The sequence below is a fragment of the Vicia villosa genome, unplaced genomic scaffold (assembly GCF_029867415.1).
Source record: "Vicia villosa cultivar HV-30 ecotype Madison, WI unplaced genomic scaffold, Vvil1.0 ctg.000637F_1_1, whole genome shotgun sequence".
Lineage (NCBI taxonomy): Eukaryota > Viridiplantae > Streptophyta > Magnoliopsida > Fabales > Fabaceae > Vicia > Vicia villosa.
In genome coordinates, this window is record NW_026705286.1 from 579,802 (window position 1) to 651,890 (window position 72,089).

A 72,089-nucleotide genomic window follows, 5' to 3' on the forward strand; every position below is an offset into this window, starting at 1 on the left:
CAGCATATGCTAAGGTATCCCTACATCCGAGGGACTTGCCTATTTTTGATCGAAAGGCAGCATAAGAGGAGGTACCCTAAAGGTGAGTGTGTGGACACTAAAATGAGTGTGTTAGATTAAGATATTTATCTTGAAATTAGTGGGCTAACGGTTCAATTAACTGTTGTCACTCCCTATTTTACTAACCACAACAGTTAATATATTTACAGGAAAATAAATTGCGGAAAGTAAATATCCTACGGTATTACAAGGCTTCGGGATTAGGGGGGGTACATAACCAAAAATCGGGGGAAGTGCAAGAAAGTAAAGTGCGAGAAAATAAATCCTAACTACTATTACATAAAAAATTGAATAAGCAACCTATACACATTTTCTAAAATTTAAATAAATAAATAACAAAAATAAAACGATAAAAAAAAACAAGCATGCGTCATTCAACGGAGTTTGAGATGAGAAGAGAATCGGGAATTAGTTAGAAAATTATTTAAGAGAATAATAAAAAATAGGTTAAATTAGTTAAATAAGACCTAATTATTTAACCTAATAAAAAGACAAATTGTTTTTATATTTTTTAATTTATGAATAAATTAATTACCCTAAATGAGAACACTAATTAATTAGGTTATTAAAAAAAATAATGAAAATGTAATTATTAATCTAAAAAAACTAAACTAGTGGTTAGTTAATTGGTAAAATATTTAAATTAAATAATCAAACAAAAAATAAAAAAAAAACAACAAAACCTGAAAAAAAGGAGATTGGGGACGCCTGATTGAGTGCAGCGTCTCCTGAGGGAGCACCATGGAGATTCGCTTCTGAAGGCGTTGGATCAAAGCTTCCAGGAGATTTGACGGTCAGGATGGGAGGAGCACCATATGCGTGAGGAGAGGCGAAGCGCTAGATCTTCAATCAAACAATTTGTAAGAAAAATACATTGTCCAACTGGGGATCGAACCCAGGTTTCAAAGCTCCATACGACCCTTACCATCTCAACTGCAATTGTTACTTGTTTTTCATACGCATCAAAATAAATAAATAAGAATAATCAAACAAACATTGAAAAGTCAAAAGAAGTTAGGAATGGGCCCAGGTGCTAGCGTGAACCAATGAAGATTGAGAGAGAAAGAAAGACTTGTTGACCGGCCAACCAGAGTGCAGCACGCATGGAGAGAGGTTATGAAGGTGTTGACGGACCAATCACGACGTACCATCCATCCCAGTCATTTTCGTCTCCCTCTGTGTTTTCCTGCGGATTTAGTTACACATTTTGCTGTGACTTTACCTGCGATTTGCTCCTACGAATTTCTGCAAAAATCAAAACTCAAATAACACGCGTTAAACACTCATTAGTCGTGCCCAGATCCACTATTTAATGTGCTACGAGTTCAATGAAAGCATTATTTTGGTCTGAAACGTCCCATAGCCATGATTTAGAAAAAGCAAAACTCCATGCCCTAACAATGGTGGATCTCCACTCTTAGGGCAAAACTCACAAACGATGGACCTAAACAACCTTAAACATCAATACAAACATGAATGGATGCATCAAAACTAATTAAACGGTCTGTAATAAAGATTTGAAATCAAATGAACCTATACAAACCGTTGCGATTTGAAGGGCATTTTCTGGGCTACCTCAAGTTGCAAGGATGATTGCAGGAGCTTCATCTGGTCCTTAGGAGTATGTTTTGTTAGAACAAGATTTGTTCTGATCAATTATCTTAGTTTTGATGATAACAATAATATGAATTTTGCTTAAGATAATATGGTACTCTAATCCAATGCAATTTCCCTTTCAGGAAATATATAAAGAGTACGCATAATTCAGCGCTCAGAAGCTTTGTCTCAAGGGTTCAGCATGCAACATCAGAACATGGTCTGGCAAGACATCAGAAGATGGTCGAAGCAGAATCAGAACATGGGTCTATGGAAGCATCAGAAGAACAAGAGATCAGAAGCACTGAAGCTCAGAAGATGGTATCACGCTCAGAAGCACTTCAAGGTCAGAAGATCAGAAGATGCTATGCACCAAGCTGTTTGACTCTGATGATATTCAAACGTTGTATTCACAAACATCAGATCAGAAGAAAGTACAAGTGGCAAGCTACGCTGACTGACAAAAGGAACGTTAAAAGCTATTAAAGGCTACGTCAGTAGACACAGCGTGAACAAGGCTCGAGGTAGTTGACAAAAGCGTATAACATTAAATGCGATGCTGTACGGAACACGCAAAGCATTAAATGCATTCAACGGTCATCTTCTCCAACGCCTATAAATATGAAGTTCTGATGAGAAGCAAGGTTAACGATTCTGCACCAAAACAACTTATATCAAACTTGCTGAAACGCTGTTCAAATCTAAACTCAGAATCTTCATCTTCATCAAAGCTCACTACATTGCTGTTGTAATATTTTAGTGAGATTAAGCTTAAACGTTAAGAGAAATATCACAGTTGTGATTATCGCTTTTAAGAAGCATTTGTAAACTCTTAGAATTGATTACATTAAGTTGTAAGGAACTAGAGTGATTGTGTTGATCAGAATACTCTAGGAAGTCTTAGGAGTGAACTAAGCAGATTGTAACTAGAGTGATCGTGTTGATCAGTAGACTCTAGAAAAGTCTTAGAGGGTATCTAAGCAGTTGTTCCTGGAGTGATCAGTGTGTGATCAGAAGACTCTGGAAGACTTAGTTGCTGACTAAGTGGAAAACCATTGTAATCCGTGCGATTAGTGGATTAAATCCTCAGTTGAGGTAAATCATCTCTGCGGGGGTGGACTGGAGTAGTTTAGTTAACAACGAACCAGGATAAAAATAACTGTGCAATTTATTTTTATCTGTCAAGTTTTTAAAGCTACACTTATTCAAACCCCCCCTTTCTAAGTGTTTTTCTATCCTTCAATTGGTATCAGAGCGCCGGTTCTAAGGTGCAAGCACTTAACCATGTTTAGAAAAGATTCAGGAAGAGAAAAACGCTTCAGTAAAAGATGGTTGATGAAAGTGAAAAGACTACACCTACACCTGCATCTACATCTGGCTCTGCTGAGCAATACAACGGTAACAATGGTTATACTAGACCGCCGGTATTTGATGGTGAAAACTTTGAATACTGGAAAGATAAACTGGAAAGTTACTTTCTGGGTCTAGATGGTGATCTATGGGATCTTCTGATGGATGGTTACAAACATCCTGTAAATGCCAGAGGCGTAAAGCTGACAAGGTAAGAAATGGATGATGATCAGAAAAAGCTTTTCAGGAATCATCATAAATGCAGAACTGTTTTGCTGAATGCTATCTCTCATGCTGAGTATGAGAAGATATCTAACAGGGAAACGGCCTATGACATATATGAGTCCTTGAAAATGACTCATGAAGGAAATGCTCAAGTCAAGGAGACTAAAGCTCTTGCTTTAATCCAGAAGTATGAAGCCTTCAAGATGGAGGATGATGAAGACATTGAAAAGATGTTTTCAAGATTTCAAACTCTTACTGCTGGATTGAGAGTTCTTGACAAGGGATACACCAAGGCTGATCATGTAAAGAAGATCATCAGAAGCTTACCCAGAAGATGGGGTCCTATGGTGACTGCATTCAAGATTGCAAAGAATCTGAATGAAGTTTCTCTGGAAGAGCTTATCAGTGCCTTGAGAAGTCATGAAATAGAGCTGGACGCAAATGAGCCTCAAAAGAAAGGTAAGTCTATTGCATTAAAATCTAATATCAAGAAATGCACTAACGCTTTTCAGGCTAGAGAAGAAGATCCTGAAGAATCAGAATCTGAAGAAGAAGATGAACTGTCCTTAATCTCCAGAAGGCTAAATCAACTCTGGAAGACCAAGCAGAGGAAGTTCAGAGGCTTCAGAAGTTCAAAGAAATTTGAACGTGGAGAATCTTCTGATGACAGAAGATTTGACAAGAAGAAGGTCATGTGCTATGAATGCAATGAGCCTGGACACTACAAGAATGAATGTCCAAATCTTCAGAAGGAAAATCCCAAGAAGAAGTTTCATAAGAAGAAAAGTCTTATGGCAACCTGGGATGAGTCAGAAGATGATTCAGACTCTGAAGATGAGCAGGCTAACTGTGCGCTGATGGCGACAGAAGATGACGAATCAGAATCTACATCAGAATCAGACTCTGAAGAGGTATTTTCTGAACTTACTAGAGATGAGTTAGTTTCCGGTCTAACTGAACTACTGGAACTCAAGTCTCAGATTAGTCTCAAATACAAAAAGCTGAAAAAGCAATTTGAATTTGAAACAAAGAAGCTTGAGTTGGAAAATTCTGAATTAAAAGAAAAACTTTTAAAATTATCCAATAATGTTGGATCTCCTTCTGATTCAGAAAAATCCACTCCTAGTCTAAACCATATTCTGAAAGAATATGATTTAAGTTTCAGGAAGTTCTTATCTAGAAGTATTGGCAGAAGTCAGCTAGCTTCTATGATATATGCTGTGTCTGGAAACAAAAGAGTAGGCATTGGTTTTGAGGGTGAAACCCCATACAAACTTGAACCTGTTGATGAAATGAAAATCACATACAAGCCATTGTATGATCAGTTCAAGTATGGCCACTCTCATGATATTAGGCACACTTCACATGCTCAAAGTTTTCACATAACACACACCAAAAAGCATGTGACACAACCTAGGAAATATCATGAAACTCACATTAAAAATTATCATGCTGTTCCTCCTATTGCTTACAATGTTAAACCCAAGTTCAATCAGAACTTGAGAAAATCTAACAAGAAAGGACCCAAGAAAATGTGGGTACCTAAGGATAAGATTATTCCTATTGCAGATATCCTTGACTGCAAAAAGGACAAAGCACAACATGTCATGGTACCTGGACTCTGGATGCTCGCGACACATGACAGGAAGAAGGTCTATGTTCCAAGACCTGGTGCTTAAGTCTGGAGGAGAAGTCAAGTTTGGAGGAGATCAGAAGGGCAAGATAATTGGCTCTGGAACTATAAAGTCTGGTAACTCTCCTTCCATTTCTAATGTACTTCTTGTAGAAGGATTAACACATAACCTCTTATCTATCAGTCAATTAAGTGACAATGGTTATGATATAATCTTTAATCAAGAGTCTTGCAAGGCTGTAAATCAGAAGGATGGCTCAATCCTATTTACAGGCAAGAGGAAGAACAACATTTATAAGACAGATCTGCAAGATCTTATGAGTCAGAAGGTGACTTGTCTTATGTCTGTCTCTGAAGAGCAGTGGGTCTGGCACAGAAGATTAGGTCATGCTAGTTTGAGAAAGATTTCTCAGATTAACAAACTGAATCTGGTCAGAGGACTCCCTAATCTGAAATTCAAATCAGACGCTCTTTGTGAAGCATGTCAGAAGGGCAAGTTCTCCAAACCTGCATTCAAGTCCAAGAATGTTGTTTCTACCTCAAGGCCATTAGAACTCTTGCACATTGATCTGTTTGGCCCAGTCAAAACAGCATCTGTCAGAGGGAAGAAATATGGATTAGTCATCGTAGATGATTATAGCCGCTGGACATGGGTAAAATTCTTGAAACACAAGGATGAGACTCATTCAGTGTTCTTTGATTTCTGCATTCAGATTCAATCTGAAAAAGAGTGTAAAATCATAAAGGTCAGAAGTGATCATGGTGGTGAATTTGAGAACAGATCCTTTGAAGAGTTCTACAAAGAAAATGGTATTGCCCATGATTTCTCTTGTCCTAGAACTCCACAGCAAAATGGGGTTGTAGAACGAAAGAATAGGACTCTGCAAGAAATGGCCAGAACCATGATCAATGAAACCAATATGGCTAAGCATTTCTGGGCAGAAGCAATAAACACTGCATGCTATATTCAGAATAGAATCTCTATCAGACCTATTCTAAATAAGACTCCCTATGAATTGTGGAAGAATAGAAAGCCCAACATTTCATATTTCCATCCTTTTGGATGTGTATGCTTTATTCTGAACACTAAAGATCATCTTGGTAAGTTTGATTCCAAAGCACAAAAATGTTTCCTTCTTGGATATTCTGAACGCTCAAAAGGCTACAGAGTATACAATACTGAAACATTGATTGTAGAAGAATCAATCAATATCAGGTTTGATGATAAGCTTGGTTCTAAAAAACCAAAGCAGTTTGATAATTTTGCAGATTGCGATATTGATATATCAGAAGTTGTTGAGCCAAGAAGCAACGCATCAGAAGCAGAGCTTCTCAGAAGCAAAGAATCTGAAGATCAAGTATCAGCTTCTCTGGAGGATCTAAGTATTTCTGAAGAACCATCCGTCAGAAGATCATCCAGACTCATCTCTGGTCATTCAGAAGATGTCATTCTTGGAAAGAAGGATGATCCAATCAGAACAAGAGCATTCCTTAAGAACAATGCAGACTGTCAATTAGGTCTTGTATCTTTGATCGAGCCAACTTCTGTTGATCATGCTCTAGAAGATCCAGACTGGATAATTGCTATGCAAGAAGAACTGAATCAGTTTACAAGGAATGATGTTTGGGATCTTGTTCCTAGACCAGATGGATTCAATATAATTGGTACAAAATGGGTCTTCAGAAACAAGCTCAGTGAGAAAGGTGAAGTGGTAAGGAACAAAGCCAGACTGGTGGCTCAGGGTTATAGTCAGCAAGAAGGGATTGATTATACAGAAACCTTTGCACCAGTGGCCAGGTTAGAATCTATTCGTCTATTAATTTCATTTGCCACTCAACATAACATCACTCTTTATCAGATGGATGTCAAGAGTGCCTTCTTAAATGGTTATATAGATGAAGAAGTTTATGTCCATCAACCTCCTGGTTTTGAAGACTCTATGTCTCCTAATCATGTTTTTAAACTTAAGAAATCATTGTATGGATTGAAACAGGCTCCCAGAGCTTGGTATGAACACTTAAGTTCTTTCCTTCTGGATAATGGTTTCACTAGAGGAAAAGTGGACACTACTCTCTTTTGTAAAACCTTTAAAAGGGATATTTTAATTTGTCAAATATATGTAGATGATATTATTTTTGGAACATCTAATGCTACACTTGGAAAGGAGTTTGCTAAGTCTATGCAGGCTGAGTTTGAAATGAGCATGATGGGAGAACTCAAGTATTTCCTTGGAATACAAATAAATCAAACATCAGAAGGAACGTATGTTCATCAAACCAAGTATGTGAAGGAACTTCTGAAGAAGTTTAATCTTCTAGACTGCAAAGAAGCCAAAACTCCTATGCATCCAACATGCATCCTAGGTAAGGATGAGGTAAGTAAGAAGGTAGATCAGAAGTTATACAGAGGTATGATTGGATCTCTTTTATATCTGACTGCTTCTAGACCTGACATTCTGTTCAGTGTTTGTTTGTGTGCTAGATTCCAATCAGATCCTAGAGAATCTCATTTAACTGCTGTTAAGAGAATTCTAAGGTATCTGAAAGGTACTACTAATGTTGGCTTAGTTTACAGAAAATCTAAAGAATACAACTTAGTAGGATTCTGCGATGCTGATTATGCTGGAGACAGAATTGAAAGAAAAAGTACTTCAGGAAGTTGCCAGTTTCTTGGAAGTCATTTGATCTCTTGGTATAGCAAGAAGCAAGCAACTATTGCTCTATCAACAACAGAAGCAGAATATGTCGCTGCTGCTGGTTGTAGTACACATATGCTCTGGATGAAGAGTCAGTTAGAAGATTATCAGATATTTGAGAGTAACATTCCTATATTCTGTGATAATACTTCTGCTATATGTTTATCTAAGAATCCTATTCTTCATTCAAAAGCTAAACATATTGAGATTAAACATCATTTCATAAGGGACTATGTTCAGAAGGGTGTTATATCTTTAAACTTTGTTGATACAGACCATCAATGGGCTGATATCTTTACAAAACCCCTGGCTGAAGATAGGTTTAAGTTCATTCTGAAGAACATCAGTATGGATTTATGCCCAGAATGAGAAGATGAGAAGTTCTCATGTATGAGTATCTTCTGAAATGAAAATGGATTATTTTTTATATCAGAAGTTCTGATTGAAATCTTTTAGAAATTATGATTTGGTTATTACTAACGTTTCATTGTCTAAGTTGATTCAGAACCTCTTTTAAAGCAAAACAGCTGTTACGTTTTATCTCGGGATGGTAAACCTGTCGTTACTATTCGTGGATAAACGTGCGTGCAGTTGAAGGGACACCGACCATAGGTAACTGTGCTAGTCACCTCATTTGTCTTTATTATCTCTCCTCACGTCACGTAACATTAAATGCTATTCATCATTCGTCTCATTTTATTTTCTTTTAAATACTCTTCAAACTCTTCTCTTTCCCTCTCATCTCTCTCTATCTCTTTGCATTTCCTCATCAAGTTTTTTTTCTCTCTCTCTTCCATATCAAACCCTACCTGTTCATTTTCTGCAAACCCATCATGAACTCTTCATCAAGCCCAGGAAATAATGAAAATGATCAAAACAACAAAAGAAAAGCTGTTGAAACATCACCTTCCAAACCCAAAAAGATCAAAATCACCTATGATCCTCTCAAGGTGAATCCATTCGAAGCAATGTTGTCTGGAAATTATTCTAGACGAGTGTTTCATCCTCCTGGTGAAAGCCCTCCATCATCTCCATCTTCTTCCTCATCTTTCGACCTTCAAGACTCAGCTTCCTCTTCATCTAACCCTTCCTCTCCCTTAATCGATTCCGAAGAAATCTCTTCATCTTCACCTGCTGGGAATGATGTCTCTGGTAAAGATGGTGGAAGCTCTGCATCAGAACCAAGTCTCCCTGACTCCTCGCCTGAAAGCCCGAGAAGCAGTCAATGAAGCGTTTCACTCCTTCATGGCATGCTGGCACAGACTTTGTCTTAGCTAGGGTCTTAGGATTTGGTCTTTGTAGTTTTCTTTTCCTTGTTGCATCTGCTTGTTAAACATAGGAATTTCTTGTAATCCTTTTTTTAATTATCAATGAAAAGTTTCTTTGCTTTTACATTCCAGTGTTTTTATTTGTCGTTTTATGCATCTGAATCTTTTGAAATATTCTTTTTGATGTTATGACAAAAAGGGGGAGAAGATAAATGATAAATGATTTGATTAATCTATCAGTTGCTGGGTAAAGCTCCCACACATTCACTAACAAGAACTGCAAGTTCTATATGGTTTAAGTGTTTTGCAGGTATACTGAAGAGAATCTTCAAAGCAAACACAAGAAGCAAAACCATGGAAACTGAAGCAAGCCGAGTGCTGTCAAGCTTCAGAAATCAGAAGCAAGAAAGAAGAATGAATCAGAAGCACTGATGATAGAATTTGATCCATATTTGTCTATTTGCTCTAACAAAATTCTATTTGCTCGGATACATATAATGTTATGGCTCTGATACATTATTTGCTCTGATACATTATTTTAGCCTATATGGCTCTGATACATATAATGTGTTCAAACATATATTTTATGTTCTAACTCGTTCATGCTGACTTTTGTCGTTTAGTTTTTGTTCTGTAACATTTCAGGATGTAGAGATGCTCAGATGATGCTCTGGTACATTCAACAATGTTCTGATACAAATCTAGCATGAAGTGATGTTGGTAGAAATTCAAAGCTCTGAAGCTATCCGAGGGAAGCAGAAATCAGAAGCTGCGAATGTTCTAAAGATCCAGAAAACTCAAGTTCTGAAGCTGTCCTGAATGGAAGCAGAAATCAGAAGCTGTGAATGTTCAGAAGATCAAAGAAATTCAAGTTCTGAAGCTGTCCTGAATGGAAGCAGAAATCAGAAGCTGTGAATGTTCAGAAGATCAAAGAAATTCAAGTTCTGAAGCTGTCCTAGATGGAAGCAGGAATCAGAAGCTGTGAGTGTTCTAGGGATCTAAAGAAATTCTAGTTCTGAAGCTGTCCTATGAAAGCAGAAGTCAGAAGCTATGAATTCTCTAAAGACAGAAGCTTATATGATCGTCTCTACCGAAATAATCAGGGAAGTCTTTTATTAAAGTTCTTCGAGTATTTATTTCAGGGGGAGATTATTTATCTCAGGGGGAGATTGTTAATCTCAGGGGGAGACATATTCATATGCTTATGCTATAGCTGTGAAATTTGTCTTTTGCCGTCTATTCTTTCTGATCGCAAATTCATATCATTTATATATGTTTTTGTCATCATCAAAAAGGGGGAGATTGTTAGAACAAGATTTGTTCTGATCAATTATCTTAGTTTTGATGATAACAATAATATGAATTTTGCTTAAGATAATATGGTACTCTAATCCAATGCAATTTCCCTTTCAGGAAATATATAAAGAGTACGCATAATTCAGCGCTCAGAAGCTTTGTCTCAAGGGTTCAGCATGCAACATCAGAACATGGTCTGGCAAGACATCAGAAAATGGTCGAAGCAGAATCAGAACATGGGTCTATGGAAGCATCAGAAGAACAAGAGATCAGAAGCACTGAAGCTCAGAAGATGGTATCACGCTCAGAAGCACTTCAAGGTCAGAAGATCAGAAGATGCTATGCACCAAGCTGTTTGACTCTGATGATATTCAAACGTTGTATTCACAAACATCAGATCAGAAGAAAGTACAAGTGGCAAGCTACGCTGACTGACAAAAGGAACGTTAAAAGCTATTAAAGGCTACGTCAGTAGACACAGCGTGAACAAGGCTCGAGGTAGTTGACAAAAGCGTATAACATTAAATGCGATGCTGTACGGAACACGCAAAGCATTAAATGCATTCAACGGTCATCTTCTCCAACGCCTATAAATATGAAGTTCTGATGAGAAGCAAGGTTAACGATTCTGCACCAAAACAACTTATATCAAACTTGCTGAAACGCTGTTCAAATCTAAACTCAGAATCTTCATCTTCATCAAAGCTCACTACATTGCTGTTGTAATATTTTAGTGAGATTAAGCTTAAACGTTAAGAGAAATATCACAGTTGTGATTATCGCTTTTAAGAAGCATTTGTAAACTCTTAGAATTGATTACATTAAGTTGTAAGGAACTAGAGTGATCGTGTTGATCAGAATACTCTAGGAAGTCTTAGGAGTGAACTAAGCAGATTGTAACTAGAGTGATCGTGTTGATCAGTAGACTCTAGAAAAGTCTTAGAGGGTATCTAAGCAGTTGTTCCTGGAGTGATCAGTGTGTGATCAGAAGACTCTGGAAGACTTAGTTGCTGACTAAGTGGAAAACCATTGTAATCCGTGCGATTAGTGGATTAAATCCTCAGTTGAGGTAAATCATCTCTGCGGGGGTGGACTGGAGTAGTTTAGTTAACAACGAACCAGGATAAAAATAACTGTGCAATTTATTTTTATCTGTCAAGTTTTTAAAGCTACACTTATTCAAACCCCCCCTTTCTAAGTGTTTTTCTATCCTTCATGTTTGAACACTTTTATTGTACTGCAACTTGCTGAGAAGTATTTCTCCACGTGCCCTAGTTCTTGATTATTTTTTGAACTCTAGGGTTCTTGCTAGACTGCAGCCTCCCTTCTTTTTTTCCACCCCCTAATGACTTAGTGTGTTGTGAAATATATAGAGAATGATTTAGGGTTGAAACCATGCAGAGGAAACAAGAGATTTGATTGAAACAAATATTTGACTTTTTTTATTCTTGCATGAAATCCTTCTAAATTGGTCCCATGCTATTTTCCACACCTTTTCACGTGTAATATTGGCCATTTAATCCTACCAAATTAATCTCATAATATTTGACAATTAAATTTAGATTATACTTGATTTATTTTGGAATTTAAATGAATAAATTCAAAACAAAAGAATAAAATCATGAACTATTGCATGAGATTGTCTTATGGGTCCCAAGGAGATTTTTAGATTGACTTGAAAATTAATCTCACAATCTTTTATCATTTAGTTATAATTTTATTTGATTTTATTTGAATTTAAATGAATAAATTCAAAATAAAAGAAATAGAAATCATAAAATAAAGATAAATGTGTTTATGGGCCTTTCATGAGATCCTTATCATGTTCATAACTCAACAATATAGGCCCATTACTTAGAAATTCAAAGTTCCTCACTTAGGGTTTCATGTCTCTTCACAAATTTGGTCCAACTTGCGCCAATCATAACTCTCTCAATTTTTATGGTATGGAGGTGTTATAAGACTTTTTAGAAATCTTAAAGAGTCCTCTAAAAGCTCCTTTTGGTTTCATCTCAATTGAGTCTACCATGTTCATGTACCACTCTTTGAGAAAAAATGAATTTTTGTTGACTTTCAAAAGGACATGTAATGTATTGGCTCATATCTCTCAAATGAAGTTTTTTTGGCCTTGGCATGTGAAGAAAAAATTGTAGATAATTCAATTTCCTTCAAAATTAGCTTTGAATGGGAAATTTTTGATGTTCCATGTGAAAGTTATGACTGGTCAAAGTTGGGTTGACTTTTTAGGTTAAAACCCTAATTTAGGAACTTTGAGTTTTGTTGATTTCTGAAACTTCCTTGATGAATCATGATCAATACTTGATCAAATGATGAATGATACTTTAAAATGAGGATGTTGACCAAAAATCAGGAATTTTGACTGTACTTTGACCACAATTGATTTTTAGGTCAAACTGGTCGACTGTTGTCCATTTGAGCAGTTGACTGATCAAACTTGTGAATCAGAGCTCGAAACTTGGCATGAGGATCCTTTGAGGTATATGAAAGGCCATGGAATTCACTTGAGGTTTCAGAAGTTGATTTCACCTGGAGAGAAACAAAACCCTAGTTGTGGGTTGATCGTTTAGGAGCTAGGTAGCTTTGAGCAATTGGAGATCTTTGAGCATTTGAAAGTCAGATGGGCTGAAATACGATGGGAAAATTTTGGGGTATGACAATGCTTCTCGGCAAATATATGCCAACATGATCCAACAACTGACCTTGAGATTTATTAATAGTCATAGCATAACAAACCGTTATAGGAAACTGTCTTCGTGTCATCCTGAATGGCCATGGCAATTGCGTTGGAGTAATGTCCATTCGTGCGATATAAATGATACCGCCGATGTTCTTGCCTGAAATTATTTTTGCTTCAATAACATGATCATCCAATCTTGTAACAATTAGACGTGTTCCATTGCATAAACCTTCTGCTTGATCAATATTCCTGAGCAGCATGATTGGAGTATTTACTTTCAATCTGATCTTATGATTAGGAAGGCCAGACGTTCTCAGTGCATTCAAAAACTCAGGAGTTAAAACATCAAAAGATTCATTGCCATCACCATCATGCGTATCGACTGAATCAGAGCTTAAGCATTCCTTTTCGTCACCTGAAAATGCAGTGACTTTATATTACGATTTGTTAAAATTGCAAATGAAAAACTCTTCAAATATATGTTCACACAAACTTTAATATTACCTGGGAGATTATCTAATACATAGTGATTTATACTGTCTCAATTGTTCCAGCCAATATTGCCCTTGACTGCAGAAAAGCTACATTATTGAAGTTAGCTTCAAAATTTGGATAAGTGTTTTCGAATATTGCTCGAAGGGTATCATCAAAATTTGATATCAAAAGATCTGCTGGAATATCCATATCAGCATAGCCATCGTTGGGTTCTGCTAGTTTTCCATCTCCAACTTTTAATATCCAATTTGAAAACTGTTCTAACTCGTAAGCTGACGTAGTCGCTCCAGATTGCTGAAGCCGCATGTTTTTTGTAAGTTTCGAAACCTTACAATGATCCCAAATGTATGATGAATTGATAGTTGCATGAATTATATCTGAACGACTGCCTCTTGGAATAACCTGTAGAATCTATCTGAAATCGCCACCAAACACAATTACCTTACCACCGAATATTTTATATGATGACCTGGATCCACCCATGATGTCTCTGAGGGTTTTATCAAAAGCTTCAAAACAAAATTTGTGACACATAGGAGCTTCATCCCAAATAATCAATTTTGATACTTTTAGCAAGTCCCCCCTGTCACTACCCTTGTTAATGTCGCATGTCGAAGATTCAAGTGTGGGAATTGGAATCTTAAATTTAGAATGTGTTGTTCGACCACCGGGGAGAAACAGGGATGCAATACCTGAAGAGGAAACTGTCAAGCATATTTGTCTTCTTGATCTTATGTGAGAAGCTAATGTTCTCCACATGTATGTTTTGCCTGTACCGCCGTATCCATACAGAAAGAATACGCCTCCGTTCTGGGTATCAACAGCCGTCAAGATTTGTTTGAAAACATCTCTTTGTTCATCTGTAATTAAATGAACATATAATTTAGAAACATCATATTAGCAATATAAATTTGTAAGTAATTTGAACTTCTTCTGTGCCAAATAAATCCAACGATGATCTCACTGTTGGAAGGCGTTGACCAAATAAATCCTCATACAACTTGCTTCTAGGACCTATAATCTCTTTCTCCAAATCCCGACGAACCATTGACCATCCATCTGTGCCATAACCATGCAAAGATGCAATGGCTCTAAAACCACAATTTCCATCATCCATTACATCAACAATGTCATCAATAAATGGTCTGATGTAATCTGGAAATTGTACAATGTATTTATCAAATTCTCTATTTTTTGAGGTTTGAGATAGTTGTGAATATAACCTCTTTGAAGATTTTTGAGAACTCAAATGTGATTGATCAACATACTCATATCCTGAAGGATCACGATAAACATCATATCCCACAGGTCTCTTCCCTTTTTTCTTAACCCCTCCTTTGGTTTTAATTTTTTCAGGCGGTGGACACATCTTTGTTGTAGTTGGATAAGCAATCTCACACACTCTGCTTTTTAACGCTCTTTTTCCGACAACATCTAATGACCTCCACATTTTCCAAATTTCATCGATTGCATTTGTCATGTCTATTTCTGATCCATCATCTGCATCTATATCTTGATTCCCTTCCATACTTAGTTTCCTCCAATGAATATGAATAGCCTCAATTGGTATCGCATCACCACTCAATGTATATCTCCCTAACTCACAAGCACATGGTAACCCATATACGTTTCTATGAGTACATCCGCACTTTTGCGTATCGGTACCCACCATGTCAATCCTCAACCACTCTTCAGCAATCTGCCTCAATGCAGCTCTTGATACTGAACCACGCAAATTTGAATAAAAAGGACTAGTATGTGCATGCTCAACTTCATAAAAACTCTTCTGAAATGAAGCTCTAATGTTGCCCACTTGTATCTTGATGTTGTCATTCATAGCCTCCCAACATTTGCATAAATCACCTAAGCTATTCTCTAACATTTGCTTAAGTTTCCAATGCGCAGACTCCACCCTTTAAATTAAAAAAAACAACTAATTATCTGTAATATTAATATAAAGAAACAATGTCGATAAAATCACATAAACATACCTATTTGTTGTTGTGTTGCCCAAATGTAACACTTGATTGATCCATGCTTCGACAAATCGATGTCTGTGCGGTGTCAACCACGTGTCATTCACATAATCAATAAAACCTTTGGAGTCAACACATGCATCCTCAAGTTGTTTCAACCGTTGATGGTACTCCATCTCATCACTAGCCTTTATGAGTTCAAACCACATTTTCTCCACTGTTTCTCGCATATCATCCACAACATGTTCCTTACACTTTGATTTCACGTTTTTGTTGATGTGAAATCGGCAAAGCAAATTAGCTGTCTTTGGAAATATTGTTTCAATGGCTTTCATTAAAGCAAGATCTCTATCAGTCAAGATTACTTGAGGACAATTATCCTGCTTGATAAACAACTGTTTCAACTTATCCAATACCCCACAAAAATTCTCTGTCTGCTCAGATTCCATATAGGCAAATGCAACAGCAAATGTTAATTTAGTTGATGTCATACCAACTATTTCAAACAACGGTTGCCTGTACTTGTTTGTCTTGTATGTGCAGTCCATAATCAATACAATAGGAAACATATTCAACAACTTCACTGATTCTGGATGTGCCCAAAAAATATCTCTCACAACTTCTGACTCATCCTTTTTCCTACTCCAGTAAACATAACCTGATTCTTCAACCAACTTGAGCAATTGTTGCATTTCTGTTCTAGGACCCCTTATGTCTTTTTGTATCTTACTCTTATGTTTGTATATTTGCGTGATCCGAGTGACATTCTCCGGGTCACGCTCTTGCAATGACAATAATATGTGTCTTGGTGGAACATGGCGTTTTGTCAAATCAACAATATGTTGCTTATCATCTGTATTTAGTCGACTTACGAAAGCATGACCTTCAAATCTATCAGGTAAGCCGTGGTTGTGTACTCCGCATTTTACATCGATCTTCCATCCAGAACCATCTTTCGACGGTGTTGACCTAATTTTGAAAGGACAACCACATCTCTTACTAGCACTTTGGGTTTCGCTATCTGTTTTTTTGTATTTTCCACCTCTATCACAACCAAATATTAATTTATCACTTCTTCCTCGCTTGCCTGTTTTGATATCTGAACGAGCTATTATAACTGTTACTTTATTCCTGATTCCAACGTCCTTAATCCAACTTATCGCCTCTTCTCTTGTAGCAAATTTTTGACCAGTTACAAAAACATCAGTTGTATCCACACATGTTTGAGTTACATCGCATTTCTTCAAAGGAGGATCCACACCTAAATATATATATATATATATATATATATATATATATATATATATATATATATATATATATATATATATATATATAATTAATTTAGTTTCATATATAATTAAAAAAAAATAAAAAGTTAAAATTAAAGTAATTAAAAAAAAAGGAAAAAATTAAAAAAAACAAGAACCGGAATACCCACAAAGGGGATATCCGGTTTGGAAAACTTGAAATTTAACAAACCGGAATACCCATACATGGGATATCCGGTTGGTGAAAGTTGAAATAAAACAAACCGGAATACCCATCCATGGGATATCCGGTTGATGAAAGTTTTAAAAAAACAAACCGGAAAACTGCATGTCTGGTTATCCGGTTCAGACGACGTAACAATCTTCCTTTCTCTCCTTACCGTCCGTACAAACAGTAACAATGAAAAAAAAAAAAAAAAAGTAAAAAAGGATAAAATTGGAATTTTTAAAAAATTGTCGGGGTATTGGGATAAACGTAGGGGTACAGGGTATAATTTTCAAAAACTGGTTGGGCTGGGGTGTGAACAGGAATTCGGTACAGGCCCAAAGTATTGAGTCCAATCATATTCATATCATCAATTAATCAGCATTCAAACAATTGATCCAATTCTCCTTAACATCAGATTAATCAAATCAAATCTCATGGTCCATTAATTCAATTAAATCATACTTATGGTTTCAATTAACGTAATTAGACTAATCAAATTATGATTGAACAAAATCAGACTAAAAAAGGATTAGGTTTACCAAGATTATACAGGTTTCACGTTTTTCTCTCCCAAGATACTCAACGGCGGCTGAACCTCCTTCTCTGATCGCCACCGTGAGCACCACAGACCACCGTGAGCACCGCAGACCACCGTGTTCCGCTCATCTCCGCCTCTCTCCCAATCTCTCATCCTCTCTCAAGCCTCACGCCCCTCTCGAATCTCCGCTCTCAGACTCTCCGTCTCACACGCTCGATTCTCACTCTCTCGCTCACATCGTTTATGTGTTTCTTTTGTTGTTGCGATGATAACGAAGGTTTTGCTTCCGATTTGCAGGTTCGATTCGTTGTTGATTCACTGTTGTTGTCGGCGATTCGAATACTGAGTTGTGTTGTTGAGCGAATGTTGAACGAAGACTGAAGAGGCTTCGATTGTTGATTACTTGATGCAGTTCTGTTGGAAGGAAGATCGAAGGAGAAGTTGAAATTGCAAGGATGTCGTCGATGAAGCGGTGATGATTTCTTGAAACTACTTTTCTGTCCGACCTTTTTGTGATGATTTCGCAGCGAAAATTGAAGAAGTGGATCGGTTCAGAGATGAAGCTAAGGTTCTTGCGGTTTCAAAGCATGGAGACGGAGATGAATACGATGCCGTTAAGATGTTGTTACGGCGTTGATGCGAAGCAATTCAGAGAGAGATTCGAAAGAGATTTTTTCCGAGTTTCTGAAGATTAAGATTGATGATTCAGTGTGAAGATCAAGAAGATTGAATAACGATGATGATGAAGGATCAAGAATGGAGTGTGATTGAGGATTCAGAGATTGTGAAAATGATGAAGGTGAGAATTAGTTGAAGAGAATCTCAGAATTATTGAACAATGAAGAATATGGATAAAGGTGAGTATCGATGATGAAGACCATGAAGAACGGTTCAGAGAGAGAGGTAAAAGTTTGTTACAGCTTTCTGTTATTGATATTTTCTGTTGTGAATTCTTTTTGTTCTGTTATCCCTTTCCAATTGATTCTGTTATGTATTTTCTGTGAACCGGTTTTCTTCTTTTGGTTCTGTGTTGAAAGTGTAGAATTGAACCGATGCCGTTTACTTGATTCGAAGTCGCAAGGAACTTTATTCAAGGATTTGTTCTTTGGGTCGGTTTAATTTGAAGTGCAGCAAGGTTTTTAAACTTGATGCGCAAGTTCGGTTCTTTCTGGATGGATGCAGGGGCGGTTTTGGGTGGCTGCAGTTTTGAATTCACAGCTGATGAAATTAGGATAGAGTCACCTTGGTGTTAGAATCCTTTTGTGTAACTTTAATTTTTGTAATCTTTTTAATCAGAATGAAACTATAATTTGGGCTTTTTGGAGGACCTGTTGGAATGTATGGATTGTTTGAATATATGGACATTTGGATGAATGTAAATGATGAACTTGGACATGTAGAAATTGGCTTTTTGTATCTTTAAATGGACATTAAAGTTCTTGAACCATAATCTTGAACCTGAGCCAAATGGTTTTACACCTCGACTTTAAATGAATGATATTCGAATCAACACTTGCATGGATACTCTTTTAGTGAATAAACTTCAATCCACTTGCAAACTTCAATGGAGCTCTAATTCGATTCAATTTGTCAATCTAACTCAACCTTGGACGATAAGCCTCCAATAAAATGAGAGTATAAAGGCGCCTTGAACAAAATGTCCTCCTCAAGCTCATAATCTTGCAATGACTTTTTCTCTTACAATCCACCTCACAACCCTCTTGACTTAACAGTCTCAAAACAATGCAAACTCTTTAATTTTTCTTGATTTTTGAACGACGAAATAAACGCCATCCATAACTTATAGCTCAAATAAAGAGGGCAAATTTTGGGGTGCAACAGCTGCCCCTATTCAAACTTCTTGAACCTGACGAGAGAGAAACGAAAGTTTCGAACCGTTGAGGTGGAAGGAGATTGAATACCAGAATGAACTCGAAAATTTGCACTCTTGATCAATAGAAGATTCCATCTTGCATGAAGAAGGAATGTACCACCCCGCAGGCGAGGAGAAAAAACTTCAATTGACCTGGACAATTAAATAAGCTCCAACTTGCGATAAGAAGGAACGGACACCCACAGGCAGGGGAAACACTTCAAATGATCTGGTTATCAAGAGAAGGAACATCTCGACTGATCTGAGTATCAGACGTAGCAGATGTCTCCGAACTTGCATCGGGATAGATGTCTTAAGTCGATCTGGGAATCGAGGGAGATACATCGGTTGAATCGGACATCAACGGGTAATAGGTATCTCTGATCTGGGAATCATGATCTGGGAATCTGGGCAGACATCTCTTCTGATGCAATTAAATCATCAGGTAGATATTCCTACTAATCTGGGAATTAGCGGCTAGCTCCTTCGTAAGACCACGGAGATCCGGAGGCGGTTCCTTCAACTGAACTGGGAATCAGGATAGGAACAATATCTCTTCCGAACTGTGTACGCCGGGGAAAGAATGCCTTTAAACTGATCTGGACATGATGCCAGAAAATAAGTAGGACAATCTTCATCTGAATGAAAAAGTCAATCAGGCAAACATCTCCATCTGATCTGATGATATCAGTGGCTTGCTCCTTCGTAAGACCACGGGGATCCGGAGGCGGTTCCTTCAACTAATCTGAATCTGAATATTAGGATAGGAACAGATGTTTCTTCCGAACTGTGTACGCCGGGTAAAGAAAACGTCCTCAACTGATGGTTAGGCATCAGGACTGGGCAAACGAATTTCTTCTTCTGAACGAACTAAATCGTCAGGGAGTAGATATTTCCGACTGATCTGATGTATCAGAGGGCTTGCTCCTTCGAAAGATCTTGGGAGATCCGGAGGCGGTTCCTTCAACTGAGCTGGATATCAGGATAGGAACAAATATCTTCCACCGATCTGGGGGCATCGGGAATAGGAATGTCTTTGAACTGATCTGAGCTATGCCAGAAAATAAGTAGAACAATCCTTTTTTGATTCAAAACATCAGGATAAGCGCCTGTAATGACTAGGCGAATATTGCTCTCTAGGGAGCATTTGAATCTGGATAACTTTCCTGCAGAAAGAAACATATATGATATGATTTATGCATGATGCATGTATGAATGTGTACGGAATAACGTTTCTGATAAGGAAGACGCTACACGCTTAAAGAATGCAATGCGAATGATGCATGATTCGAACGTTGCTTAGGGAAACAACGGATGAGCACTGAATTCCTGAAGAAGTCCTGGAGAGAGTATAGAACTCTGTGGGGAGGACAAGATGAGTGACTAGAAGTCACAAACTGCGAGTTGGCAAAGATGGATCAGAAATCTGCTAGAGACGATCAAATCTGGATGCGAGCTCTGTTTGGGGAATAAATCCTGCTTGGGGATACCCGGGCAACCTCATTGGAGAAGCAAGTTCTCAACACCCTGGGGATGTGAAGATAAGGGCAAGTCATGAAGACAACTCTGACGGGGAGTGACCACTTGCCGGTGTATGATGCATTCCGCTAGGGAAGTCCTTGAAGGGAATAGATCCTGCTGAGGATGCAAATGAATCTCTGTTGAGGAAAGAAGCTCAGTGGGGAAGATGAATACTTCTGCAAAGCGAGCGGCTGAGGAGATGAGAGATCCGCTGGGGATAAGGAACTTAGCATAAGAATCTTTTGTTAAGATCACTCCACTGGGGAATAAGATGACTCTCTTGGGGAAAACAGGTCAATCTGTTGGGGAGAGAAAGCCCTCTACTGGGGAAAATAAAGCATTCAGGCAAGGAACCTCATTAAGAGCTTGCTGGGGAATCGGATACCATTTTATCATGACTCAACTGGGGAGAAAGAATTCCGCCGAGAATAAGGCTTCTGAAGCACGGGAATTGCATCGAAATATGCTTTACTGAGGATATGAGAATCTTGGAACAAAGAAAGTCTCATCTGAATGTACTCAGCTGGGGAATGAGAATCTCTCACTCGGCTAGATCCGCCAATGTGTTGATATGATGTGCTCAAAAGGATGTACCCACAACGGGAAAATGCAAGAGCAAACAGATTGTCAGCCATCTTGGCTTTGAAACTTTCCATACAGGCAATGGATTCAATGAGCTGATAGGCAAGCCATGATTAGAACACCAAACAAGTATCGGCCGGAGCATCAAACAGGCATTAGTTCTTCAAGGGAACGCCACCAAGAAGTGGGGTTAATGGGTCAAGCAAGTGTTGACTTCAAAGGGACCAAACAGGCATTGGCTTTCATAGTGTTCTGCATATTCGTATTGATTTTAAAGATGCCAATCAAGTAATGGACTTTCAGTTTCTGACTGTTGAGGATGACGACCCTGACGGTTCTCAAGCTCATAACTTGTTTAGCTCACACCCGAACTTTAAACTGAACACCTCCTGATGAGGATAAAATGCCGATGCATAGTGTCTTGCCCCAGTATCATGAATTTTGGAACCATGCCCCTGATTGACCAGAGTTGTAGGTAGCTTCAAATGCATTTGGATGAATGCCCCTGATTGCTTAGCACTTAGAGAGATTCTTCGAATCTTGACCTGATTGCCTCAGATTGATTGAAAACTTACTCGATAGAGTAATCAAACACTTTTGTGCCCCTGAGGGGATCAGACTTTGAAATATTCTTGCTTCAAGTCAACGGAGTTCTGAAGACAACTTGTCCTTCAGGAGGAATAAACTTTTCATCTGAAGTTCATGATGGAAACTTTTTTGATGTTAAGCACTTGTTCATATGCAAAGAATGTTTATTATGAGAAATATAATTCTAATGCAAAGAGTATGTTTGTCTCGAAGTTTAAAGAAACTTTATGAAAGGATGTCGTAACATCGATTTTTTATGAAAGAAAGAAAAGATGGTGTGATACTAACTCAAGCGTTTAGCGGATCTCCTAGGAGTCAGCTTACCGTATTCTCGTGTATAATCTGCTTTCGAATTAACCCATGCTTCAGTTAGGACTTTTAAGGGTTGTAACGTGGCCGGGTTCACGGTTTGAGAAAAAAGGATTTTTAGGCTCAAATTATTTGGTGCCCACCCCCTTCGTGATGTTCTCCAGTCCTAAGTTCAGTTAACTTGACATGAGCATTCGGCTTTCAAGAGGAGTTTGGAAATGACTGAGGAGTCAAAGAGGTCTTCTGGACACGGCCGTCACTTTACCTTTTGTTTTTGGTGTCTGATCACACGACTTTGTTCTTTGTTGAGGATCTTCATTTTGTAATCCTTGTTTTTCGCTTTTGCTTTGTCTCTTTTTTTTTTGTTTCCCTAACTTTTGCCTGGACAAATTCTTTTGAATTTTGAGTTGGATGTCCAGCGGGATGCCCTAACTTTTGCCTAAGTCACATGTTTTCAAGTTGTTGACTTAGCGGGCTCTTTTTCCTTTTTTCTTTTCTTTTTGATTGATTTTTTTTTGAACAAGTCGTGTGATCCTGAATCTCAGATTTGTGTGAAGTGATTGTGATTGTCTGATTCATTGATTGATGAAGAATTACCATTGTGGTATCGTCATATTTTGACCTCTTGATGTGAGGGATAAACCACAGCGGCTTTGATGTTGGACTCGACCTCCTGATGTGAAGGATAAATTTGATGTCTCGACCTCCTGAGGTGGGGGATAATCGTTGTGGATTTGACTTTCCTCAATCTGTTGAAAGATAGCCATTGTTGTATCTTTAGATGTATGCTCCTGATGACTTTTGAATGCTCGATCAGGTCAACTGAATACTACTCGCCCCTGGGTTAAATGTGAGGGTTTTTTCGTATAGAAAAGAAACTACTGCTTCAAGGCTCAAAGGGGTTAACGAAGGTTTCACTCCCTTATATCTCCAGTGTTTGGGAATTTGAAACAATGCCTGAACATCATCAACAGGGTTCTACTCAAAAGCATACCATTTGAGGTTATTGGTATCATGTTCATCATTCTCCCTACGGAGTTATCATGCTTTATTAACAAGAGTTGAGTATCACAAAAAGCATAGAAAAACATATAAGAGCAAAAGCGAATGGATTTTTTCAAGACAAACATATCCAATGCATTATGATTATAGTTCAAAAACAAACAAGTTTTGCATACAACAATATTGAACAAAACAAGAAAGCTTAAACATAAACATGCATGATGAATTAGGAATTGCCAATGTTGAGGAGATCCTCTCCGTATGGACTTGTTGCTTCCGAAGATCCGCTGAGTCGGAGGAGAACTTCAATTCTGGCCCTCAAGTATGAATGTGATAGCCTCTGAGTTAATCAGGTCTTGTACCTTGTCTCTGAATGACTTACAATCTCCAATCAGATAACCAAATGCCTCTAGAGTGGAAAGCACACCCATCACTACGTCAGAACACTTTAGATCACTTCCTGGAAGAAGATTTTGGCGAGGCCATATGAAAGTTGTAAGCGCTCAGCTTTAGGGATTTGAGATGTGCCAGTGGTGCACAAACTCAAGATACAAGGCGTCTTGCTTATCCCTCGGTCGGGAGAACCAAATATAGCGACTGGAGTTTGTAGAATTCTTTAGGGATTTGAGCTGCCAATGATGCGAACTCAAGAACACGGAGTCTTGCTTATCCCTCGGTCGGGAGCCCTAAATATAGCAACTGGATTTTGCGAATGCTTTAGGGATTTGAGCTGCCAAAGATGCAAACTCAAGAACACAGAGTCTTGCTTATCCCTCGGTTGGGAGCCCTAAATACAGCTACTGGATTTTGTGAATGCTTTAGGGATTTGAGCTGCTAATGATGCGAACTCAAGAACACGGAGTCTTGCTTATCCCTCGGTCGGGAGCCCTAAATATAGCTGCTGAAACAGAAAACACCATCCTGAATGGAGGAAACTTGTATTACTATCAGCGAACAACAATAACCTATGCCACTTGGTCATCAAAGTCACGACTTAGATCACAAAACAATTGTTGGGAAGGAAGCCTCCGGAAGTACAAGTTGCAAGTGATTCTCATGAGTTACTTCTCGAGGAAGAACAAACATTCTACTTGCAGCAGATGAAATGGGATTGACCAGTAGATACCAATAGGAATAAACTTGAACATCTCTACATCAATCAAGTCTTGGACTTTTCGTACTTCAACATCTTATAAAGCTTAACATTATGATCAGGTGCCCCAGCATGGAAAACACCGAGTATTTGTCATCAAAATCAGGAGAGCTATCTGTAGTGAGGAAGAACCAAAGCATGAATCTTAACCAACTGAAATTCCAACTAGCATGGAAACAACTGAACATAATGCATTAGGATTCTCATCAGCTTGTTTCTCTTACTCTTTCGTCTCGGTTGACAAGCAAAGGTTACTGAAAAGCAAACTCCATGAGGAGAGGTGACTCGGGATGTGAAGCAGATCCTTGAGAATGAGATGTGTCTTTGTAGATCACTCTTGATTACTGTCTGGCGGAAGATTCTGGCGAAGTCACGCGGAATTTGTAAGTGCTTTAGGGATTCGAGCAATGCAAATGGTGCAATGCTCAAGATAGACAATGTCTTGCTTATCCCTCGTGCGGGAGCCCCAAGCAACTTCAAATACTTGCAGATCATAACATCACAACCAGGTGCCCCAGAATAGAACTCACACCTAGTGTCATCGTCATCAAGCATAGAATCTGTAGACATCCACACAGTACGGAGCTTAACCAGTTGCAAATAAAGCAAGCTTGGAAGCAAGTGAGCATAAGACAAGTCTTCAAAAAGAACCCCAACTGAGCTTTCTTCTCGGTAAAATCCCCACAAAGTTGTATCATGACTGATCTTTGAGCATACAATAAGAACAAGTCAAGTCTCTGAGTCTGGTGAGAGTACAAAGTCTGAATAAGAGATCCTCGATCCTGAACACCTGTTATGCATGAAATGTATGATATGCAGGATATGCATGCAATGCCATGTTCATTCAATTTCTAAGGAATTCTCGTGTTTTGATTTTTTGGCAAGCAAGAGATGGAAAAGCTCGACACGAGGCTTAAAGATATGATTCCTCTGAAATAGAAGGAACATGTATGCTAGGTATTTTTTTGTACATCATTTTTTCAAAAGTAAATATGCAATGATGCAAAATGGTAGGACTTTGGATGCCTCCCACCGGACACGTCTGGATTACCTCAAAGTTACACGGCCCAGGTTCAAAGGTTCAACACCAATTCGGAACTCCCCGTAGATCACGGGACATAATCAATAGAATCAGAACCATAGTCACCGTCACGGAAATAGAACCACTCGAACAAGAACCAAAGTAACCCTCGAACAAGAACCAAAGTCACCATCAATGTACCTGTTAATCAATGATTGATTCCCGCCCCACTCACGGGTAAATCTAGGCCAGGGTAGGTCAAAAAGCCAACAGAGGATCGAATGTAGGCGCTATCATACGATATTGCCTCATTCCACCAAGCTCTGCCCGTGGATACGTGATCAGATCAATCAGGCATACGCCTTCTGTCCGTCACGGCCACTCTAGTCCTAGTTCCTATGGTATCACTCATGACCTGTGTATTGGGTCTTTTACCTCTTGAAACACCCACCCACAGATAGAAATCCAGACAGTCCAGAATATGATGCAGAAAAGTAAAAGCGCAGATAGGATGCAATGCAAACAGTAAAATATGCAAAGCAGTAAAAACACCCAAAGATAAACACACAAGCGCTAGGATCGACTCGCTAAGTCCGGACCCGCAATAGGTCGAGACGTCCCCAGCAGAGTCGCCAGCTGTCGCTACCGCGAAAATTAACAGAGTTGCCACTAACATATTTATCCTGAAAAGGAAGGGAATGCCAGCAAACCACAAAACAAAACAACGGTCTCACGATCAGAGAAAAAGGGTAAGGGAGTCGGTTACGCGAGGGGAAGGTATTAGCACCCCTCGCGCCCATCGTACCCGATGGTATCCATGCCTGTGTCTAAAACTATGGGTGTGTAACAAATCTACGCTAATCTGGACTAAAATGAATGCAGAATGTAGGGAAAAGAAAGAGTTATGCTCGCACGGGCCCTACCCCGCTGCCTACGTATCTGTTTTGCAGAATCAGAGCTACCGTAGCTCGGCTAACTAATTTCTGTTTGTTTTGTGTTTTTTAGGTGAACGAGTTACATTCACACTCCGCTGCTCGACCTTTGGAGACTTATGCTTGGGAATGGAGCGGAAATAACAAGCTCTTAAGAAAAGAAAATCAAAGAGTGTGGTTTGTGTTTTAAGAGATGCATGAGGAAGACCTAAGCTAAGGGGGGGAAAGCTTGCTACCTAATGTTATCATACAAAGGGTACAAGTCTAAACTAAAGTAGCAACCTATGGGGAAAAGGAAAGCACACAATGAGCACACAAACGAGCATCCACTCGTAAAGCAAACAAAACCAACGGTACTGACCGAATGGTAGAAAAGCGGTCCCGCCATAGCCAAGGGGAGCAGCTCAACCCAAGTCAACCAAGCATCAGACCTCGTGAAAATGATCGGGCCATAGACAAGAGGGCGGACCCCTCTCAGCAACCAAGCCGTCACGGATCATAAAGGAAAACGGTGCGTGCGTACACCGAGCATCAACGTCGAGCGACGCGAGCTATAGGAAAGGCGGGGGTCCGGCTGCATGAACCCTTTTCCTGACATACTCGATAACAAGATCTTGTGCAGGTTCAGAAGCGAGCCACGCGTAGCGTGCGCATAATGAACGGACTCGATGAGACTAGGCGGGGGTTGATTGCTAACCCTTTTCGCGTGCCTTCCATGAGGACTTAACGGAGTGCCATATAGGACTTATTACACCGTGACTCCCTGCCGCAAAGTACAAATGTAAACACACCAACAAAAACAGAGCCTCTTTCGAGGGCTTGGCCAGATGCATGTCTAGGTCCTACTTCTCATGTTAAAGGATGATGCGAGAAAGCGGTAAAAGGGACAAGGAGATACCGAGCGGATAGCAAATCCGCAGTGAGCTAGCAACGCAAGCAGAACTAAGATACTTCACGTAATCTAACATCCAGCAAAGCTAGGAGTCCAGCATAAGCGTCAAAGCGATGCGGTGTGAAAATAAATCACAACCGCTATGTGGTGCGTATCAAACACAACCACACAAGCAACCTGCAAGAGAAACACAAGCCAGACGATACAGGAATATACATCTCAATGAATGAGAGATCGGGTGAATCGCATCGGGAATAAGTTCGTGTCCCACAAATAAAGTGGAACACGATGCAAATCAAGTCGCATCAGAAGCGAATTCGTGTCCCTCAAATAAAGTGGAATACGAAGCAATCAAATCACAATCGAACCCTCTCTCGAAGTACCTCGCACATCTCAGCAAACAAATCAGTAATAACAAGGAGACACGCACCCGCCATAGAAAATAATAGAAATTAAATTCTAAGTAAATTCTAAAGCGAAATCTAACAAGGTTAAATTGTTTTTTATGACATTTTCATCTAAGAGTAATAGAACAAAACTATCTACAAAACATCTAAATTCTAACAAGGAAAAGATATTTGTTTTTATTGTTTCTTTTTATCATGCAAAAGTCTAATCAAACACAATATTTTTATAGCATTTTCAAAGAATTAAAACTAAACTATGTAACAAAACAAATAAATTCTAACAAGAGAACATATTACATGTTTTTGATTATTTTTATAAGGCTAAAAATCTAACAAATGTATCATTTTATTATCTAAAAGAAATAGGAAACAAACTAGGAAAGAAATCTAAATTTTAGCACAAAATTGAAGAGAAACAGGGGGTGTATTGAGTGAAAACGGTAGTGCAGCCTGAAGAAACAGGCGCAGGGGTCCAAGGAATGGCCCAAGGTGATTGTTGCAATGATATCTCTACAAAAAAAAACTGGTTGGGCTGGGGTGTGAACAGGAATTCGGTACAGGCCCAAAGTATTGAGTCCAATCATATTCATATCATCAATTAATCAGCATTCAAACAATTGATCCAATTCTCCTTAACATCAGATTAATCAAATCAAATCTCATGGTCCATTAATTCAATTAAATCATACTTATGGTTTCAATTAACGTAATTAGACTAATCAAATTATGATTGAACAAAATCAGACTAAAAAAGGATTAGGTTTACCAAGATTATACAGGTTTCACGTTTTTCTCTCCCAAGATACTCAACGGCGGCTGAACCTCCTTCTCTGATCGCCACCGTGAGCACCACAGACCACCGTGAGCACCGCAGACCACCGTGTTCCGCTCATCTCCGCCTCTCTCCCAATCTCTCGTCCTCTCTCAAGCCTCACGCCCCTCTCGAATCTCCGCTCTCAGACTCTCCGTCTCACACGCTCGATTCTCACTCTCTCGCTCACATCGTTTATGTGTTTCTTTTGTTGTTGCGATGATAACGAAGGTTTTGCTTCCGATTTGCAGGTTTGATTCGTTGTTGATTCACTGTTGTTGTCGGCGATTCGAATACTGAGTTGTGTTGTTGAGCGAATGTTGAACGAAGACTGAAGAGGCTTCGATTGTTGATTACTTGATGCAGTTCTGTTGGAAGGAAGATCGAAGGAGAAGTGGAAATTGCAAGGATGTCGTCGATGAAGCGGTGATGATTTCTTGAAACTACTTTTCTGCCCGACCTTTTTGTGATGATTTCGCAGCGAAAATTGAAGAAGTGGATCGGTTCAGAGATGAAGCTAAGGTTCTTGCGGTTTCAAAGCATGGAGACGAAGATGAATACGATGCCGTTAAGATGTTGTTACGGCGTTGATGCGAAGCAATTCAGAGAGAGATTCGAAAGAGATTTTTTCCGAGTTTCTGAAGATTAAGATTGATGATTCAGTGTGAAGATCAAGAAGATTGAATAACGATGATGATGAAGGATCAAGAATGGAGTGTGATTGAGGATTCAGAGATTGTGAAAATGATGAAGGTGAGAATTAGTTGAAGAGAATCTCAGAATTATTGAACAATGAAGAATATGGATAAAGGTGAGTATCGATGATGAAGACCATGAAGAACGGTTCAGAGAGAGAGAGGTAAAAGTTTGTTACAGCTTTCTGTTATTGATATTTTCTGTTGTGAACTCTTTTTGTTCTGTTATCCCTTTCCAATTGATTCTGTTATGTATTTTCTGTGAACCGGTTTTCTTCTTTTGGTTCTGTGTTGAAAGTGCAGAATTGAACCGATGCCGTTTACTTGATTCGAAGTCGCAGGGAACTTTATTCAAGGATTTGTTCTTTGGGTCGGTTTAATTTGAAGTGCAGCAAGGTTTTTAAACTTGATGCGCAAGTTCGGTTCTTTCTGGATGGATGCAGGGGCGGTTTTGGGTGGCTGCAGTTTTGAATTCACAGCTGATGAAATTAGGATAGAGTCACCTTGGTGTTAGAATCCTTTTGTGTAACTTTAATTTTTGTAATCTTTTTAATCAGAATGAAACTATAATTTGGGCTTTTTGGAGGACCTGTTGGAATGTATGGATTGTTTGAATATATGGACATTTGGATGAATGTAAATGATGAACTTGGACATGTAGAAATTGGCTTTTTGTATCTTTAAATGGACATTAAAGTTCTTGAACCATAATCTTGAACCTGAGCCAAATGGTTTTACACCTCGACTTTAAATGAATGATATTCGAATCAACACTTGCATGGATACTCTTTTAGTGAATAAACTTCAATCCACTTGCAAACTTCAATGGAGCTCTAATTCGATTCAATTTGTCAATCTAACTCAACCTTGGACGATAAGCCTCCAATAAAATGAGAGTATAAAGGCGCCTTGAACAAAATGTCCTCCTCAAGCTCATAATCTTGCAATGACTTTTTCTCTTACAATCCACCTCACAACCCTCTTGACTTAACAGTCTCAAAACAATGCAAACTCTTTAATTTTTCTTGATTTTTGAACGACGAAATAAACGCCATCCATAACTTATAGCTCAAATAAAGAGGGCAAATTTTGGGGTGCAACACTCAGTAACGCTCGGTTTATCAAGGACTATGGTAATAGGGCTGACATCAGTATAGAAAACAAAATTTTGTCCCTCAGCATGAAAATGAAGTCTTTCTACAGCTGATTTTCTTCCATGAATAGGAAAAGCATAAATTCTCCAAGCAGCTTCGCTTGGAGAAACGTACCTACAGTCAATATACTGCTTTATCTCATCGACGACGTCATGTTGCAAAACAGATCCATCTTCATTCATGACAATTGCAGCAGTTATTCTATCATAGCCTTTGTTGATGTATTTGAACAAATATTTGACGGATGTGCTTTCATTGCACCATTCCATGTTAATATGAGCTTTGTACTTCAACAATAACTTTGAATTGTAGGGAACAACAAATCTATTGTCAGTCTCAATTCCATTCTTAGAAACTGTGTGTCCGTTGTCCCTTCGTCTATATACCCGATATCCATCTTGATCAACGATCGTATCACGTCTGAAGTCTTTAGGGAAGTATTTTGAACATTTTCCTTCCTTCATACACGTAGAATTACGAAAAGCATTTCCGCAGGGTCCGTGTATCATGTGAGATTTGACCAAGTTATATAACTCTTTGTCAGTGTCTTTGTTTGGTATTTCTGTTGATATGATACGATCAATGTCAGCAGGTGTTGGATACTTGCTCGACGGATGAAGGAAAATTAATATGTGAGCATGGGGCAGACCTCTTTTCTGGAACTCAATTGTGTACATATCTACAAATATAAAATTCAGATATGGTTTATGATATGACATTCAAAATGAATAAGTAAATTAAATTTAATAAAAGTTAGAAATTACTTACACGCAAGAACCTTCCCCATGATACTCTTTTTGATCAAATCGGACAGTAACGCATCAAATTTCATTTTGAAGATTCTTGTAATGAGATCCGGACGATCGGACGCTTTCAGATTTGTAGAACTTAGTACACGTTGTATTTCCGGCCAATTTGGATTACATGTGAATGTAATAAACAAATCAGGAAATCCAACATAACTACAAATTGCCATGCCATCAAAGTATAACTGATTCATATATCTACGGCTTCCAACATACGATGAAGGTAGGACAACCCTTTTCCCGGTAGCTGCACCACGTGTATGTCCATTTGTCCCAGCATCTGCAAGATGATCATACTTGCCTACTCGTAGTTTTGACTGATTTTTTCTTAACCATCGAAGTCTCTCAGATTCCATCATTGTAAAACCATCTACCAAAAACTGCTGGAACAATCTCCTTGACTTGAGAATTGTCTGTGCCTCGTTTTTTCTTGACTGGATCCTAAAGGCGAACCACTCTCTGATTGTAAGTCTGTTTCTTTTTGTTGCTTCCTCCCATGGAACATCCTCAATTTCCAATACTGAAGCCGTTGTTTTTGCAATACGAACCGTGTTAGAACCTTTGTTGCGATGCCTTATGTTGGGTCTGTAACCATCTTCACCATAAGGGAAAAGTAATGGATATTGAAATCCCAAATAAGACATATGATATTCATCTATTATCTGAAGTTCGCCACATTGTTTTTGCATTATAATATCTCTTTTTTCTGCAGTATCAACATCACCAACAATGAGAGCAGCAACTTCTGAAACTGTTGGTTGATTATATATTCCTCCATCAGTTTGGCGCTCAGAAATGAGACGGAGTTTTAGATCTTCCACATTGCCTTAAGAAAGTCTATCCCTTTCCATCTTAAAAGACTGAGCATGAACATTATGTTCATATAACATTGAAGACAATGTTTCCACTATATTACTATCTACTCCGTTCCTTGTTTTGTAAACATCCAATGTATAAAGTTTAGATTCTTGAAAATTGCAAAAACAAATTAATAAACAGTCATGAGACAAACACAATTAAATAAATAAACCTGAAACCATCAATTCTATTCTGAACTTCATGTTCAGTATCGAATATATAGAGTTGGGCAAAATGGGCCTTTTCACCTGGCAATGGTAACATGCTACCTATATGATGACATGATTGACCTTGAATACGATAGATAGGAGGACCTCTACCATTGTTAAATCTGTTGTCCATTTTAGAACCTGGAGAAGTAAATGAGAACATCATATTATAAAGACGATTTTGTTGTTGAAATACTTTTGATTCACTTTTGTTTTGGTCGAACAACAAGCTCTGCAATACAGGTGGTGGTGCTTTCAACAAAGGTATTTGAACCTTTCCTTCTCCATAACACATTGAGAACTTAGGATTAGCAGAATGTCGACACTTGTTCTTCCTCTCCAGATACCACATATTTGCACCACATTGCTGACACTCAAATGATGTGTCACCTAAATCGTAGTATTCTCCTAAATGAATATGTACATTTGTTAGCTAAAATACCTAATGAATCATGAAATTTGGAAGAAAGAAACATATTTATAAATTAATCAACAACCTGAATTGTGAAAATCTGTTTCTTCAATGTCAGTGTCGAAACTTACGTCATGCTCATCCATTGAATAGTTAGAAACTGAACTGCAGGCTATAACAACATAGCAAAAAATATTTCGCAAATATTATGTTATTATACATTGGTGAACTGCTTTGAATGTTAAATATCGGTTAATGATCAAATTAAAATATTTAATACTTACTCTCTGAAGAATTACTGAAGCCTGCATCATCTTCACTGTCATCTTGGAAAAGTTCGTTGATATTGGAAACTGGATATGGTGTATGGCTTGAAGATGTTGTGGCACCACACATAAACTCATTATCAAATCTCCTTCCCAGGTTAACTCCTAAATTGTTAATGTTCCTTAGAGAAACAACTATTGGGCATTTTTTTGTTAATGAACTTGGCAATGTATTCAAAGTTGATTTACTATGAGTTTTCTGCTTTGTATTTTGATGAGTTATGCTGGAACTTGGAATATTTGGAGAAATAGAAGATAGTGGAAATCTGATATGTGAAGATATAGTATCAGTAGGCGGTTGAGTTTGTTCTGCATTTTCTATGTTCATTGCCGCCAATCTCTTAGCTCCAAGCACACGTTTTCTATGCTGTCTAGCATCAAATTGCCTTTTTCTTCTGAGAACATTTTTAAAGTGATCATGCTCAACACTTTGTATATTATCCATGTTTTTTTACACAAAAGCTACAACCGTAATGCAAAATATGGTTGAATGTTGAGGCAAGCAGCAAATATATGGACAAAATTTTCCCTCCAAACTTTTTATATGGAGGCAAGCAGCTGAATATGAAAGGTTTTATGTTAATTAATATTTTATGCAGTTCAAAATCTTGTGAAGTAATCATTAAAATAAGCAAACCATTAATTTTCATGCAATCATAATTATGTAAAACGTGCAGAGGCAAGAAGAAGAAAATCGATGCATTGGTAAATGACTACATGTACAAATAAGATAATTTAATAATTGCTACAGGTAATAGGTTAGGTAGGTATGATGGTTAACATCATGCTGGTGCAATATTCAAGAGCCCTATTAAAAAACTTGTTAATTATAATGTCGTTAGTATTTATTTACATCATGAATGCTGTTAGAAGATTTTTTTAATCAATTTAAAAATGTTGGTTAACCTCTATCTGTTTAACAATGTCTTTATAGTAATTTTTTAAAATTCTGATGGTTGAAAATTTAATAGTGAACTTTTACTACATTAACTGACTGTAAAAATGAAACATAAAAATATCGTAGAATACAAAAATTAAACTGCAACTAAGAAGAAATCTACTATACAATAATTTAATCAAACTTTTATTTTCACTTGATGGTTGAAATTCCATTAAGGCAATATAATATGCAGTATTAAATACACATGATAGTTAATCTATTAGCATTGCCAGATGAAAATGGTAGATTAAAAAAAAAGTTAAAACAATTAACCTGCAAGTAAGAAGAAATATCCTATACAATAATTCATTCAATCTTTTTTTTCAATTGATATGGAACGAAATTATATTCGGGCAATATTATATGCAGTATTAAACACAAATGACAGTGAATCTATTAGCATTGCCACATGAAACTATTACCAAAAAGTAGCAGTACCCATAAATTAAAACAAAAACCAAGTCAGATATGATAGATAATGCACAGCAAACAACTCTTGTCTCTTGTTCAATAAAAGTAAAATAACAGGAAACAAATAACTCTAAAATAATAAAATTGTTTAGATAAAACTGGTTCATAAGAGTCTTGAGGCATTTGATTCAATCTTCACTTTCTTTGATGGTTTCGTTCCTGAAAGTTGAGTAGCTCCATAAGGTTGACATTTAGAATCTCCAGCATCAAGAGTAATGGGACTTCCTTTAGATGGAGTATTGGTCACAACTTTATCAGGATCATTTTCTCCGTATGCAGACAACGACTCCTTGTATAAAATAAAAAAATAGTAAGTATTAAGAAAATGATGTAATTAACTTCTTATTTTTCAGGCAAAATTAACATACAATGGAATCATCGATAGGATCAACGACTGGGTTTTGGGTTAAAGGTATGCTATCCCCCTGCAGATCAGACATTGAGATGAAGATTAAGATACAAATATTCATAAAAGTCCTATGTATATGTTCACACAAAAAATTCCCTACTTCATTAGTAATATAATCTTTCTCAATTTCCTTGACAAATTCTTCATCGTAAGAAAGTTTCCAAATAGATGCTTGGCCAAATGTTGGCTGAACTTTAGCCTTGAACGCCATTTTTTACCAAGAAGCATGTCAAGTTCATCGAGATATATCATAGGGTCGTCATCACCTTCCTACACATTAAATTTAATGTAAGTACAACACTTAATACAAAAAGTATTATAATAGATAATGAATTATACTTTATCTCAAGCATTGCTTTATAAATACTATCAGCAGACTTTCCAATAATGTCGGCACAGTCAGTATCCCCAAACACAAAGCGAAATTTTGATTCACCATCAATTACATATATGTCAACTCGATACCTTTTAGAAAATTGCATAGCATAAAAACTATTAGAACATTAAAAATATTGAAGAATGCCAAATGAATTAAACAGAGGAACAATTGAAAAATACAACCTTGGTATGGCATGTTCTACATTCTGTCCACATGAACATTTGTATGGATTGTTCACATCAGATGCCTTTAAAGAACATTTAGTACATCCATAATAAAACCAACCATGTTTTGAGACAAAAAACTTTTGAGTTGTTCCAACAGTAACACATAACATGTCCTAAGATACAATAAGGTAAATATTATTATATGCAACAGTCTCACATAAAATCATCTATATAAAACAATATTGAGCTGACTTTCTGAAAATTTCCATAACCATTTACCTGTTTCACCTTGCAGAGCTCACTCAGAGATATACATTTGGCCTTATGGACGAAACTTTCAACTGGGGTGAATTGAGAGGCACCAGACCAAAGAGACATACCCTTTGAGGATTGCGAAGGCTTTTCAGTCTGCTCATTTGCAGGTAACCTGCAACATTGTACCAAAATGAATGTAAAGGATGATGATTTTTAAAGGAGCTTATTATACTGTAAGAAGATAAAAATTTGTATATACTTTGATAAATACTCAGTTATCTCTGGAATGTCTTCGTTAATTAGCAATTTAGATCCACTCCATCCATTTGAGACTGAAATAGATAAAAAATAAAGTATCAAATTAACTACAGACAGATATCACAGTTTAATAATAGGATTTTATTGATACACACCTTGTGATTCCTTTATCATTGCATGAGCTAGTACAATTACAATAGCACCCTTGTTTTTTTCATCATGGTAGAAATCGAAAATTTTTGTTCCGTAGCTCTCCCATAACGTGCAGTTAACGATGGCACCTCTGTAGAAACAAATATAGAAAGATCAATATGATAAAAATCGTCTACTTAAATAGAAGAAATTTGAAATCAGATAATTTACTTCACTTCTTTAAGACTTAGTGAAACAAAAGACTTTTTTCCAAAATTGTTATATTGAAAATTGTTGATTTCTTGAACTACACCAATAATATCTACAAAACAGAGTGAAAAATGAAGTTAAAATCAAGTTTTGTAATAATATAATAAATTTCATTAGGAAGAAAATAAATGGCCTAATATATTTACCTTCAAGTCGGTTCAGTTCACAGTTGCCTGCAAGTATATCAGAAAAGTCTTTGAAATAAAATCTTTTGGGAGGAAGGTTCTGAATATCAACTTCCTTCACAGTCGTACCACCAATAAACACAAACTTCTTGTCATGATCACAAAGCTTCCACTGGAAATCGTTATCATAAACAGTTCCATTGTTGATTATGCACGACATGTTTTCACGTATTCGTTCTTTCCATTTCGGTGTATGGTCAGAACGAATCAAAACTTGTATCCTATCACCCTGATGATGACAAACAACAACAATATCATAATTGAAAAATATACTAAGCTACGAAACAATTTGAAAGAATACGAAGTATTACCGATGCGTCTATTATAACCATCTCCAGATGCTCCTTACCCTTGCTGTTGATAACACTCCATAAATCAACAACTCGAACGGCCAATCTCCATGTTTCCTTTGAATCGTTAAGCTCCTTAAGGGAGCTAAATTTTCGGCTCATCTTCTGTTTAGCAACAACATAGAAGACAAAAAAATATCAGTATTCAGTTAAAGAGATGAAGAAGGGAAATGGGGGAAGGAGAAACCAGATATACCTCAGAAGTATTTATTGAAAACGGCAACTGGAAGGAGGAAGAGTTTAGGCATGCAATGTTGGTTGCTTTGTATTCTACGACTATATAGCTGTAGGGAGAAAAAATGAAACGGTTTAGGGTTTATTAAGATGAATGTTCCAATGCAATGAGTAGCATAGAACGTAGTGCATATTTTCCATATTCCAATAAATAATATTTGAATTAATTAAGTTGTTGGAATTAATTATATTTAGTTGTGTAATTACTCTCAGGGGTATGTAAAATCATCTTAAATTGACTTTGATTAGGGTAATTAGGAAAATTTGGTGGTAAAAGAACCAAATTAGTTATTGGGAACGTATTTACTCTTAAGCCAATTTTTAATTTAGCGTCAGCATCACCGACCATTTTCCACTTATATTACGTTCAATTACGTTTTTTTCTTTTTATGATGCAACAATAGATTTCTTAGCAAGTTAGTAACGCAGTCTCTTCATTATATTTTCTAAGAAATGGTTACTCAGAATGATTCAAATTAATAATACTAAATTGAGATAATGTGTTGAAATGGATAACAATTGTTAATTATATAATGCTGATTCATTTTCTTAGCTGGAAGTTGGAAAGTGTATAATATCTTCTGCTATCTTAATTTCAAATGCTAAATTAACATAGTTAAGGAACTAAGTATGAATGTTCTAGAAAGATAATGATATACAGAAATATCATGAACTATTGCATTTTCGAGATGAAGAAAAACTAGGTAACTTCACGTATATTAATAAGTCATTTCTTGGAAAGTCATCAAAAATAGAAAGAAAAAAAAAACCTTATTGGGCACGCTTTCTTCGCTGCATATATATATAGAAACATAAACGTTTGTGATATTTAAAAACCAACTTCCAATATTCACAAGAAAATAACTGAGATGGATCATCAACACTTGTTACAACAGAAGCCTCCTGGAGCACCATACACATGCAGCGGTTGTAGACAACTAGGGTTTGGATCAAGTTACCATTGTCAGAACAGCTCTCATTGCAACTATGTCCTACATGGAGAATGTGCATATCTAGATCCTTACGCCATTCATCAGTTTTTTGAGAACAGCTATTTCGAATTTCACAAGAAACCGCCCGGAGATAGAGAAAGATACTGTGATGCTTGTGGAAAAGATATATTAGGGTTTGTTTATCATTGTTCTACGACTGGATATGATCTTCATCCTTGTTGTTTGAAGCTGAAAGATAGTATTACTGATGAAAGTGGAAGCGTGACATTGAAATTGTCGAAGAAAGTTGGTTCAAAGTGTGTGAAATGTAAGCATAGGAGTGTTGTGGGAAAAGTGAAAGGGTGGTGTTATTATGATAGAAATAGTTGTTATCATGTGTCATGTTTCAAGGATTTGATACTTGACAATTGGAGGAGAGGTTATTTTTCTCAAGTTGAAGGATCAATTTCAACTACAAGCTCGAGTAGTGAAAGAGAAACTCAACTTGCAGTCACAAGCATGCAGATGGATCAACGTTTGAGGATTTCAAGGAGAGCAAGAACTATAAGCAAGTACACAAAGATAGCGATTATGGTATTCAAGCTAATATTTTCAGCTATATTTGGAAATCCTGTATCTGCTTTTGTTGCAATTTTGGAAGCTCTTGCATCAGATTAACTGATCATGAGAAGATATAAGAATTCTCCCTTTTTTATTGCTTGATCTCTTCTCTTGTTTTTCTCTATTTCAGCATGGTTTGCTTACTGTTTTTTCTTATATTGCGTGTTGCTCTTCCGAGATTGTTTGAATATTTTGTTGTCTAGATCTTGGTGTTGATATGAATGATGTAATGTCTTTGTTAACAAAATTGAGCCAACTTTTGAATTGTCATATGTATAATTAAGCTTTCATTAAAGTTATGCTTTGTTACTTATGGTGTTTATAAGAAGGCAATGCATTTGTCCATGCATTAAAATATACATTTCCAATGCCATTTCCAATGCTCATTCACACCTCTTGCCATTTGGCTTATTTTAAAATCTTTTCCTAAAGGATTTGACATGAGTAGTCATCATAGTTGAAATGTAATTCTCTTATCTCCACGATAATGATTGATTTGGTGTTGATTATTTTCCACTTAAAAGAGCTAGTGGCATACTTGTTGATCTTTATCCAAGTTGGAGCCCTTCTTTTATTGTGATGCAAAGATCCATCTGTTCTCATGTTCAAGGTCAACTAGTTGAGTTTTCTCCTTTAAGATGACAAAGTGTCTTTTCATTAAAAATCGATCAAGACATATAATCGTAAGGTCTTTCCTATTCTAAAGACTTTCCTTGAGCGATAGTACTATCCATATCATATAAGGACAGGTAGTCCTATACATTGAATGTACGGGTCATCGGAGGGTCATCGAATCGTCATAGGGACTATCCATACCATAAAGAGGGTAGGAAGTCCTATGAGATGTGAATAGTTATAAAGGCAACCAGTAAGGATACCTTAGCATTCAGAGGGACTATCATCATTTAATTGAAGGCAACATCGAGGGACAAGATCATTTTACCGTAGGCAACTCGAAGGGACTATGATATTTATTTCAAGGGACTATGATGATTTAGAATCGTAGGCAACTGGCTAAGGTATCCTCACGTTCGAGGGACTTGACTATTATAATCGAGAAGGTAACCAAGAGGGAGTACCCTAAAGGTGGACTTGAGAGTCAGATTATGTCGTACTTTAGACTATATCTGAAGGATATACTTAGAATGAGTTGTACGTTAGACTGAATCCACTGTATTGATAAGTGTCAAAGTAAACCGTACGTTAGGCTATACTTTTAGGACGAGTCAATAACGTGATTATCTAATAATAAATATAGAAAAAAGAGTGCAAATATGATTTCAAAAATAATAGTCCACGCATGGACCCCACCCATTATGCGTGCACCAATGAACGATGGAGAGAGGAACGTTAGCCGTTGACTGGCCACTTAATTCCCTACGCGTGTTTCACCATTTTCCCCAAGAGTCAGCGATGCAGGAGTCAACTCTCCGGTCGTCTTCAACCTCCAGCATAAAATCCAAGCCTGCAAAACAGCCACAGTAAACACAAAAGAAAGACCCTACTCCTCTAAACAGACCCCTGCGAGTTCAGTGGTAGGTTCAATTTTAACTGAAAACACCCGGAAGTATGCATACGAAGAAGCGAAGATTCCTTGCCCTAACAATGGCAATTTGCGATCCCAGCCTTAAAACTTACATGTGAGACGTTGGACTTGTCCTAATGGATGCCCTGAACACGAATACACACATCAAATGCACCAACAATGCGTAGATTAACAAGTTCGATTTCAAGAAACCTTACCTCACCGGTGATACTTACATGGCACAATCGGGGATGATTTGGCCTTATGGGATGGTCTGAATTGGTCCTTTGGAATTGCAGGAGGATGATAGGATGCTTTGAATTCACTGAAACATGCTGGAGAGAGATTTATATCGTGCCATAACCTTTGATTTTTTTTAAGCTTGGTTAGAGTTTGTAAGAGGCTGGGAATCGTGACTGCTCATGCTAAAGAGAGTGAGAATATATAGAGGAGCTATTAAGGCTTGATAGCTTGGGAAATAATCAAATATTTGATTAGAAACAATTTGACTTTGATTCATGTATTAAATCTTTCTATATTAAGCTCCATGCTATTTCATGCACTTTCTCCACTCTTTCTTGGCCATTAGATCAACCTCCATCTGATTATATGATTTTACAAATAATCCAATCACATTTTATCATTAAATAATGATTTTATTTTGATTTATTTTAATTTTTAATGAATAAATTTAAAATAAAATAAATAAAAACCATAAAATAAGGATAAAATGGTTCATGGGTCCTTGATGAGCTCAAACCCACGTGGGTTACTTGAAATAATAGGCCCATTACTCAAAAGTTCAAAATTCATCAATTAGGGTTTCAGGCTTTTCTCAACTTTTAGCCAACTTGTGCAATCTATAACTTCCTTAATATTTATCCTATAAAGGTGCTATAGGACTTTTTGGAAAGCCCAAGGTGTCCTCTACAACCCACTTCAAAATAGTTTTTGCATTTGAAGATTTTTTCTTGATGATATGGGCCCCCGACAAAACCAGCTTTTTGTGAACTACTAGAAGGACCTGTAATATTTTGGCGCATATCTCTCAAATGATGCATTTCTTGGTCTTAGTCCCAACATCAAAGTTGTAGAGAATTTAATTTCCTTGACAACGAGCTTCGGTTGGGAAATTTATGATGAACCATGTGAGAGTTATGATTGGTCAAAGTTTAGTTGGCTTTCTCCTTAAAAAGCCTAATTTAAAAACTTTATCTTTTAATGATTTTGGATCTTTTCCTGATGAATCATGATCAACCCTTGATCAAATGATGACTGTAACTTCAAAATGATGATGTTGACCAAAAATCAGGAGTTTTGACTATAATTTGACCATAGTTGACTTTTAGGTCAAACTGGTCGACTGTTGATCATTTGAGCCATTGACTGAACAAACTTATGAATCAGAGCTTGAAACTTGGCATGAGGATCCTTTAAAGCATATGAGAGGCCATGAAGTCCACTTGAGGTGTCATAAATCTCATTTCCTTGAAAAGAAACCAAACCCTAGTTGGGGACCTATTGCTTAGGAGAATGATGAGTATGTGGCCTTGAGCATCTGATGATCATAGATGTCTGAGGAAATTTCATGGGCCAAGAAACCTTGAAAAAATGGTGGACAAATTTTGGGTTATGACAGTTGCAATAGATATTTTGTCACATTTATCGACGATTATAGTAGAAAGCTATGGACATACCTAATTAAGAGAAATATGAGTTATTGGAAGTTTTTAAGAAATTCCTAGGGTTTTTGCAAAGAGAATGACGAAATGACGTTAGAGGGTTGGTAGGTATATGAAAAGTTAGAAACTAACTAGTTCTACGAAGAATTTCATGTAAAATATGTGACATGTCGTTTTTACATTAAAATGGACATGAAAGTATCAATTAAAAATATAAAATATAAAAAAGCACAATAGCGCCATATTTTAGAAATTCATTTAAAATATATATCACATCGGTTTTTGGTGAAAACCGAAGGAATTGAATATATAAAAAAACAATTAAATTGGGTTTTGAAAATAGGTATCTGAAAATATTTATGTAAAATGTATTAACTCTCAGATGGACCAAATAACCGAAGTTAGTACGGATAAAAAAATTAACAAAGAAAAAAAGGGAAGCTGGAAAGACGCCAAGAGGGAAATACTTACTAAACCATTAAAAAAAATTAAAATCAAGTGACTGGGATTCGAAGCGAACACGTTTATAGTTATATTCCCTTAGTTTTTAAAACTGAGGAAAAAGATTGATTATTAAAAAAACATGGCGTTCCTAGGACCTAAACCCTTAGTTTTTTATTGTTCGAGATGAAAGTTTCGTCATAAAAAACGTAATTTGTAGTAGTGTTACAAATTCACGGTACCTCTCTTAAGGTTTCTCAAAAACGAAATCTCTCAACTTGGCAAAGTTGTCGGCTTCCATGAACGCACAATCTTTGAATATTTCCTCATCCAGGTAGTGAGAGACATGCAACTCTCTATCGGCATAAAACCCTTGAAATTGTTCTCCTGAGCTTGAGTAGAGAAATTTTTCAGATAAGTAGAAGGTGATGATTGAGAGGATCAGGTTCTTTTTTAGGCCATTTGGAGGTGATCATGGATGATTGAGAGAGCTAAAATGTTTCTAAAGCATTGCGCAAGAGAAGTTATGATGAGATGAGAAGAATGAAAAAGTTACTTCTATATGTAGCTTCTACCCAATGAATGGACGGATGTGTCAATCAATTGATAACCTCAAAAATTGCAAGATAGTAGTCGGAAGTAGTCGTTCCATTTACGTCTCACCCAACTAGCCATTGTGGTGAGCTCCAATGTTTGAATTTCTGATTTTTGAGATGATCAAATCAATTGGATGCTAGTTCCAATCAATTGGTTGTCCCATTTTCATCATACTTATTTTGGACTTGTATGATGCACTCTTGTTTGTCCTTATTTGCACCCTTTTTTATAAAACACTCATTTTATCCTTAAAGAGAAACACCAATCATACTATGTTGTGTCTTTCTCTACATATTGTTGAATCCGAGAGTTGATATATTTAATCGACGATATGAAAAGGTCTATTACAGACACATCTACTCAATTGATCACTAAGGATCATAAACATTAAAATATTCTCAAAACACTTGCTTTGATCACTATAATTGATAGTTGCCATCATCGTACATTCTTAGATCAGAAACTTCATAAAAAATGTATACTTGAAAGTATAATTTTGCTTTGCACAACTCTCCATTCATAATTCTTTTAAATTGATCAATGACAAGAATTTCTTTAAATTAGATGGTTTTATGAAATTCGCTCTGATTCTTTAGTTCAAATAGTTTTGGATAGTTTAATTTGGTTTTACTCTGATTTTGACTCATTTGCAATTTTATAAGACTAATCACACCGAATTCACCACTCGGTCTCTGTCTAATCGGTTGAAATGACTGATTTGGTCCTCTTTTTAAAACATTGAAATCAATACAATCCTGAATTGTAATATTTTGATATTTTAGTAAAATAAGTAGTCTTTCTCTTTCATTTTATATATATTTTAGACTAAGAGTCTGTTTGGTAAGGCCATAAAAAGAGCTTTTAGCTTTCCAGCTTATATAAATAAAAAAGTTCTGTTTGGTAACTGTTTTTAGCTTTTAACTTTTTTACTAGCTTTTGTCTTCTTTGTTTAAAAGCTAATTGAAGTAGCTTTTGAGCTTGTAGCTTTTAGCTTGTGACATTTTCTTTCATTTATGCCCTTATTATTTTAACAATAATTTATTTTTACTCTTCAATGTAGTATTAGCTTTTACCCTTCGATATATATTATGATTCAATGTTTAATGTTTTTAATAACATCTAAATTATACAATAAATTTTAAAATAGTGTTGATATTTCTCAAGTTAGTGAAAAGTAATTGAATAATCAATGAGATTAATCGAGTTGAAGAAAATTAAAAAATTTGTTGTATTTTTATCGTATGATATTAAATAATAAAATTATTTTTATCATTGATTTTGATTAATTTAACTGAATTCAAATTTCATGTATTTTGTTAAATTTATTTATATAATTTAGATATAAATTTAAAATATTTTCATGTTTCTTAAATTTTTCGCATATATTAAAATTATATTGTAAGTTTGTATTAATATATATATTTTTATCAAATAAAAATGAATTTTATAATATAATATGATAAGATAAATAAATCACAAATTTCTTAATAATAAAGTTCTTTAGTATCATTTTGTATTTATCAGCTAGTTGTACTTGTAACAACTAATTTACCAAACACTCAAATTAGCTTATCAGCTAACAGTCATCAGCTACCAGCTACCAACTATCAGTCATTAGCTACCAGCTAGTTTTACCAAACAGAGCCTTAGTTTGAGAAATTGAAGCTCATATTTTGAATTTATAAGTTCATATTTCTTTCGTAACTGTTATTTTTTCACAAATTTATAAATTTTTTTTTGCTATTTATAATTTTAGTTGAAACAAATTAAATATTTTTTATGTCATTTTAGATAATTTAGTTCAAATGATATTATACTAGTGTGTATACCCGTGCAAGGCTCGGGACAAAATTTCTTATGTAAAAATATATTTTATAATTCATTTCTTAAAATTATTTTCTCTTATTCCAAGAGGATTCAATAGAAAATAATTAACAAAAAATAAATAAAAAACAACACAAAATAAATGAGATCTTGACTATGAATATTTGAACAACCTATATTTTTCTACAATACTCGATTGACACCACTACAAATGATAAATATCGTCAGCGGCGGAGCCAGGAATTTTATGCAGCTTGGGCAAAAACTTTATACCATTGATTATTTATCTCTTTTAATTTTCACATTCTATTTTTACTAATTTTGCCCATGATTTTGTCTAAAAATCGACTATTAAATTGGTGGGAGTACAAATAAAATAGGGGTTGAGCCCGGGCGCCTTCCAGGGCTAGCTGGGCCTTGGCTCCGCCCCTGAATATCATGTTTCTCTCTATAATCTTGCTCTAAGCACAAAAATATGAAAGTGGTAGTTGAAAAAAAATACAATAGCAAGATAAAAAAACTGAAGCATTACTCAAAGACTAATAGAAAATGTCATAATCTTTCATATTGCTATAAACTCACTGATTCTCATTCATTAAATGAACAAACATATAAACTCTGTAGAAAGAACAAAAGCTAACACGAACACTCAAAACGACATTGATACATAAACACCAATAATGATTTTTAAAAATGTACAAAATGGAATGTAACTTCATATATCAGTGTCATCATCAATGTCGCACACAACTTCTATTAGAAGTTTTGATGCTACATAACTTATAACAAAAACACAACACAAATACATGAAATTAATTAATCATGCGTCAATTCAAATGTCATTATAGTAAAGCTAAAAGAAATAAAAAAAATCAGACTTTGTCGATGAATGTCAAGTGTGAACCCGCATCTATGTATCATCAACTTAACTATTGCCAACTGATCTTTGCCACTTAGTAGAAAACTTTCAACCACCGCCTAATCAAAACCATGACAAATATAAGTGATCCTTCTTTCGAGAAAGAAACATGGACACCAACATATGTGGTTACAATCAATTGTTATACCTTTTCAAACTATTTCTAACCATTTGCCTCTTCTTTTGTAGTTGTATCAACTGATACTGTGGCTTCATCAACTATATGATGTAGATTGGAACATACACATTTATTGAATGTAGTATTATAGAAATAAATTAAAATAACATGACATACAACACATGTTCCTAACCAATAAATGAAAAAAATATTCCAGTACGGACTCCTCAAAAATACCTTGTGATTCTGAACATCAGAAGTAAGCATCCAAAACACTAAAATTCAAAGAAAGTCAGCAACAATTAGAGTTAGCTTGAACTTCAATGATCACTTCTTTTTTTACAGATAGATCAAAACTCTGATTTTCTCCATGTGGCAAGTATTAAAAAACAAATTAGGAATAGAAACCACAAAATGTCTACAGAAATAGCAAAAGAGACATTACTTTCTGCTAGCGATACTTGTAACGAGGTTAAGAAAAATAACTTCAGATTGTAATGAATACGTTTCTCTAAGTCAACTTACCAAAATACACATAAGTTTCCATTGACATGATATCATCCTTATTTTTCTTATTTTAATTGCATAACAATCAGGTTAACCTACATGAAAAGAATACACTCACAATAAATTCTTTTTTTCTCTGTTATACCTCTTGATATTTTAAAATCTTCCAGTCGAATAAATAGTCATCATATCCTGCCAAACAAAACTTTATTCCATTAATAGATAACATATTGTATTGATTTAGCTTTTGAATTTGTGGGATCCAGATAGGATCAACCGATCAATGGGGAAAAATCAACCAAAATGCAAATTGACATATATTTTTAGCTCACCGATTGGTGATTTCTAAAAGCCACATAGAAACCGAAAACATTTTCCATAACCAAACTCCACACTACCTGTGCGTAAAAACCTTCATGAACCAAACTCCAAAATCATCAACCATGTAACAATCACATCTTTTGTTTCTACTCTCAATTTCCATTGAAAATCCATCCATAAAACTTCATTAAACCTTCATACACAGCTTGACAAACAAAAGAAGAAGCATCAATTTTTGAATCATAAACCACATAATCCATCAATACAATGTGTACATACTAAACGCATAGCTTTTGACAAAGTAGCTACTTCAATTGCTAACTTAAAGTGAATTGTTCTTCCTCACCCCGACGATCAACCATCACTTTTTGATAGTCTTCCATCATCAATGAGCCAAAGCTTTTGTTGGGCACTGCTTCAAATCAAATATAAGTAAGTTAAAAGTTAGATTTAACATCATAGATCTACAACCAAACACTTAACATACAGATAGAAAAGAAACAAAATCACAATAGCATTTAAGGACTTTACAAAATGAAAAACGTAAATTTCACTTCCCCTCTCCTCTTTCTCGACCTTCACTCTTTATCCAAACTTCTTCTTCTCAACTATTTTCAGAAATCACCAAAACAAACATCCAAAACCCAACATATGAAATAGAAAAGCAAAAGGAGGGAGCACACGATTACCGGGTGAAGGACGAAAGAGCAACATGGTGGTGCAAGGTGCTAAGGCGGAGACGGAAGGCTACTTGGACGGTTCCGCGCGGAGGTACGGTAACAACACTGAGGGAGTTGCAGCGTGAGGCTGTTCGTGGATGTCGGAGGAGGCGGGTTTGCGGTGGTTCGATTCCGTCGGTGTGGTGGTTCTCGTCGTGAGTCGTGTCGTTTTTGTTGTTCTACAAGCAGTTACCAGCGTGAATCGCGTCAGAGTTTTGCATTGTTTCGATCTTCCCTCTTTTTTCTTCGTTTCTTTTTATGTTATTTTGAGAGAGAGAGAATATGAAATGAAAATTAATTGGTCAGTGAATTTGAGAGAGAGAATAGGAAATGAAAATAATTTGTGAGATGGAGAGCATATAAAAAGAAAATTAATTGTGAGATAATGATAAAATTTATAAAACTCAATAGTCACATTGAAAACGTACAACATTTAAATTGTAAATGGAAAATAAATAGGGATAATAAATGGTGTTTATTGAATTTTTCAACGTGACTATTGAGTTTTTATATATATAGTGATTATAGTTTTTATTATTACTCAGGAATTAATGAAATAATTATTTTAAAAACAAAATATAAAGAATACAATTATTCTGTTTATTTTTTCTTTAATTAAATAATTTTTTAAATAAAAACTTTTTTCTTTTAGCAAGTTGTCAAAATGTAAGAACTGATGTGAGTTTGCCATTTGTCCCACTTGCCCAATTATTCATTTTACGTTATTATTTTTAATGATTATTTTTAATGATATTTAAACAAAAATTTAATCTGTGTAAACTTAGCAAGTGAAGACTAACAAAATCCTTACTAACCACTCATCACCTTGATTGTAGAACTAGTATAATCTTTTGTCACGCTAGCTTAGATATCACTTGAAAGCATTCAGACTTTAGTTCCCTTCACATAATAATTTCCACTGGCATGCAATGTGCATAGAAAACGAAGAGACTATATTTATGTCATGGGAATAATTAAAAGTCATGGACTATTAATTCACTTTATCGAATCAAGATATATACATGCTTAAATACATTCACGAATTCTACTATCTATCCAAGGTAGATTAAAAAGTTCCATAAATCAACAGGCTTCTTCATTCACTTGAAGCAGAATGGCCAAAAATTATGAGGGACCTGCTATTGGAAACACGCCTTCAACAAAAAGGTTCGACCTCGTGAATTTCAAGAAGGTGACCTCGTGCTTAAAAAGATCTTGTCTTTTCAACCAGATTCTAGGGGCAAATGGTCTCCTAATTACGAAGGCCCGTATGTTGTCAAAAGAACATTTTCTGGCGGCGCCATGATTCTTGCAACCATGGATGGTGATGAACTCCCACATCCTGTGAATGCTGATGCAGTCAAGAAATACTTTGTCTAAAAAAAATACAAAAGAACAGCTCGGTAAGTCGAAAACCCGCAAAGGGCGACTTAGGCAAAAATGAGCGTCTCGGTGGACTGAAAACCCGAAAGGGCGGTCCAGGCAAAAATTAGAGACAATAAACAGAAAAAAAATTCATCCTGGTAGATTGAAAACCTGAAAGGGCAATCTAGGCAAAAATTAGGGATTTATGACAAAGTAACTGCATCAGTCTGTACTTCGTCACCTGAAGAGTCTGTACTTCATCAGAGGATTTTCAATCAAATCATCGCCAATCTGAAGCGACAAGCACAGTTGGAACTCAAAGTTGTTGGGGGGAATAGTGGTTATTGCTTTCAATGTAGCCTTTTTCGCATAATTACCATTTCCAACTTTTGTAAATACTCCATGGAATCACGCCTTTAGCTGATTACCATCCTCTTAAATAAATTTGAGCCTTGTGCCCTTTGTTTGCAATCTCTAATTTCTTTTAGCTTTCAAAATGACGCTTTAATTGTGTTATTCACTTTTGAAACAAAAAAAGAAAAATAAGTTTTAAATGAATTTACTTCACTTTTCTTTTTCAAAATAAAAGCGAAATTTTCCTTTGAGTTGTGAACAACGGAAGGAACATCAGCAGTCGTCTCCATAGGATGAACAAAAGGATTCTCCCTGAAAAATTGTTGAGACAACGGTATTCTTGTCCCAGAAAAGAATTCTTGAAGCAATTATCCCTCGAGGTAAAGAAGCTCTTCTATCCCCAGTGAAGAAGCTCTTCTATCCCCAATGAAGAAGGTCTTTTATCCCCAGTAACGAAGATTTTCTATCTCCAGTGAAAAGGTTCTTCCATCTCAATAAGAAAAGATGCTTATCTTCCCCAGAGAAGTTTAAAGCACGCAACACCATTCATCACCTGTGTTATCTACACCGTGTTGAAAAACATTTGCCAAGTATCTGGTTGTATTGCGACGTCGGTCCTTCTCCAGTATATACTTCATTGTTTGTCAGTCTCGTCAGCATGCATGCTACATTCATGACATTCATCATTCATACATATTTGCATCATTTATGCATTCTTGCATTTTTTTCAATAATCGCTTGTTTAGGATATATTTATCCTCAAAAAGAAGAAGAAAAAAAAAGGGGGAAAAAAGAAGGAAAAAAAGAAAAGAAAAAGAAACAGATACGGGCGTGTCATCTCTCCAAGTAGGTTGTCACCCATAAGCAGAAATAAAATCTTCTTTCTCCAGTTCCCCACTGAGATCATTCCTCGTGGAAGAAGGTTGCTTCAGTTTCTCCTCTCAAAAACAAAGGAGAAAATCCCCAGTTTGAGTTCACTCCTCATTGGGTACAAAGTCTTGTTTGACTGTCTCTTTCCAATTCATTCTTGGTTAGAACCTTGTCTTTACCAAAAATTCAAATTCCGATTCCTCAAACAGAGTCGTGAAAAAAATAGACAATAAGCAATAGCTTCGTCATCTGAGCAGCTTATGTCTCTTTCAAAAGTTTTTTTCCTCTCAAGGAAATCAATCATGAAGACCATTTGACGATCAGGGCCTTATTACTGTTCACAAGGCTGAATAACCAGTAATTTCCCTAGCAAAGTCTCCAGAATCATTTTATCACTTGGCTGATAATTGATCATGTCTTCAAAACCACTATCACAAGGCGGGTAGTCGGTAACCTTTTGTTTTGGTTATATTATTAAACATGTCTATCACCGGGCTGATAGTCGGTAATATTAACCAAACTTTTGAAGCTCTTTTTACCTTGTCAAGTCTGTCACCATGCTGATAGTCGGTAACACAGTTTCATACCTTTCACCTTCGCATTATTAAACAAGTCTATCCCTATGTTGATAGTCGATAATGTCGATAGGTAAGCTTTTTCTTACAAAGCTATCATTCCCCGGTGAAGCATACACTTGCTTTCCCGAAAAGAAAAACGGATTCTCTTCCTAAAATGGATTAAGATATCCTTCCCGATCTCTTTTCCCCAGCGGAGTCAGTTCTTGATATTCCCTCGGTAAAGATATCCTTGCATCATTCGCAATTTTGGTATCTTAGGTCCAAAATTCGCGTCTTCTGATATTTAAGTCTCTTCCATCCTATCAAAACGAAGATTTTCAATCTTCATGTCTCAGGTTGAAGAAACTTAAATAGGGGCATCTGTCATACCCCAATTTTTGACCTAAGATACCACCTCATATCATTTGCATATGCATCATTTGCATCTCTAACAAATTGCATAGCTTGTGTTTGCTACTTGTGACTCAGCAGGATTTAATCAGGAAATCACTCATCAGTGCAAATAACACTCAATTAGGGTTTTGTTCTCCCTTCATCTCAAATGAATCATCTTCATCAACAATCAACATTTGGTCCTCAGAGATTCATTCTCAACAAGCTCAGAGACTCTGAATCAACCAGATTAGGGTTTTGACTGAAGATAGCATACTCCTGACTTTTGCTCAGAGATTGACCTAATGGCTTGGGACATGATATCAAGACCTCAAGTGCATCATTTTGACCTAATCCATTGGCTCATAACATCTCCTACACAAAGATTGATCAGACAAATCCTCAGATCAGGGTTTTGAACTATCAGGGACTGAAATCAGGGATCACATTTGGGAAACCCTAAAAACCCCCAGGAAGTCAATCAAAAGTTTCAATCATTCTCAAATAATCCCTATGACAATATCCAATGGAAATTGCATCTCAATTCAAGACCTACAGTCATCAATCTCATCAGGTCGACAATTAGGGTTTTTGACCTAATTCACTGAACAACTGACTTTTTAATCAGGACATGGTGCCACAACTCAAAACATGGCTCAATATCCTCTAATGCTTCAATGTGATCCATTCATACCATTCATATGGTGAGGATAGCATGTTTCATTTGAAATCTCCAGAAACGCGATTCGTCTGAAAAAGTCAACTGTACAAGATCACCATTGATTTCTGGGGAATTTTGGTCAACCATGACTTTTGAAGTTTTGAATCATCAATATATGATATATGAAGTCATTTGATCAAGAAAAATCAAGAAAATCAATCAAGAATCAAAAAGTCAAAGTTTGACTTTTCATACTTAGAAAAATTTCTAAGTGTTTTTCAATGGTTTTTTCCAAACTTTGAAAGGGAATTTCTCAAAAATTCACCTACAAACTGAAAAAAACTTCCAACATGAAAGTTGTAGATTTTGATCCAATAAACAACTTTGACACATATAATTTTTTTCCATAAGATCAACCATTTAAGAGATATGGAGCTTCAAAGTTGGCATCTTATGAAAACTTCACTTAAAACTTCATTTTTCTCAAAGTTCATGGATCTTTTTCACCCATTTCCTTAAAGGTCTTGAAGAAACTTTCAACTAGGGTTTTGAAGTATGCAACATGAGCTTTCCAAAATGTCCAAGAGCATGAAAAAATATGGAGTGTAGCTATGGTTTTGAATTATGCATTTAGTGATCATTTTCACTTGAATTTTCACCATTTTTCACTAAGTTTCAAGACTACATGACCTATAATCCAAGCAATGATGCAAAGAGGCAATAATTGAAGATATTTTCTCTGATTTGAGATCAGAATGGAAGAGGATAAGAAGCTTGAGTTTTAACCATGGTTTGGTCACTTTAACCATTTTGCATTAAATGTAAAAGATTCCTTTTTATCTCTTAAGCCAAATCATCAAACTTTGATCAAGTTGCAAAGCTCTGAGTTCAGACTCTTTGGCCTATAAATAGAGGTTCAAATCACTCTTCAATTCACACCAAAACCTCACAATTATAGGTTTTCTCTCTTCTTTCTTGAATTACAAGTCATGTGTTTCAAAGTGAGGTAGAAAACTCAACCTCCAAACCTTGCAAGTTCTGAATAAAGTGATGCTTCCCACAACTTCTAAATGTCATATATGATGTGTCTGAATCACTCATACACCCCAAAACACCTGAAAACTCAAAATCATCATCTCACCTCCAAATATGCATAACATGAGACTTATCATGCCAATTTTTGTTCAGGCTCAATTCTGTCCAAACTACCACTTCTAACATCATCCATATATCACACATGAACTATCCAATCCATCACATATAGCCAATAACCTCAGAATCATCAAATTCGATTCACTCTTGAAGCTTATGCAGATCGGGTACCATGGCCATGCCCAGATGAATTCAGATGGTTCCAAGCATCCAGACACCTTCCATAAGGTTCATTGAAGCTATCCAGATCATCAAACAACTTCTGTAACACCTCCAAGCAAGAATTCGATTCTCAGTTGTGCCGTTTTTAAGGTAAGTGCTCATGAACTTCAAATTCATACTTCCACGCATCATAAATGAAATGTGAGCATACCATCTTGTTTCTGCACCTATGAGGATCATTAACCCTCAATCAATTGCATCATAACTTGCACATACACGATTTCACATTGAATTTCAGTTCTAGGGTTCTTCATGTTCATGCGAAAATTGACCCCTTTAGAGCAAAAATAAATGAATTCTGAGATCACCATCATGTTCCTTGTGAAAAACCGAGTGAGATAGACCCTTTACTTGATCAAAACAACACAGTTTTAGAGATTTTCAAATTTCAGTTGGAGGGTTGTTCTTGGCGCGTTTTTGGTTCAAAGGATTTCTGGAAATTGATTTAAAATATAATTAATTCAACGCGTGTATATTACAAGCCACAAGCGTGGCTCAGTTGGCTTTTGTTTTGAGTAGTGACCTCAGGGTCACGAGTTCAAGTCCCTATGGGACCAAACCCTTCTTTTTTATCACTATTTCTCTTCATTTTCTTCACAACTTCAACCATTAATTTAACCAATCAAATTAACTCATTTTTTATTCATTTTTTACACACTTATTATTTTATATATGTATTTTATGAATATAAAAAAAAAATCACAAAAATATATTTGTTTAATACATTTTTAATTAAGTTTAAAATAACATATTTTAAGTGTTTTTTAATACTTTTAAATATTGTTTTTCACTTGATTTCTCAAATTTAATCACTTGTAAATATTTTTTGAGCAAACCCTAATCATCTAAGTGTCAATTGAAGACAATCTTTTTGTTTATCTTGATTAAATTAACTTCTTTCAAAATTCAAATCATTTTAAATAAGCGATCGCGATTCTTTTCAAAAACGATAAACCATTTCTTTTTGAAACTATTGATTAAATCTTTTTTAATTGATCAATTGATTTTCAAAACGATGTGGGGCCTCTCGAATATTAGAGAGTATAAGTCCCTTTTCTTTTTCTTTGTACAGTTTTTAAACAGAAAACTTTTTCCAAATTACTTCCAAACAGTTTTTAAAACAATAAATCTCACATCTTTTTTTTAAAAAAACCATCCACCCTGTTTTATGAAAATAAAACAGGGGCCTCTCGAATATTAGAGAGTATAAGACCCACTCCTTTTTCCTTTTATACAATTTTTCTTTGTACAGAAAACTCTTTCAAAACAATACTTTTCAAACTGTTTTCAAAACAACAAGCGACGCGTCTGTAAATAAAACAATCAACCATGTTTTGTAAATATACCATGGGCCTCCATGTAGGTATAAGCCCCAAGCCCTTTTATACATACCCACTCCAGTACATGAAATTAGGTATTTCATTGTACGCCTTTTGTACATATCTCGATCAGTTGTTTTTTAACTTTGAAATACAAACCAAAAACGAAGGTTTTCTTTAAATCTTCCCAAAAATATACCATGGGCCTCCATGTAGGTATAAGCCCCAAGCCCTTTTGTACATACCCACTCCAGTACATGAAATTAGGTATTTCATTGTACGCCTTTTGTACATATCTCGATCAGTTGTTTTTTAACTTTGAAATACAAACCAAAAACGAAGGTTTTCTTTAAATCTTCCCAAAAATATACCATGGGCCTCCATGTAGGTATAAGTCCCAAGCCCTTTTGTAAATACCTGTTTACATAGCTTTGAATAAACTCAAGTGGATTTCTCCCCGAGTGTGAGTCCCGAGCCCTGTGTATACAAATGGATCATGCTTACAGGTATATTTCCTTCATAAACTCCATTATATACACACACTTTGTCATATATGTGCTTGTTCATACTCGTTCATATTTGTTCATGTACTTGTTCATATTTGCTTGTACTTGTTCATACTTGTGATTGTGTTATATGTGTGCTTGTTCAACTTAGTACAACACTAGGTTCCCCATAGCCTCCTATTGGGCTTCGTGCAAAGAATCTCCACTAGTTTAGGTTAGGACATAGAGTATGGTTTCCCGGTGAAATCGCTCTAAGAGCTCAAACCAACTATACCATGCCTCCCCTTGGGCTTTGTACAAACGAGTGTCCCTCCCATAGCCTCCTCTTGGGCTTACAATGCAAGGACCCTGGATTGTCCCTCCCATAGCCTCCTCTTGGGCTTACAATGCAAGGACCCTCAGATAGCCTCCTCTTGGGCTTCGTACAAGGACCCACGGGCTTCTTATAAGCATCCCCAATATCCAAATCAAATACCCTAGGAGATTAGACATTTTTCATCTCTATGCTAGGAGTATCTCTTATATATCATCACAAACAATCAATCAATCAAACTTTTTTGCCACAAGTCTGGCTAATCAATCAATCTTCTTTTGCCACAAGGCTGGCTAATCAATCAAACTGTTTTACCACCGTACTGGATGATTAATCAAAGTTTTTGTCACAAGGCTGACTTCATTGAAACTTTTGCCACGAGGCTGGCTGATTAATCAAAACTTTTTGTCACAAGGCTGACTTCATTGAAAGTTTTTGCCACAAGGCTGGTTAAACAAACAAAAAATCAAACAGATGTATGTGATGATATAGATTAGATACATCTAGCATTTAGACGACATTTGTCTATTTTCCTTTGCTTCCACTAGCATAAGTGGGAACTACGATTGCTCTGACTTTCTCAACATCCCTTTGAGAATACGTAGGCACAAGGTCGATCCTTGGCGAGCAAAACAAAACAAAAAAAACCATTCAAACCTTAGCACCCGTAGACCCCGAGCTACAGATGCTCTGATTCCCTCTAAGGGATATGTATGCAGAGGATCGCGATGATCTTTGCGAGCATAATCAAACAAACACCTTAGGTCCCACCTATTTCACAAGAACCTCCACCACAACAAGAATGGAATAAAACAAAATAAAGAAACCTATAGAGTACTATAGATACGTTGGGTGCTAATACCTTCCCTTCGTATAACCAACCCTCTTACCCAAGATCTCTCCCCCCACTTTTAGGTTATTGCAGCTTTTTTCCTTTTCCTCTTTTGGAAATAATAAAAAGTTTGGTCGGTACAAAAGAAAAATCATTTTTATGAGCACTCGAGCCCAAAGAAGGCATCAGGTGTCTCATCCCACAAAAAAGAGGAACAAAACGATTTTTCGCCCGCGACAGAAAAATGGCGACTTCACTGGGGACCATCTTTTTATTGTTTCCAAAGAAAGGGTTATTTCTATTTGTTTTGTTTTTATTTTATTCTTGTTACATGTTTGGTTCTTTGGTTTCGTTACATCTGTGGTTCTGTTACAAGTGATACATTATGGACAAATCCTAACCCGGATTAAGTACACATAAGAAATTAGGTGGAGGGTATAGTCATGTGCAGGCGCACGTGAGAATCCTTCCGCTCAGTGGAGGTTCCTTGTTTGTAATATATGTTTAGCGAGTTAATTGCGAAGACATTGTTGCTTTCATTGAACTGTAGAAGCTGAGAGACCGTAGAACCCCAACCCATCCTGGCCTTATTAGGTTGTGGTGCAGAAACTATTCAGGTGAAGACTTGGATTAGTTGTCATGCGGAGAACCACACTCAGACGAGTTTTTCTTGAGAATATTGCTGGCTCATGAGTTTAATTGTGGAAAGCCGGTAATATCCGAAAGAAAAATGTAGACTCTGACGTATCAGTAGAACATGTTTTGCAGGTGATTAACTAGAACTATCCCATATTTGGTTCTCTGACCTCATGCTCGTGACGCTGGACCTTTGAACCTGTGTGTACCATGTTTGTGTTACCATGTTTGTTTTGCCATGTTTACAGTACCATGTTTGCGTTACCCTGTTCGCTTTACCATGTTTGAATATGTGGCATCCATGTATCCATGCATTCATACATCCATAAAAAATAAAAAAAATCTTTTTCCATAAAAACATGATTTTTTCCAAACAATTAGAGAATTTTCTTTGCAAACATTATAGGATTAGGTTATGGAGTGGGTAAAAAGGCATACCAAGAGGTACGGTTTCAAAGAGCCTAATGTGGAAAGACTGAAAGAGTTAGCGTCTTTTGTACAAGATCCTTCTGATTTTAGGAAAAGCCATGGAAAGCTTTTGCCTATCTTGAACACTCATGTTGATGAAGGACTTCTCAAAACTCTGGTTCAGTTTTATGATCCCGTCTACCGGTGTTTTACCTTTCCAGACTATCAGTTGGTACCAACCTTGGAAGAATATGCCAATCTTTTGGGTATTCCTGTGTCTGACAAAATACCTTTCAATGGTTTGGAAGCCATTCCTAAGTCACCAGTCATTGCAACAGGTACCCACTTGAAGAAATCTGAAATAGAGAGTAATTGGACTACCAAAGGAAACCTTCCAGGTTTGCCTTCATAGTTTCTAATAAAGAGAGCCTTTGATTTCATCGAGACTGGTAGCATGATAGCTTTTGAAGCTGTACTAGCCTTGCTCATCTATGGGTTGGTTCTGTTTCCCAATATCGACGACTTTGTTGATATCAATGCCATAAAGGTCTTTTTGAATGGAAATCCCGTTCCGACTCTGCTTGGTGACATGTATTTCTCTGTCCATCATAGGAATCACCAAGGTGGTGGAATTATTGTATGTTGTGCACCTCTGTTGTTTAAATGGATTGTTTCACACTTACCTAAGTCTCCCATTTTCACGGAAAACCGAGAAGGTTTACGTTGGTCTCAGAGACTTATGTCTCTTACTAATAATGATATTCAGTGGTATACCTTGGCTCGCTGCGGTACAGAAACCATTGAAAGTTGTGGAGAATTCGCCAACGTACCCCTCATTGGTACACAAGGAGGAATTAACTACAATCCGGTCCTAGCCCGACGACAACTCGGGTATGCAAATTCAACTAAACCCATTGGCCCTACAGTGGAAAGCTACTTCTATCAGGAAGGAAATGATCCTCAAGGGTTGAAGACAAAAATGGTGAAAGCCTGGTACGACATCCGATGGAAAGAAAAAGGTGAGATAAAGAACTGTATTGCTACGAACGCCTATACCTGTTGGGTGAAGAAAAGAGCAAGGGAGTTTCAAATGCCTTATGATTATGAAAAACCCATGTTCCCTGTGGTACCTCAACGACCCAACATTCCTGCTATGGAGGAATACCAAGACACTCTGACCAAGATGAGGATAGAAAAAGACGCTTGGAAAGAAAAATTTCGAAAAACTGATGTGGAAAACAGAAAGTTGAAGAAACAAGTGAAAGAACATGAAGAAACTCTTTACCGTCAAGATGGATGGCTCATGAACAAAGATGAGAAGATCCGTCGGAAAGATGCCGCAATCAGAAGATACATCAAAGAAAGCAAGAAGAATCTTGAAGCCTCGACAAGCAACGCTCCGATGCCTGACAATTGGAAGAATGTTGTTGACAAACTGAGGGCTGAAAAGGCCGAATTGAAAGCTTACTATGGGAAAGAAATCATGAAGCTCAAGCTGCACAACGCATTTGGTTCTTCGTCCGATGAGGATGTTTAGGATTTGTTTAGATTTTCATGTATCATTTGATTCTGTAAGGAGCTACGCTCCAATGTTGTAACATTTCCCATTATTTCAATAAAAGAATTGTTTGTGTTCAAATGTTTGCAAGGAAATAATTTCTAAAATAATTGGAAAAATCATAAATTTCTTTTCGCATACATCATTCTGCATATCGAGTCTGTTGTATAGAGTCTCATCTTTTGGATCTTTCTCCATTAGATCGTCAAGCTGTCGCGTCTCAAAGTTTCTCGACCGCGCTCGCAATCAGATCACAGATACAATACTCGTTCAAGCAGAAGAAGAGTAATGGAACACTCTGAACAAGAGAATATTGAGCTCCGTGGTACAGTGACCACTCTTCAGGAAAAATTGGAAAGTCTCACTACTTTGGTTGACTCCTTAATGGCCGCACAGAATCAGCCGCCGCCACCCAACAGTCAAGCAACGGTAACATCTGAAGTCACTACTCCAGTTTCTACAGTTGCGTTCGGTATTCCATCTTTCTCCATGCCAGAAGGTTGGGGCCCGCCTTTCAGCTTTGGTACAGGTTTCCGCCATAATTTCTCTGGGGTTCAAACAGCTACAACTGAAGCGCCTGCTGCACAAGGTTCAGCATTTATTCCACATTCAGGGGTAACTTTTTCCCAAATCACTATGGCACTTTCTCAACCCACTATGACAGTTCCGACCCCTACGGTTCACACTGTTCCTTATGATGGCAATGAGATTTATCATGATCAAGGTGATAGCACAAATCAGCGTAATCTTGTGGGAGATCTCCAAGAACAATTCAACAAGATTCAATTGGAAGTCAAGGCTATTCGTGGGAAAGATTTGTTTGGAAAGAATGCCCAGGAGCTATGTTTGGTTCCCAGTGTGCAAATACCTGCTAAATTCAAGGTCCCAGACTTTGAGAAGTACAAAGGTAGTTCTTGTCCGCAAAGTCATCTCGTGATGTATGCCAGAAAAATGTCTACTTATGCAGATAATCATCAGTTGCTCATCCATTACTTTCAAGACAGTTTGACTGGTGCCGCACTGAAGTGGTACACAGGCTTGGATAGCACTAATATTCGAACATTCAATGACCTAGGTGAGGCCTTTGTCCGACAATAAAAGTATAACTCGGATATGGCTCCAGACAGAGATCAGCTTCGGTCCATGGCTCAGAAAGACCATGAAGCTTTCAAAGAGTATGCCCAACGATGGAGAGAAACTGCTGCTCAGATTAATCCACCGTTAAAAGAGAAAGAGATGACAAAGATCTTCTTGAATACTCTCAGTCCGTTTTATTATGAACGCATGATTGCTAGTGCTCCAAGTGATTTCACCGAAATGGTAAACATGGGGATGCGTCTAGAAGAAGGAGTCCGAACCGGACGTCTAACTAAAGAAGGTGGATCTTCAAGCGGAACCAAAAAGTTCGGAAGTAGTTTCCCAAAGAAGAAAGAACAAAGTGTTGACATGGTATCCCAAGGGAGGCCAAGAGGAAATATCAGTCGTCAACAACAGGTTTCTGCTATTGCACCAGTCGTTAATACAGCGCCAAATCCGGGATTTACCCCGCAGTATCAACAACAACAGCCTCGACAACAGGCTCAACAACTTAACAACAATCAGAATCGTGTGCAAAGAGCTCCACAGTTTGATCCGATTCCAATGACCTATACAGAATTGTACCCTGCTTTGATTGAAAAAGGTCTCGTTCAAACTAGAGCACCACCACCAGTACCTGAGAGACTCCCATGGTGGTACAAAGCAGAGGTCTCATGCCCTTATCATCAAGGAGCACCTGGCCATGATCTTGAGCATTGCATAGCTTTGAAATATGAAGTTCAGAGGTTGGTTAGATCTAATCTTCTCTCTTTCAGAAATTTGAACCCTAATGTGCAAGCAAATCCGCTGCCCAATCATGGAGGGCATGTTGTAAACATGGTATATGGATGTCCTGGCCAATACCGAGTCTATAATATCAACTTCTCAAGAGCAGATTTGGTACAAATGCACGCTACTCTTTGTCGGGGGCAGAATTTTCGCCAGCATCAATACGGTTCCTGTAGAATATGTTGTGTGGATCCTCACGGGTGTTCAATTGTGAGAAGAGATCTCCAAGTTTTGCTAGATAATGGTACTATTGAGATCTACAGAAATAGGGATGAAAATGAAGTTAACATGATAGGATGTTATCCGCATGAGCTTTTAGTCTCAGATATCAACTCGGAAATGCCTACAGTTAACGTCATCGTTCCTCATTTCAACATGCCTGAGCACATGGAAGTTACTTACAACAAGCCGAAGGTTCCAATTGCTCCTTTGATCATTTGTCTACCTGGACCTGTTCCTTATGACTCTGACAAGGCAGTTCCATACAATTACAGTGCAACAATGATAAAGAACGGACAAGAAGTTCCTTTGCCTACTCTCTCCTCTGTCGAAAACATCGCTGATGTGAGTTGAGTAACAAGAAGTGGACGTGTGTATACTCCACTACCTCCAAAACAGCCTGTTGCTCCTGTAACTGGGCAAAATCCTGTTAATATACCAGTGGGGAATCCTGTGGAAACTCCTGTCAGTAATACAAACACTGATGTTGGTCAATCCAGTGGAACCAATGTCAATCCAGATTTTGATGAAATTTTGAAGCTTATCAAAAGAAGTGAATACAAGATTGTGGATCAGCTTATGCAGACTCCTTCAAAAATCTCAATACTTTCATTGTTGTTAAACTCAGAAGCCCACAGGGAAGCCCTGATGAAGGTCTTGGATCAGGCTTTTGTAGATCATGATGTGACTGTTGACCATTTTGATGGGATAATAGCCAACATAACTGCTTGCAACAATTTAAGCTTCTGTGATGAAGAACTCCCCGAGGAGGGCAGAAATCACAATCTTGCTTTGCACATTTCTATGAACTGTCAGTCAGACTCTTTGTCCAATGTGTTGGTAGACACCGGATCTTCCTTGAATGTGATGCCAAAGACGACTCTTGCTCGCTTGTCTTACCAAGGAATGCCTATGAAGTTCAGTGGTGTAGTAGTCAAAGCATTTGATGGATCGCGAAAGTCTGTTATCGGCGAAGTTAACCTTCCCATGACAATTGGTCCACATACATTTCAAATCACTTTCCAGGTCATGGACATTCAAGCTGCTTATAGTTGTCTGTTAGGACGACCATGGATCCATGAAGCAGGGGCAGTAACTTCTACGCTCCATCAAAAGTTAAAATTTGTAACAAATGGAAAGTTGGTAACAATAAGTGGAGAACAAGCCTTGATGGTGAGTCATTTATCCAATTTCTCTTTCATAAGTGCTGATAATGAGGAAGGAACGCAGTTCCAAGGTCTCTCTTTAGAAGACGAATCTTCCAAGAAGAAAGCATCAATCTCTTCTTACAAAGAGGCGGTAAAAGTAGTGAAAGATGGAACTACCACTGGCTGGGGGCAAGTTGTGATCCCTACCAAGAATGAAACTAGAGCAGGTCTCGGATGTTCACCAACATTCTCAAACTGCACCAAGAAGGATGAAACCCTTCGTCCGATCAAAGAAACATTCATTAGTGGAGGATTCCTTAACCCAATTCCTCAAGAGGTTAATGTCCTTATTGAAGAATGCATCGAAGAAGGTCTACCTGATCCTGAAGAAGAATGGAAATGTTATCTCAATGACTCGGGATACATATCTCAGGAAGAACCATATCCTCCGTCAGAGAGACCCAAAGGCAAAGAAACTGAGCCTGTTCCTGCAGAAATCTGGGACACCTTGGGACAACCAAGTGGAAAATTTGATTATATGGTGAAATACACTGCACCTGAAAGTTACAAGATTGCGATTGAAGATATCCAACCAACTGGATGGGGAGATTCCTTCGAATATAATAGTCAACCAGAAGAGGCTTATCAACCCTGTCAATTTCCTCAGCAGCCTGAAATTACTGAAGATTTCAGCTTCAATGCATCTACCAAGGTTTATAATCCTGAAAATGGTTACTATCACATAAATGCCATTTTTGAAGATGAAGGGGAAGATGGTCCCGCAACTGACTCAGAAAGTGTCGCTGACAATGAGTCTCTTCATCCCGAAGACTGGGAAATACATCCTGAAAATTCTGAAGATTGTGACTCGTCTTATGCTCTTCAAGAAGTAGAAGAAGACCGTTTCAACTCTACAAAGAACAAGGTTGACAAACCAGGACCTTCAAATCCCGCTCGACCAGCGGTCAATGTCAATGCTGAAGATCACTCTGGGGAGGATTTTCCTGAATACATAATACACAGAGGAGTTCGTTGCTACTGGAAGGTTGTCGACGTTCCAAATGTTGTTCGCCGCTCAAAGTAATCACCTCGCTGTTATTTTGACCTCCTGCCTTGCCCAAAGCAGAGAGATGTTTTATAGGGCTTTGCTTTTAAATATTCCGCCCAAATAACTTTGTGCATAGGGCTTTGTTTTAAAAGTTTCCCTCTTTGTCCTGCCCAAGACAAATGAGTTTGTGTTTAGGGCTTTGTTTCAAAAATGAATCATAAATAAAGTGTCATTTTGAATTCCCTACATTATATGTTTTATTTTTTTGCTTTTTTCTGGAAATGGTAATCCTAAAAAAACCAAAATAAAATAAAAAAAATTTTCAAAAAAATCTGCATACACTCCTGCATTCATAAATTTTCTGAAATAAATATAAATCACATGTGCAGATTTACTATTGATAAACCCATTGAATGCAATAACCCTATGCCCTCTCCCAACTTTGAGTTTCCTGTGTTCGAAGCCGAAGAAGAGGAAGAAGAGGAGATCCCGGACGAGATCTCTCGATTACTTAAGCACGAGGAAAGAGCCATTCTGCCTCACAAAGAGCCTTTAGAAAAGATCAACTTGGGTTCTGAAGAAGACAAAAAAGAAGTGACCATTGGATCGCTGCTTGATGCTGATGTCAAGAGTAAGTTGACAGACCTTCTCAAAGAATATGTTGACGTGTTTGCCTGGTCCTACCAAGACATGCCTGGGTTGGATACCAATATTGTTCAGCATTACTTGCCATTGAAGCCAGAATGTCCGCCAGTTAAGCAGAAATTGCGAAGGACTCACCCTGATATGGCTAACAAGATCAAAGTAGAAGTTCAAAAACAGCTCGACGCAGGTTTTCTAGTCACCTCGGAGTATCCTCAATGGTTGGCCAACATAGTGCCAGTTCCGAAGAAAGATGGCAAAGTCAGAATGTGTGTTGACTACCGTGACTTGAACAAAGCCAGTCCAAAAGATGACTTTCCATTACCACATATCGACATGCTGGTCGATAACACCGCTAAGTTCAACGTCTTTTCCTTCATGGACGGGTTCTCCGGTTATAATCAGATCAAGATGACTCCTGAAGACATGGAGAAGACATCTTTCATCACCCCATGGGGTACCTTTTGCTACAAAGTGATGCCGTTTGGATTGAAGAATGCAGGCGCAACTTACCAAAGGGCAATGACTACTCTCTTTCATGACATGATGCATAAAGAAATTGAAGTTTATGTGGACGACATGATAGCCAAGTCTAGCACAGAAGAAGAACATATTGAATACCTTTTGAAGTTGTTTCAACGGTTAAGGAAATATCAGCTTCGCTTGAATCCTAACAAATGTACTTTTGGGGTTAGATCTGGAAAACTCTTGGGTTTCATTGTCAGCCAAAGAGGTATTGAAGTAGATCCCGACAAAGTCAGAGCTATTCAAGAGATGCCTGCACCAAAGACTGAAAAGCAAGTAAGAGGATTTCTCGGACGATTGAACTATATCTCCAGATTTATCTCTCAAATGACTGCTACTTGTGGGCCAATTTTCAAGCTTCTCCGTAAAGATCAAGGGGTTGTATGGACTGAAGATTGCCAGAAAGCGTTCGACAGTATCAAAGAGTACCTGTTAGAACCACCAATATTGATTCCTCCAGTTGAAGGAAGACCATTAATCATGTACCTTACTGTGTTAGAAGAATCCATGGGCTGTATGCTTGGACAGCAAGATGAAACCGGTAAGAAGGAGCATGCCATCTATTACTTGAGTAAGAAATTCACAGACTGTGAGTCTCGTTACTCCATGCTCGAAAAAACATGTTGTGCTTTGGCTTGGGCTTCAAAACGTCTCCGCCAATACATGATCAACAATACTACTTGGTTAATCTCCAAAATGGATCCGATCAAGTATGTCTTTGAAAAGCCTGCCTTAACAGGAAGGATTGCCCGATGGCAAATGCTGTTATCCGAATATGACATTGAATACCGTGCTCAAAAAGCGGTCAAAGGAAGCATTCTCGCCGATCATTTGGCGCATCAACCAATTAATGAATATCAATCTCTCAAGTTTGACTTTCCTGACGAAGATGTCTTGTACTTGAAAATGAAAGATTGTGACGAACCATTACCTGAAGAAGGTCCTGAGCCTGGATCAAGATGGGGCCTAATTTTCGACGGAGCAGTAAACGCTTTTGGCAATGGAATTGGGGCAATCATCATCACTCCCAAAGGTACTCATATCCCATTCTCCGCCAGATTGCTATTTGATTGCACCAACAACATCGCAGAATATGAAGCTTGTATCATGGGTCTCGAAGAAGCCATTGACTTAAGGATCAAGATCCTAGACATATATGGAGATTCCGCTCTCGTGATCAACCAAATCAAAGACAAATGGGAAACTTACCACCCTGGCTTGATTCCTTACAGAGATTATGCAAGACGTCTGTTGACTTTCTTCAACAAGGTGGAATTGCATCATATACCTCGAGATCAGAATCGAATGGCAGACGCTTTAGCTACTCTATCTTCCATGTTTAAAGTCAATCACTGGAATGATATGCCTACAGTCAGAATCACGCGCCTTGAAATGCCCGCCTATGTGTTTGCAACTGAAGCAGTCATCGATGATAAACCGTGGTTCCACGACATCAAACGCTTCCTTCAAACTCAAGAGTACCCACTTGGGGCATCAAACAAAGATAAGAAAACTCTAAGGAGACTTTCTGGCAGTTTTTTCCTGAACGGAGATGTGCTATACAAAAGAAACTTCGACATGGTTTTGCTCAGATGCGTGGATAGACACGAAGCAGACATGTTAATGCATGAAGTGCATGAAGGGTCCTTTGGAACTCATTCAAACGGGCATGCAATGTCCAAAAAGATCTTAAGAGCAGGATACTATTGGTTGACAATGGAATCAGACTGTTACAAACACGTGAAGAGATGTCACAAGTGCCAGATCTATGCAGATAAGATCCATGTGCCACCGACTCTACTCAACGTTCTCTCATCTCCATGGCCTTTCTCCATGTGGGGTATCAACATGATTGGAATGATCGAACCGAAAGCTTCAAACGGTCATCGTTTCATCTTAGTGGCAATTGATTACTTCACCAAATGGGTCGAAGCAGCATCTTATGCCAATGTTACAAGACAAGTGATTGTGAGGTTTATCAAGAATAACATCATTTGCCGATATGGTGTTCCCAGCAAGATCATTACTGACAATGGTTCAAACTTGAACAACAAGATGATGAAAGAATTATGTGAGGAATTCAAGATTGAGCATCATAACTCTTCTCCTTACAGACCAAAAATGAACGGCGCCGTCGAAGCCGCCAACAAGAACATTAAGAAGATTGTCCAGAAAATGGTCGTCACTTACAAAGACTGGCATGAGATGCTGCCATTTGCTTTACATGGGTATCGTACTTCAGTGCGTACTTCAACAGGGGCAACTCCCTTTTCTCTAGTATACGGCATGGAAGCTGTACTCCCCGTAGAAGTTGAAATCCCATCAATGAGAGTCCTCATGGAGACTAAGTTATCAGAGGCTGAATGGTGTCAAAACAGATACGATCAGTTGAACTTAATCGAAGAAAAACGTATGACTGCACTATGCCATGGACAGTTGTACCAAGCAAGGATGAAACACGCCTTCAACAAAAAGGTTCGACCTCGTGAATTTCAAGAAGGTGACCTCGTGCTTAAAAAGATCTTGTCTTTTCAACCAGATTCTAGGGGCAAATGGTCTCCTAATTACGAAGGCCCGTATGTTGTCAAAAGAACATTTTCTGGCGGCGCCATGATTCTTGCAACCATGGATGGTGATGAACTCCCACATCCTGTGAATGCTGATGCAGTCAAGAAATACTTTGTCTAAAAAAAATACAAAAGAACAGCTCGGTAAGTCGAAAACCCGCAAAGGGCGACTTAGGCAAAAATGAGCGTCTCGGTGGACTGAAAACCCGAAAGGGCGGTCCAGGCAAAAATTAGAGACAATAAACAGAAAAAAAATTCATCCTGGTAGATTGAAAACCTGAAAGGGCAATCTAGGCAAAAATTAGGGATTTATGACAAAGTAACTGCATCAGTCTGTACTTCGTCACCTGAAGAGTCTGTACTTCATCAGAGGATTTTCAATCAAATCATCGCCAATCTGAAGCGACAAGCACAGTTGGAACTCAAAGTTGTTGGGGGGAATAGTGGTTATTGCTTTCAATGTAGCCTTTTTCGCATAATTACCATTTCCAACTTTTGTAAATACTCCATGGAATCACGCCTTTAGCTGATTACCATCCTCTTAAATAAATTTGAGCCTTGTGCCCTTTGTTTGCAATCTCTAATTTCTTTTAGCTTTCAAAATGACGCTTTAATTGTGTTATTCACTTTTGAAACAAAAAAAGAAAAATAAGTTTTAAATGAATTTACTTCACTTTTCTTTTTCAAAATAAAAGCGAAATTTTCCTTTGAGTTGTGAACAACGGAAGGAACATCAGCAGTCGTCTCCATAGGATGAACAAAAGGATTCTCCCTGAAAAATTGTTGAGACAACGGTATTCTTGTCCCAGAAAAGAATTCTTGAAGCAATTATCCCTCGAGGTAAAGAAGCTCTTCTATCCCCAGTGAAGAAGCTCTTCTATCCCCAATGAAGAAGGTCTTTTATCCCCAGTAACGAAGATTTTCTATCTCCAGTGAAAAGGTTCTTCCATCTCAATAAGAAAAGATGCTTATCTTCCCCAGAGAAGTTTAAAGCACGCAACACCATTCATCACCTGTGTTATCTACACCGTGTTGAAAAACATTTGCCAAGTATCTGGTTGTATTGCGACGTCGGTCCTTCTCCAGTATATACTTCATTGTTTGTCAGTCTCGTCAGCATGCATGCTACATTCATGACATTCATCATTCATACATATTTGCATCATTTATGCATTCTTGCATTTTTTTCAATAATCGCTTGTTTAGGATATATTTATCCTCAAAAAGAAGAAGAAAAAAAAAGGGGGAAAAAAGAAGGAAAAAAAGAAAAGAAAAAGAAACAGATACGGGCGTGTCATCTCTCCAAGTAGGTTGTCACCCATAAGCAGAAATAAAATCTTCTTTCTCCAGTTCCCCACTGAGATCATTCCTCGTGGAAGAAGGTTGCTTCAGTTTCTCCTCTCAAAAACAAAGGAGAAAATCCCCAGTTTGAGTTCACTCCTCATTGGGTACAAAGTCTTGTTTGACTGTCTCTTTCCAATTCATTCTTGGTTAGAACCTTGTCTTTACCAAAAATTCAAATTCCGATTCCTCAAACAGAGTCGTGAAAAAAATAGACAATAAGCAATAGCTTCGTCATCTGAGCAGCTTATGTCTCTTTCAAAAGTTTTTTTCCTCTCAAGGAAATCAATCATGAAGACCATTTGACGATCAGGGCCTTATTACTGTTCACAAGGCTGAATAACCAGTAATTTCCCTAGCAAAGTCTCCAGAATCATTTTATCACTTGGCTGATAATTGATCATGTCTTCAAAACCACTATCACAAGGCGGGTAGTCGGTAACCTTTTGTTTTGGTTATATTATTAAACATGTCTATCACCGGGCTGATAGTCGGTAATATTAACCAAACTTTTGAAGCTCTTTTTACCTTGTCAAGTCTGTCACCATGCTGATAGTCGGTAACACAGTTTCATACCTTTCACCTTCGCATTATTAAACAAGTCTATCCCTATGTTGATAGTCGATAATGTCGATAGGTAAGCTTTTTCTTACAAAGCTATCATTCCCCGGTGAAGCATACACTTGCTTTCCCGAAAAGAAAAACGGATTCTCTTCCTAAAATGGATTAAGATATCCTTCCCGATCTCTTTTCCCCAGCGGAGTCAGTTCTTGATATTCCCTCGGTAAAGATATCCTTGCATCATTCGCAATTTTGGTATCTTAGGTCCAAAATTCGCGTCTTCTGATATTTAAGTCTCTTCCATCCTATCAAAACGAAGATTTTCAATCTTCATGTCTCAGGTTGAAGAAACTTAAATAGGGGCATCTGTCATACCCCAATTTTTGACCTAAGATACCACCTCATATCATTTGCATATGCATCATTTGCATCTCTAACAAATTGCATAGCTTGTGTTTGCTACTTGTGACTCAGCAGGATTTAATCAGGAAATCACTCATCAGTGCAAATAACACTCAATTAGGGTTTTGTTCTCCCTTCATCTCAAATGAATCATCTTCATCAACAATCAACATTTGGTCCTCAGAGATTCATTCTCAACAAGCTCAGAGACTCTGAATCAACCAGATTAGGGTTTTGACTGAAGATAGCATACTCCTGACTTTTGCTCAGAGATTGACCTAATGGCTTGGGACATGATATCAAGACCTCAAGTGCATCATTTTGACCTAATCCATTGGCTCATAACATCTCCTACACAAAGATTGATCAGACAAATCCTCAGATCAGGGTTTTGAACTATCAGGGACTGAAATCAGGGATCACATTTGGGAAACCCTAAAAACCCCCAGGAAGTCAATCAAAAGTTTCAATCATTCTCAAATAATCCCTATGACAATATCCAATGGAAATTGCATCTCAATTCAAGACCTACAGTCATCAATCTCATCAGGTCGACAATTAGGGTTTTTGACCTAATTCACTGAACAACTGACTTTTTAATCAGGACATGGTGCCACAACTCAAAACATGGCTCAATATCCTCTAATGCTTCAATGTGATCCATTCATACCATTCATATGGTGAGGATAGCATGTTTCATTTGAAATCTCCAGAAACGCGATTCGTCTGAAAAAGTCAACTGTACAAGATCACCATTGATTTCTGGGGAATTTTGGTCAACCATGACTTTTGAAGTTTTGAATCATCAATATATGATATATGAAGTCATTTGATCAAGAAAAATCAAGAAAATCAATCAAGAATCAAAAAGTCAAAGTTTGACTTTTCATACTTAGAAAAATTTCTAAGTGTTTTTCAATGGTTTTTTCCAAACTTTGAAAGGGAATTTCTCAAAAATTCACCTACAAACTGAAAAAAACTTCCAACATGAAAGTTGTAGATTTTGATCCAATAAACAACTTTGACACATATAATTTTTTTCCATAAGATCAACCATTTAAGAGATATGGAGCTTCAAAGTTGGCATCTTATGAAAACTTCACTTAAAACTTCATTTTTCTCAAAGTTCATGGATCTTTTTCACCCATTTCCTTAAAGGTCTTGAAGAAACTTTCAACTAGGGTTTTGAAGTATGCAACATGAGCTTTCCAAAATGTCCAAGAGCATGAAAAAATATGGAGTGTAGCTATGGTTTTGAATTATGCATTTAGTGATCATTTTCACTTGAATTTTCACCATTTTTCACTAAGTTTCAAGACTACATGACCTATAATCCAAGCAATGATGCAAAGAGGCAATAATTGAAGATATTTTCTCTGATTTGAGATCAGAATGGAAGAGGATAAGAAGCTTGAGTTTTAACCATGGTTTGGTCACTTTAACCATTTTGCATTAAATGTAAAAGATTCCTTTTTATCTCTTAAGCCAAATCATCAAACTTTGATCAAGTTGCAAAGCTCTGAGTTCAGACTCTTTGGCCTATAAATAGAGGTTCAAATCACTCTTCAATTCACACCAAAACCTCACAATTATAGGTTTTCTCTCTTCTTTCTTGAATTACAAGTCATGTGTTTCAAAGTGAGGTAGAAAACTCAACCTCCAAACCTTGCAAGTTCTGAATAAAGTGATGCTTCCCACAACTTCTAAATGTCATATATGATGTGTCTGAATCACTCATACACCCCAAAACACCTGAAAACTCAAAATCATCATCTCACCTCCAAATATGCATAACATGAGACTTATCATGCCAATTTTTGTTCAGGCTCAATTCTGTCCAAACTACCACTTCTAACATCATCCATATATCACACATGAACTATCCAATCCATCACATATAGCCAATAACCTCAGAATCATCAAATTCGATTCACTCTTGAAGCTTATGCAGATCGGGTACCATGGCCATGCCCAGATGAATTCAGATGGTTCCAAGCATCCAGACACCTTCCATAAGGTTCATTGAAGCTATCCAGATCATCAAACAACTTCTGTAACACCTCCAAGCAAGAATTCGATTCTCAGTTGTGCCGTTTTTAAGGTAAGTGCTCATGAACTTCAAATTCATACTTCCACGCATCATAAATGAAATGTGAGCATACCATCTTGTTTCTGCACCTATGAGGATCATTAACCCTCAATCAATTGCATCATAACTTGCACATACACGATTTCACATTGAATTTCAGTTCTAGGGTTCTTCATGTTCATGCGAAAATTGACCCCTTTAGAGCAAAAATAAATGAATTCTGAGATCACCATCATGTTCCTTGTGAAAAACCGAGTGAGATAGACCCTTTACTTGATCAAAACAACACAGTTTTAGAGATTTTCAAATTTCAGTTGGAGGGTTGTTCTTGGCGCGTTTTTGGTTCAAAGGATTTCTGGAAATTGATTTAAAATATAATTAATTCAACGCGTGTATATTACAAGCCACAAGCGTGGCTCAGTTGGCTTTTGTTTTGAGTAGTGACCTCAGGGTCACGAGTTCAAGTCCCTATGGGACCAAACCCTTCTTTTTTATCACTATTTCTCTTCATTTTCTTCACAACTTCAACCATTAATTTAACCAATCAAATTAACTCATTTTTTATTCATTTTTTACACACTTATTATTTTATATATGTATTTTATGAATATAAAAAAAAAATCACAAAAATATATTTGTTTAATACATTTTTAATTAAGTTTAAAATAACATATTTTAAGTGTTTTTTAATACTTTTAAATATTGTTTTTCACTTGATTTCTCAAATTTAATCACTTGTAAATATTTTTTGAGCAAACCCTAATCATCTAAGTGTCAATTGAAGACAATCTTTTTGTTTATCTTGATTAAATTAACTTCTTTCAAAATTCAAATCATTTTAAATAAGCGATCGCGATTCTTTTCAAAAACGATAAACCATTTCTTTTTGAAACTATTGATTAAATCTTTTTTAATTGATCAATTGATTTTCAAAACGATGTGGGGCCTCTCGAATATTAGAGAGTATAAGTCCCTTTTCTTTTTCTTTGTACAGTTTTTAAACAGAAAACTTTTTCCAAATTACTTCCAAACAGTTTTTAAAACAATAAATCTCACATCTTTTTTTTAAAAAAACCATCCACCCTGTTTTATGAAAATAAAACAGGGGCCTCTCGAATATTAGAGAGTATAAGACCCACTCCTTTTTCCTTTTATACAGTTTTTCTTTGTACAGAAAACTCTTTCAAAACAATACTTTTCAAACTGTTTTCAAAACAACAAGCGACGCGTCTGTAAATAAAACAATCAACCATGTTTTGTAAATATACCATGGGCCTCCATGTAGGTATAAGCCCCAAGCCCTTTTGTACATACCCACTCCAGTACATGAAATTAGGTATTTCATTGTACGCCTTTTGTACATATCTCGATCAGTTGTTTTTTAACTTTGAAATACAAACCAAAAACGAAGGTTTTCT

General features: G+C 37.1%; 2 protein-coding genes and 1 long non-coding RNA gene across 6 annotated transcripts; 1 reads left to right on the top strand and 2 right to left on the bottom strand.

Moving 5' to 3' along the window:
* Positions 1 to 34,929: 34,929 nt before the first annotated feature.
* LOC131630036 (uncharacterized) lies at positions 34,930 to 36,779 on the bottom strand. Its single transcript, XM_058900829.1, has 9 exons — positions 36,639 to 36,779; positions 36,289 to 36,556; positions 36,104 to 36,194; positions 35,896 to 36,023; positions 35,742 to 35,814; positions 35,507 to 35,654; positions 35,243 to 35,400; positions 35,021 to 35,146; positions 34,930 to 34,951 (listed from the first exon to the last, which is right to left on the bottom strand). Exons 1-9 carry the CDS (start codon positions 36,777 to 36,779, stop codon positions 34,930 to 34,932), a joined length of 1,155 nt encoding a protein of 384 aa, XP_058756812.1.
* A 981-nt stretch (positions 36,780 to 37,760) lies between these two features.
* Positions 37,761 to 38,621, top strand: LOC131630054 (uncharacterized). Its single transcript, XM_058900847.1, has one exon. The coding sequence runs from the start codon at positions 37,781 to 37,783 to the stop codon at positions 38,519 to 38,521; it is 741 nt and encodes a 246-aa protein (XP_058756830.1). The 5' UTR covers positions 37,761 to 37,780; the 3' UTR covers positions 38,522 to 38,621.
* Positions 38,622 to 44,793: 6,172 nt separating this feature from the next.
* LOC131630052 (uncharacterized) lies at positions 44,794 to 47,442 on the bottom strand. 4 transcript variants are annotated; one of them, XR_009292200.1, is made up of 5 exons: positions 47,088 to 47,442; positions 46,745 to 46,810; positions 46,476 to 46,603; positions 45,601 to 46,269; positions 44,794 to 45,511 (listed from the first exon to the last, which is right to left on the bottom strand). It is a non-coding gene; the product is annotated as an uncharacterized LOC131630052 (long non-coding RNA). The 4 variants fall into 4 exon arrangements; XR_009292199.1 differs by having other exon boundaries at positions 46,476 to 46,810; XR_009292197.1 differs by having other exon boundaries at positions 45,601 to 45,671; positions 45,808 to 46,269; positions 46,476 to 47,442.
* Positions 47,443 to 72,089: the final 24,647 nt, after the last annotated feature.

Excerpts from the sequence above, each read along its gene's own strand:
- LOC131630036 (XM_058900829.1), bottom strand. The coding sequence starts at position 36,779 with ATGAGCCGAAAATTTAGCTCCCTTAAGGAGCTTAACGATTCAAAGGAA. Across the intron at positions 35,815-35,895 it reads AATGATAAAGGAATCACAAG|TCTCAAATGGATGGAGTGGA; the intron begins GTGTGTATCAAT and ends TATCTATTTCAG. Across the intron at positions 35,655-35,741 it reads ATAACTGAGTATTTATCAAA|GTTACCTGCAAATGAGCAGA; the intron begins GTATATACAAAT and ends ACAATGTTGCAG.
- LOC131630054 (XM_058900847.1), top strand. The coding sequence starts at position 37,781 with ATGGATCATCAACACTTGTTACAACAGAAGCCTCCTGGAGCACCATAC.